This window comes from Zea mays, chromosome 7, assembly GCF_902167145.1.
Source record: "Zea mays cultivar B73 chromosome 7, Zm-B73-REFERENCE-NAM-5.0, whole genome shotgun sequence".
NCBI lineage: Eukaryota > Viridiplantae > Streptophyta > Magnoliopsida > Poales > Poaceae > Zea > Zea mays.
In genome coordinates this window covers 120,675,017-120,747,105 of record NC_050102.1, presented here as the reverse complement: position 1 = coordinate 120,747,105, position 72,089 = coordinate 120,675,017, and the positions used below count along the sequence as shown (strand labels likewise).

Here is a 72,089-nt window from a genome sequence, read left to right as displayed (position 1 = left end):
CTCCATGCTAAATACCGGAAAGGCAAGAATTTTGTTGGCAATCTGATTTCTGATGATGGATCGGTGAAGACCTCTCATGGGGATAAGTTGGAGGTTATCAGTGATTTTTTCCACAACTTGCTGGGGTGTTCACCTGACCGGGCGCACACCATTGACCTGGCTCAGCTTGACATCCCTACCCATGATCTGACATCGCTGGACAGCCCGTTCACTGAAGATGAAGTCTGGAAAACAGTCCTATCTCTTCCTTTAAACAAGGCGCCCGACCCGGATGGTTTTACTGGGAAATTCTATAAGTTGTGCTGGCAGATCATAAAAGGGGAAATTATGGCTGCTGCTACAGCTGTTTGGAACAGAAAATGGGTGAATTTAGATCTGCTAAACTCAGCCTACATCCTTCTTTTGCCCAAGAAGGACGATGCCTGCCAGGTCAAGGATTTTCGGCCTATAAGCTTGGTCCACTCTTTTGCTAAGCTCATCACTAAGCTTCTAGCAAATAGATTGGCTAGTCACCTTGACAATATGGTATCTCAGAATCAGAGCGCTTTTATTAAGGGCAGATCCATTCTTGACAATTTTATGCTTGTTCAACAGACAACCATTATGCTCCACCAGAAAAATTGTGCAAGGATCCTTCTTAAATTGGATATCACCAAAGCGTTTGATTCTGTCTCATGGCCGTTTCTCCTCGAAGTTATGAAGCATTTGGGCTTTGGGCAAATTTGGTGTGATATTATCAGCACTCTTCTTGCATCTGCTTCTTCTCAAGTTCTACTTAATGGTGCACAAGGGCAGAAAATTCTCCATAGAAGGGGTCTTCGGCAGGGAGATCCTCTCTCCCCAATGCTTTTCATCCTGGTTATGGATGTTTTGTGCTATTTAACTAAAAAGGCAGCTGTTGTGGGATTGTTGGAGCCGTTACCAGGAAATTCAGACCACTCTCGTATATCTCTTTATGCTGATGATGTGGTAATCTTCCTTCACCCGGTGACATCTGATGTTGTGACCACCATGGATATCCTTAGGATTTTTGGAGAGGCTTCTGGGCTTAAAACAAATATGGCAAAGAGCAGCGTCTTCCCCATCCGGTGTGCTGCTGAAAATCTGGATATCATTCACAACTTGCTGCCATGCGTCGTTGCCAGCTTCCCCTGCAAATATTTGGGGGTGCCTCTTTCCTTGAAGAGGCTTAGGAAGCAGCACCTCCAACCGCTCATTGATAAAATTGCGGGTCGTCTTCCCAGCTGGAAAGCTGATCTGTTAACTAAAGCTGGAAGATTGATCCTTGTCCAGGCAGTCTTGTCGTCAATGACTATTTATTTAACTATGGCCATGGATCTACCTACTTGGATGATTAAAGCAATTGACAAAATCAGAAGAAGTTTCTTGTGGAGAGGAAGGAAGAATGCTTTGGGAGGTCATTGTATGGTTGCCTGGAGCAAGGTTACTAGACCAAAAAAGCTTGGGAGGTTGGGCATCTCGGACCTGCAAAAAATGAATTGGGCTCTTAGGCTGCGCTGGCTCTGGCTGCAAAAAACTGATCCTGACCGGCCTTGGGCTTCCTTTAATATAAAAGCTCACCCTTCAGTGAAGGCCTTTTTCTCGGCAGCGGTTTCCTCGGTGGTGGGCAACGGTAAAAACACTTTGTTTTGGACTGATAAATGGATTGATGGTCAGAGTCTCTGTCAGTTGGCCCCTCACCTGGTCAAGACGGTCTCTTCTAGGGCTAAAAAGAGGAGTGTCCATAATGCTCTCACAACAAGGGAATGAGTGCAGGACATTCGAGGTGCTATCACCCTTAATGTTCTATCTGAATTCTTCAAAGTTTGGGATCTCACCGCTCACTGGGATTTACAACAGGATCATGAGGATAAGCACATATGGCTACTCTCTAGCACAGGTCTTTATTCCACCAAATCGGCATACACTGGTTTCTTTTTTGGATCAACAACTTTTAACCCCTGGGAGAGGATTTGGAAGGCCTGGGCGCCTGGAAAATGCAAGTTCTTCATGTGGCTTGTGGCTCATGGTCGCTGCTGGACAGCTGACCGTCTGGCAAGAAAGGGGCTGCCTCACCCTCATCTCTGTCCGTTGTGTGATCAGGAGGAGGAGACCCTAAACCATCTGATAGTTTCCTGCGTCTTCTCACGTGATGTTTGGTTTCAGATTCTGAAATTTGTCCGTTTGCAGCACCTGGCTCCTAACCTTGCGACCTCTTCCTTTAAGGTTTGGTGGGAAGGAATTGTCTCGGTCCCAGGTGATTCAACGTTTAGGGGGTTGTCAAAGGGCCTCAATTCTTTGATCATTCTTGGGGCTTGGGCCATTTGGAATCACCGCAACCGTTGTGTCTTTAATGGGGAGCAGCCTTGTTCTATCATGGTCATCAAGTGGGTCAGGGAGGAGTCTCACAAGTGGTGTAGGGCTGGAGCCAATGGATTAGATAGCATCCTTTCCGCTCCAGCGCACTAATCGGCGTCCTTCTTTCTTGGTCATGAGTGCTGTTGGTCATAATATCATTGTACTCCTAGCTATCCTTGAGTGTGTGTGGGTGTGTCAGTGTGTGGGTTTGTTTGGCTTGTATGGGGTTTCATATCCTCACCTTTTTTTCCTCTTAATATAATGATACGCAGCTCTCCTGCGTTTTCGAAAAAAAGCTAAAATTTATCCCGTGAGATTTAAACGGGACCTAACTCTAACAATCTCCTCCCCAATCTAGGTGTGGTCCCAAATCATGAACACCTATCAAGTGCAGCTTCATAGCCAGCTTCGCTGCTGGTAATGACTTTGTTAGGATATCAGCTTTCTGTTCTTCCGATAGTATGAGGCTTCACGGTAGCTTGTTGGTTCTTCTATCTCTGTGAGAAGTGCTTCTTCATCTGTATAAATTTTTTTGCTCAACCGCCATAGCAAATCGGCTACCAGCTTGTACTTCACTGGCCTGCCATCTGTGCTATCTGAAGCTACACTTGCTTGAGAGGTATCAGCCGACCCTTCTATAGATGTATTAGATATATGTGATTGTTGTGGACCAGGATGTGATGATTTAGTTTCTGTTTGTGAAGACTATGCAGATGGTTGGTGTTCCTCCGTGTCTGAATTAGGTGACAGTGTCTGGGATATATAGGCGACATTGTTTTAGACATCTGGTCTCCTTCAGTGTTGCCCGAAAGTGTCTGAATTAGATGATTTAGGAGGTAAAGTGCATGACGAACAGCTTCGACCTAGAACTTTCTCGGCATGTTCATGATTTTGAGTAGAGCTCGCGCCATCTCCATTACTGATCTGTTTCTCCGTTCTACCATGTCATTTTGCTGTGGGGTGTACGGTGTTGTAAGGTGTCGAGCAATTCTAGCTTGCTCACACATTTTAGTGAATGGCGCTGACTGAAATTCGCCGCTACGATTACTTTGAACCGTCTTGACGCGGCATCCACACGAGTTCTCCACCTGAGCTTTGAATTTTACAAACTCAACGCAAACTTGATCTTTGGCCTTAACTTGTATAAACACGCATCCATAGAGAATAATCATCGACTATCAACATAAGTACTTGTTACCTACCATTGGTGGTGGGGGATATCGGTCCACAGAGATCGACGTGAAGAAGTTCCAATGGCTTCTCCGCATGCCACTGTGCTTCTAGATCCTTCTTTGGCACCATGCATTCACTTGTCTAATTGTTTTGTGATTGAAACTTTGAATATGGTTTTTTATCACGCCTAGTGGCTAGTGCTGGAAATATGGGCTGGGCTTTTTGTGCCAGCACGAGCATGGCTTGAAAGCAGGAGCCCAAAGCACGGTCCGACACGAAATAATATGGGCCGGGCTAGCATGGTCCAAAGGCGGGCTTGGGCTGGGCCTCAAATTTCGGCCCGTTGGGCCCCCGACATGGCCCGCATAGATGGGTCGGGCTTGGGCCAGCACAGCCCAATTAAGCCCAATTTGTTTAATTTCTTTAATTTAGTAAGATATTGACTTTATGTTGTTGTGATATTTGTAGTTTATGTGATCAAATGATGCTAGGATTGTTTAATATCTTTAATTTAGTAAGCTATAAACTTTATCTGATTGTAATATTTTGATATTATGCGGTCAAATATATGGGTCGAGCTTTGGCCGGCACGGCCCAACGAAGGCACGACATGGTTTAGGGCCGGGCTGGACCACTATTTTTATACTTTGGGCTGGCACGACACGGTCCAAAAGTTTTTTGGGCTTTCCTGGCTCGAACCCGTTTGACACGAAGCACGATGGGCTTAGGCCAGGCTGGCCCGGCCCAATTCCCCGCACTGATCACGCCTGCCGCTGTTCGTTCGTTCTGTTGAACAACGTAGTTGTCGCAGATCCCCGATCCGGACTCCGAACCCTCCCGACAGCAGTAGGGACGTGAGAAGTTGTAGAAGCCCGTTCCCTTCCCAGCAACCCAACACAGAGAGGAACAAGAGACACAATGGATGGAAGGTCTTTCTATCTATCTTTATTATGAGGGGTATGGGTACATATATATAACCTGTGTACCCCTAACGGTAGTTTCGGTATTAGCCCATTAAACCCCTTTTAGGGTTTCTCAACACTCCCCCTTGGGCGAATACCGTGACGACTTATGTCTCATCAAAACTCCGAAAAACCCAGTGGGAAAAAATGGAGAAAGAGAGCATAGTGTCACTTGATGTATTGCACTTGTTGCCTCGTTAAAAACCATCTGTGAGAAACTTCAGGAAAACTCACAATGGGAAAAAGAGTACAACGAGTGTCTTCAGGACAACTATAACCTTCAAGGTGTATAATATACGATCTTCAGGTCGAATTATAAGGGCTGAAGTTCAGAGGTGATCTCCCCCTGAACCCTGCAGGTCTCTCAAGTGCCTCATCCCTATACCTCGTACACATTTTCTGAATGTGACTGCAGGTAAGGATTTAGTGAATAAATCAGCCAGATTATCACAAGACTTGACTTGCAGGATTTTTACCTCACCCTCGTTCTGGAGTTCATGAGGATAAAAATACTTAGGACATATATGCTTAGTCATATTGCTCTTAACATAGCCCGTTTCCATTTGTGCAACACATGCAGCATTATCTTCATAGATAATGGTGGGGGTATTTGCGGTGTTATAACCACATGACTTCTGGATGTAGTTAGTCATTCGTCGTAGCCAAGCACATTCTCGTGCGGCTTCATATAGTGAGATTATTTCTGAGTGGTTAGTAGACGTTGTTACTAATGTCTGTTTGCACGATCTCCATGATACAGCAGTGCCACCACATAGAAATACAAAGCCAGTCTGAGATATACCATTATGGGGATCTGACTGATATCCAGCATCAGCATAGCCCACCATAGTCTGGTCCTGATTCTTCGGAAAAAACAGGCCAAGATCTTGAGTGCCTTTGAGGTATCTAAGTATAGTCTTAACACCTACCCAATGTCTTCTGGTTGGGTCTGCACTGTATCTAGCTAGTAGATTTACCGCGAATGCAATATCAGGCCTGGTGCAATTTGCAAGGTACATCAGTGCTCCAATAGCGCTAAGGTAAGGAACTTCAGGTCCCAACGATTTCTCATCATCACTCTTTGGTCTAAATGAGTCGGTATCCATTTCAAGGGATCTCACGACCATCGGGGTCTTTAAAGGGTGAGATTTAATCATATTAAATCTCTCAAGGACCTTTTTACAATAGGTCGACTGGTGTACAAATATTCCTTCTCGGAGATGCTCGATCTGCAGGCCCAAGCAAAACTTGGTTTCTCCCAAGTCTTTCATTTCAAACTCTGTCTTGAGGTAGGCGCTGGCCTCCTCAATATCCTCAGCATATCCAATGATATTCAAGTCATCAACATAGACCGAAACTATGCAAAAACCCTTCTGGGATTTTCTAATGAATACGCAAGGAGAATCTGGATTATTTACGTATCCCTTCTTCAGGAGGAATTCACAGAGCCGATTGTACCACATCCGCCCTGATTGTTTAAGCCCATACAGCGCCCTCTGCAACCTAACACTGTACATGTTGCGATTTGACTTGGCATCCGGAACTCTCAGCCCATCCGGGACCTTCATATAGATTTATATCTCACCACCTCATTATTCGCATCCCTCTTTCGGACGAACACCCATTTGAACCCGACTGGGGTAACATTGGGGGGCGTGCGGGCGACAGGCCCAAATACTTGCCTCTTTGAAAGCGAGAACAATTCCGTCTCTATTGCTTCTTTCCATTTGACCCAATCTGAGCGCTCCTGGCACTCTGCCATGGACTTTGGTTCAGGATCCTCAGCAATCACAACAGCGATCATAGAGACGAAATCAGTGTCGACAACTGTAGTCTTTCGGTTATATAACTCTCCCGTCTCAACATAGTTTATGACAATATCTTTAACTGAATCATCCGGTTCTTTGTGATTTCCCAAGTTATTTGAAACCGGTTGTTCCGAAGTCCTTGTGCTTTTATTTGTGCGCACATTTGCACTAGGACGTTCACCTTCAAGGTGTGTTACTGCTGGAACATCTGAAAGGGAGCACGTTGCATTCTCTTCAGTAACTTGCCGGTGCAGGCGTCCCCGCTTGGCTAATACTGAATCATCCAGTTTTCTCCCCCTTTTCCTAGGATGGGGAGTACGAGTAGAGTCCATACCCTGCAGAGGTATCTCCACTCTCTCCAGTGCATTTGCCGCAGGAATATGCGACTTCGACACTCATCTTATATCAGTAAAGGCATCTGGCAGATTATTTGCTAAGTTTTGCAGGTGTATTATTCGTTGAACTTCAAGTTCGGTTTCTCTAGTGCGTGGGTCAAGCGATTGGATGCTACTAGCACTCCATTCTATTTCTCGGCATTCTTTGTTATTAAGGTACAATCCTCCCCCTAATGCCGGGAAATGCTCTTCATCGAAGATGCTATCAGCGTATCGAGCCATGAACAGATCCCCGGTTCTAGGCTCTAAATATTTGATTATGGACAGAGATTCATAACCAACATAGATCCCCAACTTCCGATGAGGTCCCATAGATGTACGTTGGGGTGGTGATATCGGCACGTATACAACACAGCCGAATTTTCGCAGATGGGAAACCACTGGTTGTTGACCACGCGTTAACTGGTGGGGAGAAGCAGAGTGGTAAGCAGATGGTCCATATTGGATTAAGGCCGCAGCGTGCAAAACTGCGTGTCCCCAACAACTGGTCAGGAGTTTGCTATCTTGTAGAAGTGGCCTGGCTATGAATTTTATTCTTTTAATTAAGAACTCAACAAGTACATTCTGTGTATGGACATGTGGTACAGAATGCTCTACATTTATGCCCAAAGCAAGACAATAGTCATTAAAGGCCTTTGAGGTAAACTCTCCGGCATTATCCATCTTGATTGACTGAATGCGGTTCTCTGGGAAGCTCGCACGCAAACAGATAATTTGGGCGATAAATTTTGCAAATGCGTGGTTCCGCGTGGACAACAGGCACACGTGGCTCCACTTAGTAGAAGCATCTATAAGAACCATAAAATATCTGAAGGGCCCTGATAGGGGGTTGATTGGACCACAGATATCACCCTGAAGTCTCTTCAGGAAACTTGGGGACTCAGCCTTTACTTTCAGGTAAGAGGGCTTAGTTATCAGTTTTCCTTTAGCACAAGAGATGCATAGGAAGTCTTTAGGAATTTGTGTGGTTTTCATGCCATGGCCAATAGAGCTAGTTATGATGTTGCGCATCATCCTTAATCTAGGGTGTCCTAGTCTTTCATGTCATACTCGAAAAGACTCAGGATTTTTAAATATAGTAGACATCGCAACAAATTCAGGGGGTGGTTTAATTCTTGAGTAATACAACCCAGAGGAGGTGCCTTGCGCTTTCTCTACCACTTTTGTTTCACATTCGTTTGTTGATGTGATATGGAGGTATTCAGCACCACCCACACATGCAGTTGTAACGTGATAGCCGCTACGACGAATATCTTTGAACGTGAGGAGAGTACGAGTTGCTCCTGGGTATAGGAATGCTTCTTCAATGAAGATCCTAGTACCATTAGGGAGGACAACAATGGCTCGACCAGAGCCTACAATGCGGCCATTGTTGCCGACAATTGTAGTGATATTCTCAGTCCTCTTCACGAGTGTCTGAAAATATTTCGTCTCTCTAAGAATCGAATTTGTGGCTGCGCTATCAATCAGGCATGGTTCATCGTTTTCCTCCATCGTGGGAAGTGAGTCTTGTTCTATATAAATAATATATAATATTGATTTAGTTTATCATTCATGATGACAACATATAATGGAGCAAGAACAATTAAACCATGAATGAGGAATAAATAAAATTGCAAAGCAATTAATCTCAATCAACCAAATAGTATTGGCTCAGCAGGAGCATTTATTACATCACAACCAAATAAATGTTCTTCTAGAAATAAAATTGCTATGGAAATAAATGTGGAGCTAATGGCTGATAACTTGATCAACTACAGGAGATCATCAGTATCGAAATCGAAGTCGACTTTGCCTAACGGAGTATCGCTCTTAGTTGTGGCATCAACATTTATGGCAGCATGCTCGAACTGTGCAGCAGGTTGAGGCAACTCAAGGTGCTCTCCAGATGTGGCGTCTACAGGTGCCTGGATAAAGTGAGCCTCTGAGTTCTGGCGTTTCTTCCATTCCTGATATATGTCAATCAGGTATTTCTCAGTGGTGCATGTACGGGACCAGTGCTGCTGAGACCCGCACCTGAAACATCCTTCGCCAGCATGCTTTGAGGCACTTGCATCGCCCTGCTGGGGGTTGCTTTTGCCTTTGCCTCTGCCTCTGCCACGACCATTGTTGCTGCTACTGCCGCTGCCATTCTGTGACTGCTTCTTAAAAGTTCCCCTCGTCGGCCCCTGATTATTGCGGCGCCCACGACCCCTTCCTCTGGAGGAGCCTCTCTTCCCCTAAGACGGGAAGTTGGCATGTGCTTCTGGTACGGCCGCAGCGCCGACAGGACGCTTCTGGTAGTTTTGCATCAGGAGCTCATTCTGAGCCTCTGCGCCAAGCAACATGTTGACGAGCTCACAGTACTTCGTGTACTTGTTGTTTCGGTACTGCTGCTGAAGCACCATGTTGGAGGGGTGAAAGGTCTGGAGAGTTTTCTCAATCATCTCTAGGTCTGTGACTATCTGGCCACAGAAACGTAGCTGAGCGACAATGCGATGAATGGCAGTGTTGTAAGCCTCCACAGTCTTGAAGTCGAGGAAGCGGAATGTGGCCCATTCCTGTTGCGCCCGCGGAAGCATCACATGCTTCTGCACACCGAAGCGCTCTCGCAGCTTCGTCCACAGTACTAGAGGGTCTTTCACCTCCAAATACTCCATCTTTAAGTCTGGATGGATGTGGCGCCTAAGGAAGATTGCAGCTTTTGCTTTCTCATGAAGCTGCAGGCCAATGTCGTTTGGGCCTAGCCGAACGATCGCCTTTCCCAGCTGCATCGCCTCCAGATGAAACTGGCAGTCGTCAGCCCAGGTCAGGTAGTTTTTGCCATTCAGGGCAAGCTCCGCGAAGTCAGTCTTGCTGCCTTCAGCCATAGCCTGTCACGCAAAATTAACTCCAGGTTAATTAGGCGTGCCAATTATCCATAACAGAAATTTAAATGGTTGTATGTAAAAAAAACTTGCATTATCTATTTTCAGCAGGAAAACATGCGATAAATAATGCATATAAAAATAAGTCTGCACTGTACAACACTAATAAATTCACTGGAAATTTATTCAAGTGCAACAATTATAACGAAAATAAAAGAATTCGGATCGCATGCTAGGGTCACGTTATCTTTATGGTTCGACGAAATTATTGGGATTGTATTAAAAACGTGACCACTTAAACACTCACGTCATGCAAACAAATATCATAAAGCAAAATAAATTAAATTAAAATCTATTAAAAGCTAATAGCCGAAAATCAGTGCATGCAGCATGCATCCGCAGTTTGGCAGGCCCACAGGAGAAATGATCTGGCCGCATGCATCAGCTATTTTTTCCCTCTTTTTTTCACCTCTCTAACCAACTGGCCGCATGCAGTGATTTTTTTCTCTCACGTTTCCACGCGAACTCCAGGGAACCAACTGCCATGCGAGGTGGGTCCTCATGGGAGCGAAAGCTGGGGGGCTGGTGGCCGCGGGCCCGCGTGCGAGCGGCACCGCGAGGTATAGATGGCCAACCGGGCCGCACGGCACGACACTGGCACTAGCACGGCCAGGCACGGCACGACAGGGCACGGCACGGCTAGGCACGGTAGAAGATCCGTGCCGTGCCTGTTAGTGCCAGCGTGCTGGGCCCTCGGCCCAGGCACGGCACTACCAGTGCTTAACCGTGTCGTGCCGTGCCAACAGGCACGCCAGCACGCCAGTGCTAGTGCCGGTACGGGCACTACGTGTAGAAATACCAGCAGCAGCATTCAAACAGCATAAGTGAATAACAGATAATTTTATTATGACTTCTAGCAATCAAACAGATACAAGATAATTTCAAACAACATAAAAATGGTCACAAAGAGAGTAAGAGACTAATCAAACAACAATTTTATGAGCTGTAGTGCAATGGCTGCCTCGTTAAAAACCTGTCTAGGTAAAACTCACCCTTGTGAGAAACCCTAGACAGGAAAAAAGAGTACAGCCCAGCTCATTAAAATGTTTTTCAAATGTTTACAGTCCAGTCCAGTCCAGTCCAGTGTCCAGGTGCATAATATTACAGTCCCATTACAGAAATGGTCACAAAGAGAGTAAGACTAATCAAGATAAAGATCTTCAAATGTTTCTTCAAGCTCTTTGTCATCCACCATGTGTTGCATCCTTGCTTCAGCATCCTCCCAATCTTTAATGCATGTCAACATCTCAACCACATCAGACTTCAATCTCCTCCTCCGCTCGTCGATGATCTTGCCAGTTAAACTAAAAGTGGATTCTGAAGAGATGGTAGACACAGGAACAGTTAAAATATCTTTAGCCATAATTGACAGTACTGGATAAGTGAGTTTGTGCTGATGCCACCAGTGCAAGATATTGAAATCATCAGTTAATTGGTTGACAGTGTCACAATCTAAGTAAGAAATGAGTTCAGAAGCAGTAGAAGCTGAAGAGCTTGCAGCATGCAGTAGAGCAGTTGCAGAGGTATCTCTAGCAATGTTTAGAGTAGAAGCAAAAGAATGCATACCAACAGAAGTACCCACATCATCAGCATCATCATAAATTTCATCCCAAGCAGACCGTTTCTTACCAGACAAGTTAGGAGGGACAACCCTGTTCAATCTAACAGATCCATATTTCTCTTCATATTTATTATAAACATCAGTAAGCTTAGCTCTAGTGGTAACCTGATAAACAGCATAATCTGTACTTGTCAGGTTCATTAATCTTCTAAGCACTCTACTAAAACCTTTCATTTTAGCTCTAGGGTCCAAGATGAATGCAAAAGAGTAAAGTAAAGGGATGTTCCTCCAATATTTATTATATTTATCTATCATAGGTTGAATGACACCTCTGATGTGAGTGTCATTAGCATAGTTCTTTAGATGTATAACAATCTTAACAAGAAAATGAAGCATAAGTGGAGATGTAGGATAATAAACACCAGATAATGCAACTGTAGAATCATAAAATAGCTCAAGAAATTTAAGTACTTTCTCTCCAACAACCCAATGTTCATCAGTTAAAATAAATTGATCACCTTCAGCCCTAGGATAGTTTGCATGCATGAAAGTAGTGAAAGGTATCTTATGAGGAAACAAATGCTTAAGCATGAGATATGTAGAGTTCCACCTAACCTCCATGTCCAACAGGAATTTTCTAGGCCTAATATTAGTAGCAATGCAATAACTTTTATATGCAGCAATTCTCTGATTAGAGGAGTTTAAAAAAGATATTGCAGTTCTAAATGTTTCAATCAAATTCTTAAGAGCATCTAGGGCCTCTTTAACTATCAAATTGATTATATGACATGCACAACGCTGATGCAAGAACATTTCAGATTCTACCCCATTATCAATACCAAGATATGGTGACATTATAGGTCTAAGCAACCTCATGGCAGCAGCATTAGATGATGCATTGTCTAGGGTAAAAGCAAACACCTTATTAGTCAAGCCATAATCAGCAAGCACACCAGCAACACGATCAGCAATGTTTTGTCCATTGTGTGACACATCAATAAGAACTAAAGCAAGCACCCTTTTCTCTAGTTGCCAATCAGGGTTTATGTAATGGGCAACAACACTAAGGTAGTCCTCTTTGGCATTACCAGACCAAATGTCAGAGGTCAAACACACACAATTAACATCAGAAGAAGAAAGTGTCTCAACAAGCTTAGCCTTTTTGTCAGTGAAGTATTTAACCATGTCTCTGGTGGTGGTTTGCCTAGAGACAGGCACAAATTTAGGATTATGTGCAGTTCTAATGTAGTGTTCAAATGCAGCATTTTCACCCAAACTAATAGGAATTTCTAGCCTAGCAAGCAATCGAACCAATTCATTACGTGCAACCATAGGACAGTACTCCCAATTACGCATACTACCATCAGGATTAAAAGATATCTGAGACTGAGACATGCGGGGTTTTTCACGCCTCCTGGGACATCTATCTCTATGTCGGGTCAGGTGGCCAGTGCCACCACTAGAGAGAGCAGAATATTGCTTAGAGCAATGTATGCACTTAGCTGCAAACCTTACCTTCTTACCATTCACGGTTTTGAAAATTTTCTCGAAATCTAACCACACTGCAGAAGTAGAAGGACGACAACGCTTGGAACTGTGTTCGTCCCCTTCACCTTCCTGATCCTGACCACCGACTTGTTGTTCATCACCGACATGGACGGGATGCTCACTGCTAAGGCCAAAGAGCGCTGCAGCATCCTCCCGGAGGTCATCCTCATCGTCGTCTCCGGCCAACCCACACAACCGTCGCTCCTCGTTGCAGTCGATCTCAACAGTTTCATCATCGGAGACGACCATCGACCCACCTCGGGCTCGGAGTCCCGGTTCCTCAACGGAGTAAGCCGGAGCACCAGAGCTAGGAGAGAGGAGGGGATGACCGGTCCGGCCAACCGGTTCCTCCACGGATTTGAATCCGGAGCACCAGAGCTAGGAGAGACCGGAGCTAGTTGTCAGGGGCCGGTAAGGAGAGGGAGACCGGAGCTAGGAGAGAGGAGAGTACCAGTGCCAGTGCCAGTGCCAGTGCCGGACAGTGCCGGAGGGGGAGAAGAAGATAGGTGAGGGAGACCAGAGCTAGGAGAGAGGAGAGGCCGAGAGGGAGACCGGAGCTAGGAGAGAAGAGAGTACCAGTGCTAGTGCCAATGCCGGACAGTGCCGGAGGGGGAGAAGAAGATAGGTGAGGGAGACCAGAGCTAGGAGAGAGGAGAGGCCGAGAGGGAGACCGGAGCTAGGAGAGAAGAGAGTACAAGTGCCAGTGCCAGTGCCGGACAGTGCCGGAGGGGGAGAAGAAGATAGGTGAGGGAGACCAGAGCTAGGAGAGAGGAGAGGCCGAGAGGGAGACCGGAGCTAGGAGAGAGGAGAGTACCAGTGCCAGTGCCAGTGCCGCCGTACCGGACCCCGGAGTCCCGGTTCCTCAACGGAGCAAGCCGGAGCACCGGGATCTCCGCAGAAGCGCAGATCACACCGGAGGCCGGAGGGGGAGAAGAAGACAGGAGAGAGGAGAGAGATGAGGGAGAACGGAGCACCGGGATCTCCGCAGAAGCGTAGATCGCACCGGTTCACAAACCCTAATAAGCCGGAGCACCGGGATCTCCGCAGATCACACCGGAGGCCGGAGGGGGAGAAGAAGACAGGAGAGAGGAGAGAGATGAGGGAGAACGGAGCACCGGGATCTCCGCAGAAGCGTAGATCGCACCGGTTCACAAACCCTAATAAGCCGGAGCACCGGGATCTCCGCAGATCACACCGAAGGGGGAGAAGAAGACAAGAGATCCGAGCGGGGGTTATGGATCTGAGTTACCCGGTTCACAAATGCGCAGATCCGAGCGGGGGAGAGCCGGAGAGGATCTCCGACGAGCGACGATCGATCCGAGTCCGAGCGGAGGCGCCGAGGCGGAGAGCCGGAGACCGCAGACCGGAGGCGGAGATGGAGACCGGAGCGCTTAGCGGAGGCGGAGGGAACGAGGGAGAGGGGAGCTCGCCGGACGCCGCCGAATCGCCCGCGGCTGAGCGAGAGCGAGTTAGGGTTTGAGCGAGAGTGAGTGACTGAGTGAGCGAGTGACCGGCCGCGGCTGGGGAAGTGGCCAAGTGGGGGGGGGGTTACACGCACGCGGGCCGCGGCTCCTCAGCTCCTGGGTGGGCCGTGCCTAAGCCGTGCCAGCCCAATTTGCCGTGTCGTGCCTGGGCCGACCCTACGGGCCCAAGTGGTGGCCCAGGCACGACACTATGTACGGGCCGTGCCCGGCACTGGCACTAAAAGGACCGTGCCGTGACGTGCCAGTGCCGTGCTTTTTAGTGCCGTGCCAGTGCCGGCCCGTCGTGTTAGTGCCATTTGGCCAACTATACCGCGAGGTGCATGCGGTTTCAGAAAATGTGAACCGCCATGCAAGAAAAAGTCAAAGTCCACAAGTCTATCTATCCTTCTTTTTCTAAGATAACTTCAAACGCACATGCAGGGAAAAAAACTTTCCTATTTTTTTTAAGAACAGCTCGGCCGTTTGTGCATGCGACTGCTGCGAGGAGTCCTGGTCTGTGCGGCGGCACGCACGGCCGCGCGACGAAGCATTTTTTAACGCCGAAAAGTAAATCACGGATCAAGATTTTATACCGTGTTTCTCGACGAACAGGAGCGAAGGCTGTCGCGTAGGACAGTTCGGCAAGGCCGGAGGACCTGCCGGCGTGGTGGAGAGTCGTTGCCGATCGGATCCACGAGTCGAGGTAGAACAGTGCTGATGACGTGTTGAACAACGTAGTTGTCGCAGATCCCCGATCCGGACTCCGAACCCTCCCGACAGCAGTAAGGACATGAGAAGTTGTAGAAGTCCGTTTCCTTCCCAGTAACCCAACACAGAGAGGAACAAGAGACACAATGGATGGAAGGTCTTTCTATCTATTTTTATTATGAGGGGTATGGATACATATATATATATATATAACCTGTGTACCCTAAGGGCAGTTTCGGTATTAGCCCATTAAACCCCTTTTAGGGTTTCTCAACACGTTCCTCCTTGAGCACCCCTTTCTGGTGACGGGTCGCGCGACTCGCGCCCTCCCTAAGCACGTCCTCGTCCACGTCCGCGACTCCATATGGGCCTCGGGTGCCATCGTTTTGCGTCTTGTCTCTACCTGAGGATGCACCCGGCTCCTTTTTCACCCATGCTTCCCACTCATCCTTGCTGAGAAGCAACTATCCACCGGTGCCGGCATTACTGACTGCACGACCTGTTCTTTCGTCATAGGCCTTCAGTCTAATACCCACTGCTTCCTCAAACGTCATGGTCTTGTGATCACAAAATTGTTCCATGCCAGCGATGCGTTGTATGAAACGATCTGGCATAGAGTTAATTAGTTTCTTTACCATTGCTTATTGCTTCGTTCTCTAGTGATCTGGCCAGATTAGCGAACCGGATCCCCATTGCTTCGTTCTCTTGTAGTTTATGCTTGTAGTTTATGAAACCATAAGAGAGATGTATAAGATTTGTGAATAATGTTAGAACCACCATGTTGGATGAGCAAATGACCAAACAACTAAAATAAAGTTATTAGAAATTAAAAGTTATATAGTTTTGTAGTTTGCAACTTATTTGTTTAAAGTCATCTTATCAACCAAAATTATGTCTAATATTTAAAATTTTGAATTTCCCAAACGACCTGGATGGAAAAACCATCAAAATAAAAGTTATAAAAGTTGTAGATCTTAAAAGTTATGAAACTTTTTAGTTGACAATTGTTTGATTTGAAATCATCTTGTCATGTAAAACTATATTTGAATTTTCAAACGACCCCAGATGGAAAAAAATCCGCCAAAATTAAAGTTCTAGGTCTCGAAAAGTTATGAAACTTTTGTAATTAATAACTTTTTATTTAAAATCATCTTGTCATTTAAAGATATGTTTGAACTTTTAAATTTTGAAATTTAAATTCTGTAGACAACCTCAAAATAAAAGTTGTAGATTTTAAAAAGTTATGTAACTTTATAGTTAACAAACTTTTCATTTAAATTCATTTAGTGTCGCAAACAATCAATTTATATTTAATTTGTTATAATATGCGAAGAAGAAAAAACTCAATAAAGACACGAATAAGGTAGTGTTGGAGCGATAGAGGATTTGCACGCGAGAGAGATCACAGGTTTGAATTCCGCAGGCCACAATTTGAAAAGAAAAATGTTACAAAAAATATCAAAAAAGTTTGAATGGGTGGGCATTGATCGGTGTTGGCCGGTTATTTTCCTGTTTTTCCATACTTTTTTCAATTTATTTTTTACCGAGTGCTTTTGTTTACCAAATATTTTTAAATACTCGACAAAGACCTTTTTTCAATTTATTTTTTACCGAGTGCTTTTGTTTACCAAATATTTTTAAATACTCGACAAAGACCCCTACATCGATATTTCATTTACCGATGCAAAAACACCTTTACCGAGTGCCGAGACCGATAATGAAGGATACGCAACTCTCTGTGTTTCCAGAGAAAAAAGCAAAACCTTTGTCAAAGTCAGGTATATATATGTACATGGATTCATATTTATTACCAAGTCATATACTTCACACATGCAGATAGACATCGTTGCTATTGAACTTGGTTACATACACTGTGTCAGAAATTAAAAGCACACAATAGAAGCGTAAAGGTCACAGACGCGGGTTTGCCGCATCTCCCATAGCGCCCACATATCTCACTATGATGACCGCAATCACAACTCTCTTATAATTGATGTTTAGTTTACAAGGTATGGCATAACCTATGGACACTTAACCACATATATAGGAACTGAAAACTATTGTACATGAAGATTAGAATTACTCATAGCTAACCTTATAAGTACAACACCACTGTGCTCCCGCAATCAGCTGATCAGCAGAACTGCAGAATACGTACAGCAGAAAGAGAATGGCTTTTCGTACAGCGAGGAGTTGATCATGAACAAGCTATTGTATTTGCATACCTTGTGCTCCTGAGGTACATGTTGTCACTGTACAGATCCAGCTCCTTACATGCCATGCACGGTCAACAAGAGCAAACTAGCAAACTGGCCGGCAGCGAAAAGAAGTAAAGAACTTGTATGCAGGGAAATGGTAAATTCCTAACGCCCCGTTTAGATCCTTGGAATCGAATTCCGTTAATTTAGACAAACATTAATTAAGCTAACGGGGCGTTTGGATCCCTTCATTTTAGAGGAATTGGAATTCACTCAATAAAGTAACTTATTTAGTTTGGATTTTGACATTCCACCACTTTCCAAAGTTCAGATATAAGCATATCTCAAATTCATGGGGTAGAGGGTGAGAAATGATTTTATGCATTAGTAGAATTTGTTTCTACTCTGTAACTTGCATGACACTCTTCGTTTCACTCCTCTATAGTAAAAATGTAGCACATAAATATCTCCGACATCTTGCTAATAATAGTTGTCGGGGACCATAATTAGGGGTACCCTCAAGACGCCTAATTCTCAGCTGGTAACCCCCATCAGCATAAAGCTGCAGAGGCCTGATGGGTGCGATTAAGTCAGGGATCAGTCCATACGAGTGACTCGATCACGCTTCACCCGAGCCTAGCCTCGGACTCGGGCAGCCGCCCTCGAGGGACTTCCGTCTCGCCCGAGGCCCCCCTTTTAACGGCGGACACATCTCCGGCTCGCCCGAGGCCTTGGCTTCGCTAAGAAGCAACCCTGACTAAATCGCCGCACCGACTGACCAAGTTGCAGGAGCATTTAACGCAAAGGTGGCCTGACACCTCTATCCTGACGCGTGCCCCCCGGCAGAGCCGAAGTGACCGCCGTCACTCCGCCGCTCCACTGACCGGTCAGACAGAAGGACAGCGCCGCCTGCGCCACTCCGACTGCAGTGCCACTCGGCAGAGTGGGTCTGACAGGCAGTCAGACCTCGCCAGGGGCGCCATAGGGAACTCCGCTCCGCCCGACCCCACGGCTCGGACTCGGGCTAAGACCCGGAAGACGGCGAACTCCGCTCCGCCCGACCCCAGGGCTCGGACTCGGGCTAAGACCCGGAAGACGGCGAACTCCGCTCCGCCCGACCCCAGGGCTCGGACTCGGGTTAAGACCTGGAAGACGGCGAACTCCGCTCCGCCCGACCCCAGGGCTCGGACTCGGGCTAAGACCCGGAAGACGGCGAACTCCGCTCCGCCCGACCCCAGGGCTCGGACTCAGGCTAAGACCCGGAAGACGACGAACTCCGCTCCGCCCGACCCCAGGGCTCGGACTCGGGCTCGGCCCCGAAAGACGACGAACTCCGCCTCGCCCGACCCCAGGGCTCGGACTCCGCCCTGGCCTCTGCCGAACGACTTCCGCCTCGCCCGACCCAGGGGCTCGGGCTCGGCCTCGGCGACGGAAGACAGATTCGACCCCAGCTTCGGAGGAGCCCCCACGTCGCCCGGCCTCGGGCGCGGGCCCGCCACGTCAACAGGGAGCGCCATCATCACTCTACCCCGAGCCGACTCGGGCCGCAGAGAACAAGACCGGTGTCCCATCTGACCAGCTCCGCCAGATAGGCAATGATGGCGCCTCCCAAGCTCTATGACGGCGGTGGCTCTCAGCTCTCTTACGGAAACAGGTGGACGTCAGCAAGGACTCGACCGCTCCGACAGTTGTCCTTCCGCCAAGCTCCGTTGCTCCTCCGACAGCCACGACATCACACCAGCAGGGTGCCAAGATCTCTCCGGCTGCCACATTGGCATGTACTTAGGGCGCTAGCTCTCTCTCCACTAGACACGTAGCACCCTGCTACACCCCCATTGTACACCTGGATCCTCTCCTTACGCCTATAAAAGGAAGGACCAGGGCCTTCTCAGAGAAGGTTGGCCGCGCGGGACCGAGGACGGGACATGCGCTCTCTTGGGGCCGCTCGCTTCCCTACTGCAAGCGCACCCGACCTGGGCACGGGACGAACACGAAGGCCGCGGGACTTCCACCTCTCTCACGCCCGTCTCCGGCCACCTCGCCTCTCCCCCCTTCGCGCTCGCCCACGCGCTCGACCCATCTGGGCTGGGGCACGCAGCACACTCACTCGTCGGCTTAGGGACCCCCCGGTCTCGAAACGCCGACAATAGTATACAAATATATTTTGCATAAAATCGAATTAGCTTAATTGATATATGCCTAAATTACTATTATTAGAATGGAATTCAATTCCAATGATCCAAACGGGGCGTAATATGATTTTATGCGAAATATATTTATATACATATGCGGGAGATATTTATTACTATAGAAGAGTGAAGCAAATAGTGTCTTACAAGTTTCAAGGTAGAAATATATTCCGTTGATACATAAAATTATTTTCCAAACTGTCCCCATGAATTTAAGATAGATTTATATCTGAGCTTTGAAAAATGGTGGCATGTTAAATTCTAAGCCAAATTGACTACTTTATTAAGTAAATTCTAATTCCTCCAAAATCAATAGATCCAAACGGCTCTTAAGGGCTGATTTGGTGACAAGATAATTGGAGAGATCCATGGGGAGGAATAGCAAGGGATTTCCTCACCTATAGATCCTCTACAATTCCCTTGTCACCAAACCATCTCTAAACGGCTCTTAAGGGCTGATTTGGTGACAAGAGAATTGGAGAGATCCATGGGAGGAATAGCAAGGGATTTCCTCACCTATAGATCCTCTACAATTCCCTTGTCACCAAACCATCTCTAAAGGCTAGTTTGGGAGTAAAAAACCGGAGGGTATTGAAGAGGCTAAAATCCCTCTCTTATTCAAAATTGAATAACGAGAGGATTTTAGCCCCTCCAATCCCCTCCGGTTTTGTGGCTCCCAAACTAGCCCTAAGAGATCGTTTGGATCCATTCGAATCAGAATCTACTAAATTAAGTAGGCTATTTATCTTGAAATTTGACAACCCAACACTTTCCAAAGTTCAAATATAAGCCTATCTCAAATTTATCGAGTTCAGGTTCTTTGAATCCCTGAATCAATACTACTCATGCATTTAAACAAGGAAAAATCCATAAATTCAATCAAGCAACAAGTACAACAGCATAATCTGTTTTCAACTGTATTTTCAGTGGAACATCCATTAAGCAGCAAGACATGAACTAAATTAGCTAAGAGAACTTACTCATATGCAACATATGGCTCGACCCTGCGAAGCATGTTAATATTAGCCTTGTTGACCTTTAGGAAAATAAGTACGCGTGTTGATCATTAATCCATGCATGAAAAATAACTTGTACACAAAATTAACTTCATCTAGATCGAGATCAATTATTTTGTGCTCTATCTATGTGGAAAAACCATTCCATTTTAGTGACCTTCGTGTATGAATCCACTAATACAAGGTACCCCTTTCTTCTGAAGTCAGCATCAACTCTGGATTTGGCTTCCAAGAACCTCTCTTTTTCTTTCTTTAGATGACACCTACATAGCATATTAAACGACTATTAGAATTCAAATTTCAGCAAATCTCAATAGTCAGTTTACATAATACTAGATACAAGAATTGAAAGTGAACCGATCCTACTTACACTTGAAACTTTCTATCTACTCAAATCAATCATATTTTACCTGCCCAAGTGACAAGGTTACTTGAATCAGATGATAACCACATCAAACATGGAGGATGAGGGCTCTAGCATGTCAGGCTCTAGCATCTCATGGTCCCAAGCAGTACATATTCTTGCTACCTGACAAATATTGTAGAGAGGAGCACTAAGAAGGGTGCTTGTAGAACAACTTCAGCATACAATTGCTTAACATGTTTTCACTAGGAAACTGAACATATGCAGTAACCAATTAAATACCAATACAGCACAACAGTAGTACTTGTTAAAAGAATGAGTTGTCCAGATGTCTGCATCTATTGTCTTAACAATCAGATTACTGCACCCTAAACTAACTCAAGATTAGAGGCATACAATATCCTCAGAAACGTGTGAATTGATGCATAAACTAAATTAGATCGACATGCAGCAATGAAATCTGCTACTCAATGCATGGTGACAGGGAGATTGGATCAGCAGCGCTCAGTCCTATCCGAATTCCCATGGGGTCTGCGCTCCCATCCAAAGCAAAGTGTGTTACAGCACGTGGAGCCATTAGGATAAGGAAAGAAAAAGTTAAATTGATTTATTTAATTACTATAAAAAAGATTAGTTAGGATAAGAAAATATTTGGTTAGTTAGAATAAAGAAAGAGAGAAGTTAGGTTAGTTTAATTAGAATATTTTCTTAAGGGTAAAGTAAGCCTCTCTATATCAGGAGAGGAGATGTATCAATCTAATCATGCAAGAATTATGAAGGAAAGACTTCCCACTTGCTCGACCATGGGCAAGGCTCTTGGGCAGCCTCCTTGAGCTCCGTGAACCATTAGCCGCCACCACAATACCAGGTATTGGAGATCTCAGGTTCCAAAGTTGTTGTTGTGATGAACGTCAACACTTCTTCTCAGCTGACACAACAAGTCGTGTTGCCGACGCAGCAGGGAGTGCTAGTAGTAACTGTCTCGACGCCATAATAGAGGTCCTCTCCGAGATCGCACAACAGGTGGCCAACCTCAACGTGTAGCAGGTCACCGTCCGATCGTGGCAAGCCATCATTGAGAGCCATTAGGCATCCTCATCAGTGGGCGCCATGCCCCAAGACTTCTCTATCTACGATGGCAAGGTCCCCCTGAATTGCTCAACTAATGCAAGCAGTTCCTTCGTGGGCATCATTCACTTATCGGGGCACTTGTTTCAGTCCCCAGGGCACGTGTTCCGGCACAACACATCTCTTATGTTGACCCCTGGAGCACATCCTGCGCCAGCCCCTGGTAAACTCGTCTTTCGGGTCTTGGGCAACTCTTCTGCCCCCCGCAGCACCTGTTCCACCCCCGGGGTAGTTGTTTTAGTCCCTAGTGCACGTGTTCCAGCACAACACATCTCTTGCGTTGGCCCCTAGGGCACCTCCTGCGCCAGCCCCCGGTAAACTCCTCTTTCACGTCTTGGGGCAACTCTTTTGCCAAGCACCTGTTCCACTCCCGGGGCATCTCGAGATCGGGGACTTCGCGGTGTGGCATGGACCAATAGCCATCCAACAGGGAGAAGGCATGTAGCTGAATACTATTATCGAAGAAGGCACAAGCGACCGTTGCAACCAAGTATGGGTGATTGAGGGCAATGAAGTATGCATATTTGGAGAAACGACCGATGAAGATGAGGATGACAGACTTCCTGTGGATCTTAGAAAGACCCTCTATGAAATCCATTGAGACGTCCACCCACACCTAAGATGGTACATCGAGTGGTTGTAGGAAACCAACCGGTTGCAGTGTCGGCCTCATGTTTTGTCTACATGTGGTGCACGCGCGGACAAAGTCAATGACAAAGTACTCAGTCATTGCAGATACAAAAGTTCATGTGCATGCGTTGAAGGGTCTTTCTTGGTCCCTTCTTGGCTAGCAGAATGGGCCAATGCAACCACCTAGTGGCACATATTGAGTTGTGCTAACATGAAGATGTTCTTGTTGTAGATGAGGCCATAAGTTGTGGACTACGCTAGGGCAAGAGGTGTCCAAGGGCCGCTATACTGGGTGCTCTAAAAGATGTCAAAAGTGCACTAGGGGTCGATGTGTGTGGTGTTCTAGCCCCAACATGCGAGGAGCAAGGGAAGCCTCCAGCAGCTGTCGTTGAATGTGATCGCCTTCTGCGTCATCTTCTGTGGCGACGTGTATGTCCTCAAGAAGACGAAACGAGGGCACTGACAGGGCGAGTAGCTCAGTGGTTGCAAATTTTGAGTCAGGGTTGATGACTGTGGCCATAGAGTTAGAGCCACAGCAGGACAACACATCAACTATATATAGAGTTGAGGTGCCCCGAGCAGTACTCCAGCACAAAATTGAAGCCAAACAAGTTGCTGATCCACTGGTGGTAGGTCATAGTGGACAATTGTTGGTCAAGAAAAAACTTTATATTGTAATGATAAGTGTGAACGAGGAAGCGACGACCTCAAAGATACGATCGCCAGTGTTGTACAACCTGTATCAGGCCAATGAGTTTGCATTCAAATGCCGCTAGCTTGTAGTGGCGGGCAGCAAAGGGTCGACCAAAGAAGGCTAGGGGACCAACCCCCTAGTGTATAACAGTGCCAAAACATGTGCCTTATGCATTGCAATCGATATCGAACTACATGTTGAAGTCCAACATCTGCAATATTGGATCAGAGGAGAGGGTGTGCTATTGAGTGCTGCAAAGGCCTTAGCAATGTCTAACGTCCAGGCAAAGACTCCTTTGCATAGCAGGCAAGTGGCATGGTGATTGCGGCAAAATTTTGGATAGACTTTCGATAGTACCCTCCAACCTAGAAAGCCACCCTAGGGTGGCCAAGGTTCTGAATGCCATTAGCGAAGATGACATGGCCGAGACAGGTGACCAAGTTCGGAGCAAAGGTGCACTTGGACCACTTGAGGAAGAGGTTGTGGGTGTGTAGTGCGTCAAAGGCAAGGTCTGCATGCTGCAAGTGCTCAGACCACGATGAGTTGTAGATCAAGATGTCATTGAAGAAGACAAGCACAAACTTATGAAGGGCTAGAGGACATAATTCATGAGTGCCTAGAATGTCCCTAGTGCGTTGGGGAGGCTAAACGACATAACGAGGAACCTGTAGTGCTCATGGTGCAAGGAGAACACTACCTTTTCAATATCCCGCAGGTACATCGAGACCTAGTGGTAGCTAGACCATAAATCAAGCTTGGTAAATAACCTGGCACCATGAAGCTCATCTAAGAGCTTGTCCACCTTTGGAATTGGGAACTTATCCTTAGATGTTTTGTCATTCAATGCCTGACAGTCAATGCAAAAGCGCAAGGATCCGTTCACCTTTTTGACGAGCAGCACCGAAACCGAGAATGGGGACTAGAGCAGATGATACCTTATTCTAGGATGGTAGGACACGGTCGCTCGAGCTCATCCTTTTTGAAGTTATGGGGTAATCAACACCTAAGACAAGGTCAAAACAACCAAGTTTAATGCCAAATCAATTGATAAGAAAGTCATCCCTGCCGATGCACATGGCCACATTACGAGCCACGCTACTGTAGGCTACATTGTCACTGTGACTAGCAAGTTGCAAGCACCTATCACCAGTTCGATGCGACACAACCCTAGTGTTGATAAAGTTTTGGGTCAAGCCGCCATCGAGGAGGGCGAGGAGCTTGTGGTCGTGGATGGAGATGGGAAGGTGCATGGTCTCCTCCGTTTGAATGTCGGTGTAGGTGTGGAGATAGAGAATTGAGTTCTCGGCTGCCACCATGGACTCTTCGTCAAGGTCATCATCCAAGAAGGCGGTTGCCTTGTGGTAGAATAGTCACAAGCATTGATGGCCCCACACATAAGGCTCATCCCAGTTGAAGCATAGCCCCTCACGGCTAGCATCTCCTCTAGTGATAGAAGATGAAATGGTCACTATGTTAGGGACCACCATAGGGCGGGGTTGCAAGTGCCATTGCTCCTGGCGTGGCAGATCCTATGGACGTATCCTAGGGTGGCTTGAGTAGGGAGGTAGCATCCCTGATTGGCACTGTAAAGGGCACATCATGTACAGACCTATGGCTAGCAAGGACACCTTCGCATGCTGCTTGTATGCATGGACCAAAGGCATGGTCATCTATAGATCCTGAGGGATGTGTAACTATACGTCCATGCGGATGTGGTCCGGAAAGCGCCGAAAGACAAGTTAGCCTTGTAAGTGGAATCTAGCCGAGGTGTGTGACAAACCATGGCATCAAAACACTCCTTATAATCTTATACCATGGAGGTGAAAGGGAACCATGTCGATTCGAAGAAATGGTTTGTATGGATGGTCAGGCCAAAACGTAAGATGTAAAGCTCCATGAAGTGCTCCAAAGAAGGCATGCCCTCATCCTCCATAGTACCACATTTGGGCCATGCCCTCGTAGATGGCACGATGCAAGCTATACACGATTAGGTTGGAGTATATGTTGCCCCCAAAAGAATTGTTCACAATGGGTGAGCTAGTTTAGAGGATCCTCTGATCCATCATAGAAGGGTAAATCGAGCTTGCTAAATCGAGGAAGGCTTAGCTTACTGGCTATGTCGAGGTAGGGAATTACAGGAACACTAGGGCTAGTGGCACCAAAAAGTTGGTCAGGAGTGATGGTGATGGTGGAAAATTGATGAGGTGGATGGAAACAAAGTAGGCAGGGGGTGGGGTGACAGGCAGTGTGGTGGTTGAGGGTATGGTGGTGGCTGAGTAAATCAAAAGCACCATCGAGCCATACCTCAACATCACATAGGAAAATCCCTAGGGTATGTCGTATGTCGTTGAGGATGCCTAAAGGTCAATCAACTATTGGAATACCTTGAAGAGGATCTTTGTAATGTCATTAAGGGTGGATGATGGCACACCCTACAACACCAGTTGAATGACCCATTGTGTCAACAAGGATGAAGACTTGGTGTGTCACCCGCAATAGTAGCATCAGAACCCGACATCACTGACACCAGATTGAAGGGTCCCTTGACACTACCAAAGTTGTGAAGTGCAGAGGGATGTGAGATTAAGGGTCAAGGTTGGAACCTCATATTTCAAAACGACATCGTAGTGGATAGGGTGTAGAATGATAACACAATAGTGAAAGGGAAATGTGTCCTTGGACCATTTCTATATTGTTTTGGTGATTAGATGCACAACACACTAGGTGAGAACTAACAAAATGTTGAGCAAAGGTATATCTAGATGGATCAAGTATGAAGGTAGGTTCTAGACACTTAGTCAATTGTTTTATGTGCTAAACATGCTTGTATAAGTGCTAGGAACTCAAGTCCAAAGAGAGCAAAAGGAGTTAAGCTGGAACAACCAGACTTGCACTAGCCGCGGGTGCACCGGACACTGTCCGGTGCCCAGGCTGGCGCGGCGACAAACTCGCTGCTCTCAGGAATCGCCAAGGACGATGCGACTAAAATTCACTGGACTGTCAGGTGTGCACCGGACTGTCCAGTGCGCCAACAGCGTCCGCGCCAACGGTCGGTAGCGCGATCAGCGCGCAATCAACGACCGACGCGTGGCCAGAGCCAACGGTCACCAGGCCGCACCGGACTGTCCAATGTGCACCGGACACTGTCCGGTGTGCCAAGGGGACTGCAGCTGCAATGGTCGGCTTCGCCAAACAAGGAAAGAAATCGTGCACTGTTCATGTCCGGTGGTACACCGGACTGTCTGGTGCGCCCACGGACAGAAGGCAAGAATTGCCTACCAAATGGAGCTCCAACGGCTCCTAGCTGCCTTGGGGCTATAAAAGGGACTCCTAGGCGCATGGAGCAGAATACCAAGCCTCAATTGAACATCCTAAGACGCCTAGACTTCGCAAGCACGCATCTGATTCGTTGTGTTTGAGATTTGAGCACTTGTTGAGCTGTGAACTCGCTGCGCTGTGTTTGTGTGCTCGTTTCTTGATTTGTGTGCGTGGTGTTGCTGCGACTTTAGACCTTGTGTGTATTTCAATTCCCTCCCTTACTCTTGTGGTTTTATTGTGATCAATATTGTAAGAGTGAGAGGCTCCAACTTGTGGAGATTCCTCACAATAGGAAACATCTGCTATAAGGAAGAAAATCGTGGTATTGAAGGTTGATCATTGGATCACTTGAGAGGGATTGAGTGCAATTCTTAACCGAAGGAGGTCAGCACAACGTGGAGTAGGCATTGTCCGAACTACAGGATAAAATCACTGTGTCTCTTGTGCCACTTTTCATTGTGATTGGTTTCTTTCTTAGAGTTCTCACTTAATCACTTATGCTATTGTTCCTAAGTTCAATACTCATTCTAAAGGAACAATCAAGTGAAGAGTTCTCTCTATAGCACCTTGGTTTTGACCTCACTAACATCTCATAAACCAAGTTTATGTTGTTTAAGTGTTGAATTTTACAGGATCACCTATTCACCCCCTCTAGGTGCTGTCAAATAGCAAGGGTACATAACACATGGGTAGGCCTTAAAGTCTAGCTTTACATGACTTCTATAATTATAGTCCCTAGAGGGCTTATTTTTCCTAGCAAACTAGAAATCCTTATCAATGTGGACTCTTCTTTCCTAACAAATAATTCTATTTCCTAAATGTATACTACTTCTAACACATATAAGATATATTAGTCATGGAAGAGGACATCATCCACTATTAACCATTGACAGACGCAATTGACCTAGTTGGCCCATTTGTAGTTAGACAACGACCATGTGAGCCTCTGAATTATACCATCTCGCTTAATTTGGGAGGAGGAAACCATCTTAAAAGGGTCAACCACCATTCCCCCATTGGACTAGTATTTTTGGGGCGATTGGACCTCTCCTTAAGTTGGTGTTCATAATGAACTGTTGGAGTCTAGACAACCCTAATTTGTTGGGCCTCGGCAAACCCCACCTAGGTTGAGTGCATCATCTGGTTCCCATTTTGAGAAGGTGGGAATGATGATGACATCCTCCGCTATTAATCATTGGCAAAGATGCAATGAGCCTAGTTGACCCATTTGTAGTCGGACGCCAACCATGTGAGCCTCTGTATTATCTCATTTTGAGTTTTGGTGGCTACTGATCACATGGTTATGTGACTAACATTGTTATGCAAGGTATTTATATGGCTTAGTCACATTGAGGCCACATGGTTATCTTGGGATTCAAATTTTGAACATAAGTATTAGCGCAAGGATATTCATAATGATGAAGACACTTTAATTCAGTGTTGAAGTGCATGACTTCGTGTTAGAAAGCACTCAAGTAGCTTGACCGAAGCCCAAACCAACCAAGAGTGTTTGGAGCCACATATTTGAGAAGCTCTTACTAAGTCGATTCAAGAGTGGCCCATAGAGGTAGTGAATTTGTTAAGGATCTTAAAAAACTTAAATTGGACAAAATAGAACTTCAAATGAATTCATGAAACATGAATAAATTTTAAAATGCACCAAACCAGTTCACCGTATGGTCCAATGATAGGGCTCAATTAAGCATTGTGTGTTTCTTACTGATGTTAGTGATGAGTTGTCTCCATGTTGATGGTCAACACATGATTAATTTGACCATCCAAATGTCAAGATTTGAGAAAGATGCAAGCGTATATTTCATAAAATAAGGTATACATGTATATTTTGCAGAATATTGTTGTTTAGGGACCCACCTAAAAATGGGCTAAATTGAGCTTAAGAGGGGGTCACTTGACTTTGGGTTGTGGTCAATCCTCTCCAACTTTGGCCCACATTGAGGATTCATACTTCTCATCATCATACATAGTTTGTTTTACATTGTTGGAGATCATTGACTTAGGATGTACATGATAAGGATTGAAGGACCCAGCACATAACCACCATTGAACATATACACCAAAGCAACCCATAGCCACATCCCTAAGTAGTAGACTCATCACTATGTAAGATATGTGTAATTGGGGTCAGTGTGGGGTCAACTAACCCCACCGCTTGGTGGTCCAAAGTCCCACCAACTTCAAATCACCTCATTTTTTACAACATGCAAGAAATGACACTTGTGATCATTGATGGACGCTAGATTCAGTTGGTATGATTCGAGCGTCATCTATGGAATCTCCCATGGATTGAGGGGTCCACCTCCTCACCTCTTCAACACTATAGATAGAGAGACATCTCTCAGTTGTAATCATATCATTAGGAAGTCCACACTTCAGTATTTAGGCAAAGCCCTACTTGTGTAGAAATGCTTAGAGAATAAGGACTGAAGGAAAGCAAAGGACATGCCAGGTCTGTTGGCAGTCTCTCCACTTATACCTATCATTATCTCTATTTGAGTGATCGTTCATGGACATTATCTCTATTTGAGTGACCATTTAGGATTCTTTTATGGCATTTGGAAAGAGTTGAGTAAATATTATCATCTTTTATTTACTGGTTCATAACTTGTATTAGTCTGCTAGGGCCTAGATTGTAGTAGTAATCTCTAGTGTATCATGGTGCTTAGACTATACAACTTACTTATGTTTGTGACTTGTCCCATGAATGATTGTGGTAGTTAAAAGATGATGACAACCAAACTTCGTTGTCCACAACATTCGGTCAAATTATTAAACCATTGGGCTCCATGTTGAAACAATTTAACATCCTTCTCGTCCTTGTTCGTTGCTACCAAGATCATTGTCTTGATGTAAACACGTAAAGTGTATGCTTGCCCTATCTTCTGACATGACCATATAGATCGTCATTACCAGATCCATCACCTACATCGTTGTTATCATTGAATAATCTTGTTTTTAGTCAAGTACACTCACATTCCCCATAGAAATCGATACCATAGAATATGTTACTCCCAAATGAAACCTACTTTGACAATAGTACATTTGTGGTTTTATCTATGCCCAACCATTGGTGTAAACAATGTAACTTGTCATCTGGTGGTCCTGTGACACTTAAGACTAGACTTTATGTCCACTATAAAATACAATGATGTGTGTGGTGCCCAATGGAAAATACAATGACATTGTTCATCATAAGTTGTTCAAGTTGTTGATGTGTTGTAATCATGTGATACATTTGTGGCTCCCAACAAATTGTTTGCCAGCACTTTGCATGACTTGGACGTTGTGTGCTTAATGATGCTACCAATATGATCTAGTGGTGTGTTTTAGTGGCCACGATAGATCATATTAGGAAGCTATTGTGAGGGTTTGAAGGGCATTTTCATATGAAGATCAATTATAGGCTTAGTAAGAGTTATCATTACATGCATCTTAGGGCTTGACTTGTATTTTATTCAAGTGAAGGTTCAAAACTTGTTATTCTTGGTGTTTGCTACCACCTAAATAGTCTAGAGGATCAAGGAAACTTCTATGGTTAAGTTCTTTTGATAGGCTCCAACTTGGTACTTGGTTTAGGACCTGCCAACCCAGAATGGATAATGGATCTGTTTAGTGAATCTTGAGCCTTTAACTCAGGTGAGACTAAACCTTAGCAAGTGATCTAAAGTGGATTAGAGTGTTATGGCAACAAGTTAATACCACTACAAACAATTGATTGTCATGTGTCCATCTTTTTATTTTCTTGAATTTACTTTTTGCAATTTGTTTGTGCCTTTAAGATGTTGATTGACAAGTAGATTTGGTTTTGCATTTACGCACTTAGTTGTGATCAATCTTCATATATATGGTTCAGCTTGACATGAAGCTAAGGACCCTTCTTGTTCCATCTCTATTTATTATTTCTATGAAAATTCATGCAATGCTTGAAGTAGAATTGCATAGGTTATTGTTGATAAGCTTTAACTTCTTTTAGAGCCCTATTCAACCTGACCCACCCCTTCTTGGAGCATTCAATCATAATAACAATACAACTAATGCATTTCTACAACATTTAAACATCGAATGTCTACTTTTATGTCAACATTCTAGACTAAATAACAATGTATTTTTACCGTTGTTCTATGGGCCCTGCCTTTTTAGCCTATGTGGCACCTTCTTGTCATACATCTAAGAGAATGCTAGATTCTTGGTGTCATTTCATCCACACTAACTTTCATTCTACGGTTAACATTTCTGCTAATGCCACTATCTCTTTGCACCATCAATCCCAAATATCAGAAGGTTTCCTTCTACATTAATTGATCTTCCAAACTAGCATGTCACTCCTTAGGTTAAGTAGTGTTGGAATTATGATGAAATCTAAAATCTTTGTCTCTAGTTTGCCAGCGAAAACCTAGTCTTCCACCAATTTCCATTTACTAGCACTACGTAGTCAACAAAAGAACATATATACACCGAGGGATATCTACTTGTTGTAGGTCCTTTGCAATGACTTTATCCATCACCGAGGTAGATAGATATATAGGGCTCAAAGTGTATCTACATTGCAATTCTATTTGAACCATGATGTCAATATGTGTCCAAACCATATAGATGACTTAACTAATCAAGTAGTATAAGCTAAACTAAATTGGACTTCCATGATTTGATTGCACCAAATAGAATATTTGAGCATCTCAAATCAACAAAGAACAACTTCTTAGATAACATTAGTCTTGGTCCAATTATATAAAAATAACCAATGTCCAAAAGCCAGCCAACAACCAAATTAAAATGCATAATATATGACTACCAAAAATGCATAATGTACAATCCAACCAAAAATGTAACATAAAAGTTACCTTGCTTGATTAGTAGGGGAAGAGGTACATGGAGCACGTCCACATTCCTATATATGATGATTGCTAAACTGCAAATAATCAAATAGTTATCATGTAGTGGCGCTATAACATTAGCAAGTAAGGATACAAATATGCGCATTGAGGAACTCAACTTTAATGTTAGGCCTTCAAAAGGTTGGAATGAGTAGATGTAAACATTTTTGTATTCAAAAGCCGTATAGGATTTTTCACTGAAAAATCAAACTACCTAGATGCAGTGATCTGAATGCAGATTAAACATGTGTTTTTATAATTGAGATCATTCTGAATACTTCAGGGTCAGAAGTTGCACCCAGCACCTTCTCTTTTTTGTTCACCTAAAGAATCAGTCACTACTTAACTCGCTATAGAATAATTTCATGGATTATGTGAACACTGGTTGATTTTGATTGAAAACTGTTATATATTGCAATAAAAAACCTCATCTGTTAGATATTATCAAGAGAATTTGTAAAGTAATATAACAGCAACAATCATAAACCGACATTCAACTTTTATCTTGATTCAGTATGTGGTATGCAAATACATACCACACAATATCACATACAATTAACACTGAAACCAAGCAGAGATTATCCATATGTGTTACTCATAACTGTCACTTAATTTATCATGACCAAGTCAAAACAAATGGTTAACTGAAACTTCGGTAACAAGCTAATGAGCAATAATATTAACTCAATGTGTCGTGCATACAGAAACACAACTATGTTTTTGCACTTATTACATCAGACACAAGACACAACTTCAACGGTTTACACAATAATCAATGTAACTAAATATATCCTGAGCGTGGGCCGAAACTTTTGTAATAAACAAATGAGATGCAACAGCTTTGTTTGATCTTCACTGCATCTCACAGTTCAAAGGATCGATGGAGGGGAGGATGATGCAGAACTGAAGGATATAACAAATGATATAGAAGCACTAAAGCATAACTACTGTTTTTGTTTTACATAGTGGAAAGAAAACATAAATACATGCTAGTAGGAAATCAATGGGTTCAAAGAGCATTTTATTCTGCATACAATAAAACGACCACATGTTGCACTGTGCTATTATAGATTTTCCACATGGGAGAACTGATAAGAAACCGGCCATAAACTAAGTTAGGGAGGCAAGAGATAGATAACTTTGGACGACCCAATGCAAGGGTAACTAATAAGCCTATATTATGTCGTAGATTGTTGACACCGATTCAAGAAAATTAAGAACAACGGCGACGCACGTACGCAAGGGGAAAAGGGAACACCAGAACAAAAAAAAAACTGCATGAATGAAAAGAAAACACTTAGCTAGCTCATATCACAAGTAAGAATACCATGAGATGCAAAATCCACGAAATCAATTAGCCATCCATGACATAACTCCAGAAAAAGGCAAGCAACAGTATAAGCACAATACTACTAGCAAGGCCAGATACGAGGAGGCATGCACACGCTTTAGATGAAGCTATAGGAGGAGAGATCGAGGAAGGAGCACGAACTCACCGGCTAGAGAAGAAAATATTGGCGCTTCCAGATCTACAAGAAGCCGCCGGCGCTGGCGCCGCTGCTGGAGGTAGGTGCCGCGTGCGGCGCGCCAGCCCCCTCTCCACTTGCATCCAAGCAGATCTGCCTCCGACCATCAACTCCATGGCTGCCTCGCCCACCTATCTCTCAGCAGTCACAGAACCACATGAGATGAGCACAACAAAAGGGGAAAAGATCCAATAGTTTTTGTGTGAAATCTTTACGGAAAGGAAGAGTAGATAAGAGAGGGAGGGGGGAGAGAGAGAGAGCAGTCAAACAGTGCTTTCCGTTAAGCGGACTCCTAGGGAGGAGAGCAAAGACACAGGTGTTAAGTTAACCAAACCTTCACGCGTCCCTTCCCCCAAGGTTGAAGCCTGAAGGACGGAACGGAGCTGGCTAAAATTCCATCATCGGAAGCCACAAAGACGGCAACGAGGACCTCACCGATAAAAGAAAAGAAACGTTGCCAGCCGCAGCCCGCAGCGCAAGGGTCCATGGCGTACATGCGCTGGGCGGCTAAGCTTCCCTGAGATTTTAAGAGTACCTTATTCCAAAGAGCAGAGGTCATCGAAATCCGAGCGGGAGACAAGATAAGGTTTCAGGTAGGGACACGACAAGGCCGGCAGGCGCCTCAGAGAACGGCGACCGATGTGATAAGGGGAACGGCTGCGCCTGGACGACGACGACGACGCATCATTGGCGCGCTGCGATGGACGGAAGTGGGACTACTGGGACGGTGGTGGATGCATACGGCGGAACAAGTCCCTAGGAGGAGAGGGAGCTGACAGAAAGAGAAGTGAGCACGCAACAGCAGCTGCGCCTTGGCATCTATCCATTCGCCAGGAGCAGCCGTATATAGATGCAGTCTGGCCGATGCGTGCTCACTCTCTTCTGTCAGCCACACCGTCGAGCTGCTGGCTCCAGCCAGCGCCCCCATCATCCCAACGTCGACCACCGCTGCAAAGTACAGTACCAAGCAGACGCAACAAGAACTGGACACGGAGAGAGAGAGAGCGCGCGCGGGGGAGCAAGGAGATACAGCTAGAGAGAAGAACCAAACCACGCTACACAAACTGATCTTCATAGTCGTCTTTCCCGAATTGGGGAAGAAGGCAGCAGCCGGCCGCCCGGCCAGATCTGGGAGGGCTTATCCTACTGGCTGGGCTTCTACACCCGTTCTGGTGGTACCGTCTACCCCGTGGAAGAGTGCTTATATAGAGGAGATGGTCCCCTAGTTACCTTGTTCTTGCCAGTGGCGCCGTTGCTAGGGTTGGACTTGGGAGATAGTATGGTTCATGAGGAATCGAGGATGGGATTCTGTCCATTTTTTTATTTCATCTAAAGAAAATACTCGGCCTAAGGTGCTGATTATTGCTAGGCGTACTAGCTAGATTGGTGCCTTTTCCGGCTATGGTTGTGAGAAAATTTATGACAAAAGGGCCCTATATATATATTTTTAAGTGTGAAGTCATGTTACCGAATTCATTCCCACACTTACTATAGCCGTCTGTCAAATTATTTGTTATGGTGAAAACAGCATATATTCGATTCAAGTTTATTTAGCTATATATTACAGTGCTAGAATAGATTCAACAGTTTTACATATGTTATTTTTTTATAATATTGTTTATCTAATAGGTGCTTCGATTTTTTACTAGTTATAATAGTTTTCTAAGTGGTTAACATATGTCATTTGTCGGTGTTTCGAACCTAGCTCCAATAATTAAAGTGAGGAGAAGCTCCCAAGTCTATTGTGCGGACGAGGTGGAGCCAAGGACAACAGAGAGCTGGAGTCCTAACTAAGTCTTGGCTTGACGGCGGGGATCCTTGTCGATGTGTCCTCCCTCTTTTCGTCGGTCCATCTGTCTTCTTCCTGTCGTGCATCTGTGGTTGTCCTCCTCCTTTTATATGCCAAGGGGGGGGGGGGGGTTAGCCGTCGGTGTCTTCCTTAGAAGGAGTCATCGAGCGATGGTAAAATCGAGCGTTTTACCCTAGTGAAGTCGTGTGCGTTTGTGAGCGTCCGAGTTGCATGGTCGTCTCGTATTCTTTATGGCGGACAGCGTGGGCAGCATGGGGCTCGGTCGCTATTCTTCAAGCTATGTCGACTCCTGGCCTTCATAGCCTGGGTCTTGGCGCGGCTTGTCTCGTTGTGCCCTGTAGACGGCCTGCGCACTCAGGCCTAGCCCCGATAGGCCATGAAAGCGTCGTAGGCCGGTGGGGGCGCGCGCTATGAGTGCACCGTAGTTCGAGGGGTTCGTAGGTCATGAGTGCGCTGCAGCCCGAGGGACTCGTAGGTCATGAGTGGGAGGCGGACTAGTTTCTCTACCACGGGTCGGCGCCAGGCATAGTTAATGCAGCCTGTCACTTATGACGCGTCAGTCTCAGGCCAGATCCACTCAAGTGGTTTTCCTTTGGTTCGTTCGGCCCCCCTTTCTAGCTCCGCCATGCCCGACCCTGGGCTCAGTGCCTCGGGGTCCGTCTGGGGGCGAGTGCTTCCAGGACAGATATTTTCTTCCTCCTCCTACTGACCGATGGGCCCTAGTTGTCAGAGGTCTCTTCCCAGTGCCCTTACTGATCGATGGGCCCATGGATCGGGGATCTTTTCAGCGACAATAGCCCCAAGGGGGAGTATCTCCCCTCGGGGGCTTTTCTCGGGTCGGGTGTTGCCTTTCCTCTTTGGTTGACCATGACCGAAGAGTAGGTGGGGTTCACGAATCTCGCCATTGGCTTTCGGGAGCCAGTCAGACGCTATAAGTAGAGGGTCTCTCCACTCTTATCCCTAATCGGCTTCATCCGACTTTCCTTTTTTTTCCTAAAAATGGCACCCTCTCGGGAGGCAGCACCATCTGAAACCCTTCGGGAACCCCTCGGCTAACCATGGACTGTGGCAAGCGTCCCGCTTCGGAGTGCCCTCACCATGGCCAACTCAAGAGTCGCCCATCGTGGGAAGGGTGGGTGGTTTCTGGGAACTTGCTTATTTCTTGCTCTTTCGTCGTTCCCTGGTCACGGTCTCTCCTTGCAGGATTGTGGGCTCAAGCGTTATAGAGGAAGTCATATCGCTTTCGTCTTCCCCCATGGCCTCTCCAAACAAAGAGTCATGGGTCGGCCCTCATGACGAGGGGCCCACATTGTCCTCTTCGCCGGTCGACACTTTTGGCGCTCTTACTATCATTGGCCACCCCGTGGCGGCCATAAGACTGGTTGGGGCTAGCCCCCATCCCGATCGCGTCATTTTGTGCAGGAGGGTCGTCGCTTCTTCCCCTCTTTATCACACCCGGTTTTAGAAGACAAACCGAATGCGAACCATGTACGTGCCAGGATTAGCAATTCACGTACACAGCAGTTACGTAACTGGACATCATCACACAGTGCTCAAATAATAACATAAAAGATAGTAATAGTCGATTACATCATGATGTCTGAGACATCTACATAGTCTTTAACAATTATCAAAGTGCGGAAAAGAAACGTAGATACACACGGCCTTCACAGGCAACCGACTGGGGGTTTGCCGCTAACCCACGCCTAGAACTCATCGTACTCTTGGAACTCCTGGAAGTCTTCCTCCACGACTTCATCTTCTCCTGAGCAGTGGTTGCAACGTGGACAACCTGGCGGGGTTTGGTGTGTAAAGCAAGGGTGAGTACACATCAACATACTCAGCAATTGTCCCGTTTGGCTGTAGTGGACTAGCTTTATGTGGGGTTAAGTTAAGCAGTTGCTTTTAGTTGGTCAGGTTATTATTTACTAGTAGAGAGCTAGGTTTTAGCATTAACCCAAGTTGTTAACCCAAAAGTACCCTTTCCAAACGGAAAGAATACTAGAAACTTTACCATAAGCATAATCAAACCATCATCCTTGTCATCACCTGTAAACCAAACATCTCTAATCAATGGATCTCTAATCAATGGAGCTCCCTTAGCCGCTCATAACCGCGGGCACGACTGATATATCAGTTTCATAACACTCTGCAGAGGTTGCGCACTTTACCCACAAGCCATGATTCCCTCTTGCCTCGGGCCGATCAAACCCTTAAACACTACCAAGGTGAATATGCAGGGTTTCACTACGTAGCCTTTACAAAGATTTCCTGAGGCTATAGCCGCCCGTTAGGTTTCCTAAATGTATCACATTCCTCCCCAAGGGGCAAACCACTTTGGCAGAGCGAGCCGCATACACCGAGCCCCATTGACGGCATGACGGCGAAGCGAACTACACCCTAGTTCCTCTAATTATTCAGCTAAGGGCGTCCCATTCCACCCTCATGATTACACTGTTTTCCCGGGCGGTCATCCAACGAACCAATCCTTATGGAGAGGCACTCGAGAAACAGCTCGAGTCCCCTTAAATGCCACAAGTATATCATCATAATCAAAAGGGAAAACAGCGTATCATAGATAGTCTCATCATGTTCATTGATTAATGTGAAGCACTAGCATATAGCTAAACCAAAATAACCCAACCAAAATAGGTAAACAAGGACAAGATAAACGAAAAGCTAGTCAATCCTTAGTTATAAATTGTGTAAATGCGTGGAGTGAATTATAAAATGTATAGGACATAGATGGGTCAAGGGACACTTGCCTTCACCAATCGTCTGCTGCTCAGGGTCTTCACCTGCAACTCCTTCGGACTCCACCAACTGACCGTTATCTATACGAGTTCAAGCATACATTCCACAAATTTAATACAAAAGAACAGTACACCATACAATAAAATATAATAAATAAACTAACGCTTGGTGCAGGGCTCACACCTACGACTAAGGGAGAAAGAGAGAGTAACGGTCGGGGCTACGGTCGATAAGCGATCACGTTACGCGATTATAAATCAAAGTACTCGTCTAAACAAAATAATATTAATTTGTCCATCACGCTATCCATAGGATAAAGTCATGTTCCATGTTTAATCATTATAAACTGAACAAAGTAAATTTAAAAGGATTGTCGCGCGGCGAAACGCGCGACACAACACTTAGACTGAATTAAGAATAAAATGACTCGTCGCGCGACGGAGCGCGCCACAAGACACTTGAATTATTATGAAAATAACGTCAATCTTCGCGCGGCGAAGCGCACGACAGCATACGTCATCCAAACTGAATTTAAAACGAAACGTCGCGCGACTGGATGCGCGAGGCCACACATTAATTAATCTGAAATTAAGATGAATCGTCGCGCGATGAAGAGCGCGACGCAGCTCATTAATAAAGATAAATTTAAAATGAATCGTCGCTCGGCGAAGCACGTGACGCAGCACATGGACTAAACTAAATTTTAAATTGATTAAACCAAAAGTTTAACGTCGTGCATGCTATGGCCGCGCGCGCGGGAACGCGCTGCGCGCGCCGGGGGCACGCGAGGCCGCGCTGGGGAAGGGCGCTGGGAGCACGGGCCACCGGAGCATGCCGTGGGGCCGCGGGGCGCGGGGGTCGCGCGCAAGGGGCGGGGCACCGCCGCCCGGGAGCGCGCGGGCCTCGGGGGGGGGGGGGGGAGGGGGACGGCACTGCCGCCGGGGGATGAGCCACCGGGGGAACGAGCCCGCCGGGGATGGCACGACCGTGGGGGAGAGAGGGCGCGAGCCGCTGGGGGCGGGGACCGGGGGCCGGGCGCGGGGCCGCGGGAGGGGCGCGAGGCCGTGGGGGGAGCGCGCGTGGGGAAGAAGGGGCGCGCAGGGAGGGAAGAGGGAAGGGAGAGAGAGAGGAAGAGGGGGGGAAAGAGCTCACCTCAGGGATCCAAATTCAGCGATAACCGTCACCAGAGCACCTAGGGCACAAGGGAGAAGAGAGAGATGGAAGAGAGGGAGTTGTGCGCGGGAAAATTAAATGAGGGAAAGAGAGAGAAGGGGGGGCGCACAGGGGGAGGTAGGGCGCCAGGGGCGCGCGGCCAGGGCCGAGCCGGGCTAGGTCGGGCTGGGCCGGGCTGGGCTGGGTCGCGGGTCGAAATCCCACGACACGCACAACCACTGATCGGAATCCAATCGCGAATCGAAATCCGAAACGAGACAAGACGAACACGCGATTAAACACGACATCAGGCAAAAGAAATATGCCTCGGCATGATGCAACACCCATGACAACTTAGGTTTTTGTTTACACGCAATACGGGCACCAGTCACTATACAACTTTGAAATTGGGAAGAAGGAGCGAAACGAGAAGAGAAAAGAGAGTAACGCGTGAATTTGGTGAGTATTAAAGAAGAAAAAATTCTACCCCCAAATTCAGGGCGTTACAAACCTATCCCCCTTAAAAGAATCTCACCCTCGAGATTCAAGGTTGGCCAGCAAAGAGTTCAGGATACTTGGCCATCAGATCATCTTCACGCTCCTAGGTTGCTTCTTCCATAGAGTGGTGACCCCATCTGACTTTGCACATTCTGATAGTTTTCCTTCGGGTGACCCTGTCTGCAGTCTCAAGAATCTGCACTGGCTTCTCTATGTAGGTCAAGTCTTCTTGGACTTCCAGACCTTCCACTGGCAACTGCTCTTCTGGCACACACAGACACTTCTTCAACTGAGACACATGGAAGACATCGTGCACCGCTGACAAACCTTCTAGCAGACTAAGCTGATAGGCCACTTCTCCACGCTTTACGAGAATCTGATACGGACCAACAAAGCAGGGTGCTAGCTTGCCTTTGACTCCAAATCTTCTGACTCCTCTGATAGGCGATACCTTCAGGTAGACAAAATCTCTGACTTCAAAACTCAACTCTCTCCTTCTTGTGTCTGCGTAACTTTGCTGCCTTGATTGTGCTATCTTCAGGTTCTCCCGAACCATCTTGATGTTCTCTTCAGCTTCGAGCAAAATATCTGGCCCAAACACTTGCTTTTCTCTAGACTGATCCCATTGCAACAGAGTTCTACAACTCCTTCCATAAAGCGCCTGAAATGGTGACATCTTCAAGCTGGCCTGGTAACTGTTGTTATAGGAGAATTCTGCATAAGGTAACCTCTTGTCTCATCCGGACTGATCTTGCAACGCACAAGCTCTCAACATATCTTCGAGGATTTGATTAGTTCTTTCAGTCTGACCGTCTGTCTGCGGATGATAAGCTGAACTGAAATTTAGATGCGTACCCAAGGCTTCATGCAATTGCTGCCGGAAATGAGAGGTGAACTGTGTTCCTCTGTCTGAAACTATCTTCTTTGGCACACCATGAAGACAAACGATTCAGGACATGTACAGCTCCGCCAATACTGCACTATTGCAGCTAGTCTTGACAGGTATGAAGTGGGCTGACTTGGTTAAGCGATCCACCACTACCCAAATGGGATCGTATCGAGTGCGAGACAATCCGACTATGAAGTCCATCCCGATTTCATCCCATTTCCACTGAGGAATTCGCAACGGCTGCAACAATCCAGCTGGCCTCTGATGCTCTGCCTTGATCCTTTGACAACTATCACATATAGCCACATGCTCTGCGATCTCCCTTTTCATTCCGTACCACCAGAATTTCTTCTTCAGATCCTGATACATCTTCTCACTTCTAGGGTGTATGGAATAAGTTGTCTCATGAGCTTCCTTGAGGATCAACTCCTAAATAGACTGGACATTGGGGACACACAAGCGATACTTGAACCATACCACACCTTCTGCATCTTCTCGAAAATCTTTGCCTCTTCCTTCTAGAATCAGTTGCCGGATTTCACTGATCTTCTCATCATTCTTCTGTGCCTCTTTGATCTCCCGCTCTAAGGTGGGTTCTAACTCAACTGTTACTCCTCGCATGCTGTTCAGAAATCCGAGGCTCAACCTGTCAAACTCTTTGGCCAACTCATAGGGCATCAGATGAGCGACCATCATATTGACTTGACTTTTCCTGCTCAAAGCATCTGCCACTACATTCGCTTTGTCTGGATGGTAATGAATTTCCAATTCATAGTCTTTGATCAATTCTAACCATCTTCGTTTCCTCATATTCAGCTTCGACTGAGTGAATATGTACTTCAGACTCTTGTGGTCTGTGTAAACATCACATTTCTGCCCATACAGATAGTGCCTTCATGTCTTCAGTGCATGAACCACTGCTGCCAACTCTAGGTCATGGATTGGGTAATTCTTCTCATGAACCTTCAGCTGTCGGGACGAGTAAACTATAACTCTTCCCTCTTGCATCAATACGCATCCCAAGCCAGAGTAACAAGCGTCGCAATACACTGAGAAGGGCTTGTGCACATCAGGCAAGACTAAGACAGGCGCTGTAGTCAACTTCTCTTTCAGCGCTTCAAAGGCTTCTTGGCACTTTTGGGTCCACTTGAACTCCACTTTGTTGGCTAGCAAAGCTGTCATCGGTTTCGCAATCTTCGAAAACCCTTCAATGAATCGTCGATAATATCCGGCCATTCCAATGAAGCTCTTGATTCCTCGGGCATCTGTTGGCGCTTTCCAGTTCAGAATGTCTGCCACTTTCTTCAGATCCACAGCCAATCCATCTTTGTTTATTATGTGACCCAAGAACATGACTTCATTGATCTAGAACTTGCACTTACTCGACTTTGCAAACAGCTGGTGCTCTCGCAATCTCTACAATACCATCCTCAAATGATCCACATGCTCCTCCTCACTTTGAGAATATATAAGAATATCATCAATAAATACCACCACAAACTTGTCAAGATAATCCATGAATACATTGTTCATCAGATTCATGAAGAAGGCTGGTGCATTTGTTAGACCAAAGGACATAACAGTGAACTCATGTAGCCCATACTTAGTAATGAATGCCGTCTTCAGAATGTCTGAGGGTCGAATCCTGAGCTGGTGATAACCTGACCTCAGGTCTATCTTTGAAAACACGCTGGCTGCTCTCAACTGGTCGAACAGATCTTCTATTCTACGCAAGGGGTACTTGTTCTTGATTGTGATCTCATTCAGAGCTCGATAATCGATGCACATCCTCCTGGTGCCATCTTTCTTTTCCATGAACAGGACAGGGTCGGCCCAAGGCGAGGTGCTTGGCCTAATGTAACCTTTCTCTGACAGCTCATCGATCTGCTTCTTGAGTTCAACAAACTCTGGTCCAGATACCCTGTAGGCTCTTTTAGAAATGGGGGCGGTGCCAGGAAGAAGCTCTATGGCAAACTCAACTTTCCGCTCATGTGGCATACCTGTTAAATCTTTCGGGAACACATCTAGAAACTATGACACAACCTTGATAGTCTCGAGTGGATCTACCTCACTGCTATCAATAGCCATCTGATGACAACCTCCTTTCCTTGGCTCAGGTGAGACTAACTCATCTACCACTTCTTCTCCTAGTGGGGACACCAACTTAATTATCCTCTTATCACAGCTGATAATTGCTTGGTACTTATCTAGCCAATTCATCCCTAAGATGACATCCATTCCTTGAGTACCCATTACTATGAGGTTAGCGGGAAACTCTATCCCCCTTATTTCCACACTTACATTCAAGCAAACACTATCGGCTCGAACTCTACCACTGACTGAGTCAATTTGAATGGGTGTTGGCATGGTAGTTATTGGAAGATTATGTGCTTCTACCCATGACGCAGTAATAAAAGAATGTGCTGCTCCAGTATCAAATAATACTTCTACAATATGGGAGTCGACTGGAAACATACCTACTATCATGCCTGGTGTTTCTTGGACTGCTTCAGCCTCCAAATGGTTCAGTCTCCCATGGTTGTAGCGCGTCTGGGCGCGGTTGCCTGCTCCTGGCTGAGACACATTCTGCTTCGCTGGGGCACTAGGGACTAACTGCTGCTGGGTTGCCTTCTTTGTACATTACATCACCCAATGGCCTTGCTCTCCACAATGGAAACATGCTCTGCTTCCGCCTTGAACTGGGGCTGCTTGACTGCTCTAGTTGGTTGCTGGGGCGGGGAGGCGAGGTGCCTGCTGATTCTGCCTCTGGTACTGACTTCCTCCTGACTGATTGTTCTGGCGATTCTGCTGCTGATGCTGGGGGTACTGCCTCTAAAACTGCTGCTGAGGTGGGTGCTGATTCTGCTTGAACTGCTGAGGCGAGTTGCCTGAGAAACAGGGGCGATTGCTGCTTCCAGGCTGAGGTCCACCAATTTTGCGCTTGAGATCCTCCATCTCCTTGCGCTTCTTCTCTGTCATGATTGCTCTATCGATCAGATGCTGAAATGTGGGGAAGGTATGATTCATCAGCTGATAGTGCAAGGGATCCACTAAGCCTCTCAAGAAACGATACTGTCTCTTGGCATCTGTGTTGACATCTTCAGGAGCATAGTGGGACAACTGCAGAAACCTGTCTCGGTACTCACTGACAGACATAGGCCCTTGCTTGAGCGCCAAAAACTCCTCCTTCTTCACTGTCATCAGACCTGCTGGAACATGATACTGACGGAAATTGTCTCTGAATTCCTCCCAAGTGATAGTGTCGGGGTTGGCGTGGGTGGCGAGGTAGGACTCCCACTAAGATTGTGCTGCTCCCCTCAACAAATGGGGACCATACAAAACTTTCTCCCTGTCGTCGCACTAAGCAGTGTGCAACTCCCGCTCCACGGTACACAGCCAATCTTCGGCATCCATGGGGTCAGCAGAGTGAGTGAACACTGGGGGATCACCTCTCATGAATTCAACACGCTTGTCTCTGGACATCTGAGGCATCTGAGGCTGAGGTGGGGGATGATGCTGCTGCTGCATAGCGGCCAGAGTCTGACCAATGGCTTGAATTGCCTGAGTCTGCATCAAGAACATCTGCTCTATCGTCATCGGGGGTGGTGGTGGCAACTGTTGTCGGGGTGCCTCATCATGCGGTGCTGCCTGCTCCTGCTGAGCACGTCTTCCTCCTCTGCGCCTGTTGTCTGACATCTGCAGAATGCAATCAAACATCAGAATCGATCTTGCAAACATGCAGCATAAGAAAAGAGTATAGAATCCTTCCACAATACTGAACAGATAAGCATCTTCACTGACTCCCAGCACAGGCAAACACAGCTTCTCAAAACGAGGAAAGTAGAATAAAAGGGCTTCCCAACTAAATAGCTAATTTTATTAACATTAACAGGTAAACCAAAGTGCAGGGGATACCCATACTCTGGCGACAGTCATTACAAAGATCCAAACCCATCATAGTTCATCATGACAAACATAAAAACACAGGATAAGCAAACTACCGTGTCTAACTAAAACTAACTAAGAGTAAGACTAAGGCTAAGACTATAACTTCTATTTTTAAGCATTAATTACAAGATCCGAAGCTGACGATCTATGGTTCTAAATTTATCCTGGTCCTGGAGTCAGGGTTACCATAAGCATGGTGTCCACGCTGAGGTGAGCGGTACGGGTGCTGAGTCCCGACGGGGGCGGGAGAACCATCCTCTAGGTGACGATGTTCCGCGCGCTCAGCCCACAACTAGGCGATCTCAGCACGAGCCCTACTAATCTTATCTAAGGCATGGTCCAGCTCCGTGTTTAGAACGACGGCTAGGTTGACTGTGATGCTCAACCTAGGATTGTCCTCACCAACAGGTGAGGCAACCAAGCCTCCTGTGCTGCCAGATGGACGACGGGGGTAATACCTTAGGTTAAGACCATCGGCTACCCCACCAAGCACTGAGCAGTAGTGCAAAAGCGCACATCGTGTGGCATCTTGCATGGCCGCCTCAACTGAGTCCCACTTAGAAATGGAGTAATGCTCTAAGCAGACCTCCGCACCCCAAAGACTGTTCTCCGGACGGCGCACCAAGAAAGTCGCCTCCCAGCGGTCCGGGTAAACCCCGCGACTGTGCTGGAAGACAACACAGCGATACTCGATGGACCAAGTACACCGGTCAAGTGCTTGGCGCAGCAAGGTGTCGAGCGCATCGTTGAAGTGACACCCGCGAGCGGCGTCACGGGTGATGGGTCGAGCAACCCATCCCTTCGGCTCCTGCTCCTCTGAAAGGTCGGTGCTGTGGCTCGAGCTGCTGTCGTTACCTCTGTCATCAGGGTCTCCTCCAACAGCTACTCCAGTGGCCAGGACGCCCAGTGGTGGTGCAGGGGGCGCCTCCAGCAGGGGCACAGGAGAGCAGCTCCTCACAGACTCTACCTCCTGCTTAAGCGAGGAAGAAGAGCCCTGCTGCTCCAACTCCTGTCGCCGATGCTCCTGCTCCTCGTGCAGGCGGTGGTGTAGCCTCTCCAAATGGCTAGACTGACCAGTCACCGGACGACGAATCGGATGCTCCGCGAGACGAGAAGGCAAGAAAGGAATGACTGATTTCTGTGTGGTGTGTCTAAGACGAGCCATCTACAAAAGACACCGTAAGCATAAAAGTGAGAACAGAACTAGTATGACCAGCAAGTAAACCATAAAAAATTAGGAATTAGAATAAAACGAAATTTTCAGCAAGGTATAATATATATAGTAGAACATAGATTTGGTCGATATGACCAACTTTTGAAGGGATACCAAAGTCAAGATGATAATAGGGGTCTATAATCCTTAGAATGACCATTCTACTCTAGGTTAGCGGTCCTACAGTCAGCATGGCTTTGATACCACCTATGTCACACCCGGTTTTAGAAGGCAAACCGAATGCGAACCATGTACGTGCCAGGATCAGCAATTCACGTACACAACAGTTACATAACTGGACGTCATCACACAGTGCTCAAATAATAACATAAATGATAGTAATAGTCGGTTACATTATGATGTCCGAGACATCCACATAGTCTTTAACAATTATCAAAGTGTGGAAAAGAAACGTAGATACACACGGGCTTCATAGGCAACCGACTGGGGGTTTGCCGCTAACCCACGCCTAGAACTCATCGTACTCTTGGAACTCCTGGAAGTCTTCCTCCACGACTTCATCTTCTCCTGAGTAGTGGTTGCAACGTGGACAACCTGGGGGGTTTGGTGTGTAAAGCAAGGGTGAGTACACATCAACCTACTGAGCAATTGTCCCGTTTGGCTGTAATGGACTAGCTTTATGTGGGGTTAAGTCAAGCAGTTGCTTTTTGTTGGTCAGGTTATTATTTACTAGTAGAGAGCCAGGTTTTAGCATTAACCCATGTTGTTAACCCAAAAGTACCCTTTCCGAATGGAAAGAATACCAGAAACTTTACCATAAGCATAATCAAACCATCATCCTTGTCATCACCTGTAAACCAAACATCTCTGATCAAAGTATCTCTAATCAATGGAGCTCCCTTGGCCGCTCATAACCACGAGCACGACTGATATATCAATTTCATTCTATATCTTTACTAGATTCTCTAGATCGATTGCCTTATAGTAAATTACATTGAGGAACACATGTAGCTTTATGATAGCTAATCATACATTTTGGTAGAATCCCTCTTAATGCAACAAGAAGCTATTGCTTCATAATGATGTGATAGTAATGAGACTAGGTTTAGGAATTTCTTCTCTACCATATTTATTGTCCTCTTTACGTTCAAGAAGAAGCTTGATAAGACCTTGATACTGCTCAAGCATTCAAACATGCATTCCTTGTCTTCTTTGTAAGATTGTAGCTAGCATGACTTAAATAATGGTGTCCTTTATCTTTCTTCTTTGAATGTAGGTTGTCTCATTCTTTCATATGTTGCTGGTCCTTTTGTGCTCCAATATATGTTTTGGCTTCCCACACGCACCCATGAAGCTTAGCAGGTTCACACAAAGATTCTTTGTTAGTTCATCACTTTGATTGCATTGCAAAACTCTACAAGTTCCCACTAAGATATCTCCCAAATATAGACTTCTTATTCTACATGGGTGCGTGTCTATTAGTGTCATTTAAAATAGGTTGGCAACTAGGTCCCTTTCCAAATACTACTTGTCGATAATTAATCATATCAAATACATCATCACAACTATGATGCATATGATTTGTACAGTGATCTGCTTAACCTTGAAATGCTTGCCTTTCTTTCTTATGGAATGCCTAATAGGAAGAAATTTATGAAAGATAATTTACACAAACTTTAAATGTTTATCCAAATAAATACGTTTAGTACCACCTAAATAGTGTGTGTAGACACTATTCCCTTGTTTGTCTATCCTAACAGATTACTAAGAGCTGGCCAACCATTGGTTGCTATGAGTAGCAATGCTCATATGTCAAATTCTTCTTTTTTGTGCTCATTCCACACACTTGCACCTTTTTTGTTTCATAATAGTGAAAGTTATTCAACTAATGGCCTTAGATACGCATCGATGTCATTGTTGTGTTTCTTCGGGACTTGGATGAGCACAAACATTATAATGAACTTCCACTTCATGCACAACCAAGGAGGAAGATTGTAGATACATAGAGTCACATGCTAAGTGTTATTACTGTTATTCTTCTTTTGAAAGGATTCATGCCATCTGTTTGTAAACCAAACCTTAAGTTCCTTGTGTCTGTTGCAAACCCTAGTAATTCTCTATCAAATTTTCTTCATGGGACCTGTTAGTAGGATGTCTCAATATAGCATTTACCCTATGACTTTGTTTGTGCTAGCTCATCAACTTTGTATGCTCTTTACTTCTGAATAAATGTTTCAAGCATGGTTTTCTTGGAGCATTCTACATTAGCTTAGCAGGAACTCTCTTCGCTAATGAAAGGAAATGTATGCCATTTCTAGCTTAGTTTTGGTGATTAATGATCAACACAACCTTATTATCTAACTAGTTTGCTAAGTGTGCACTCGCAGGTTCAAAGAGTCAAATTGTAACATTCAACTCGATATCTAGTTCAAACAGAGGCAAAACAGGGCAAATCATGAAGGAGTTGAACCATGAGTGATTGTAAGGTTTGAATAAGTTATGATTTCCTTTAGGAATGTTTTGAGCACTCTAGTTTGTTTAATAATGCATATTCTAGAGAAAGTGGTTTTTGGTGCTTGTTTTGAGCTAGAATAGATTTCTGAGTTGAAGACTGAGCTACATGTATGAATCTATGACTTAGACAAGTTGATCATACTCTAAATATGTTTGTCTAATTAATAGGAAAGCTCTCAAGTATAGTGTAACACCCTGAATTTGGGGGTAGAATTTTTTTTCTTCTTTTTATACTCACCAAATTTAGGCGTTACTCTCTTTTCTCTTCCCGTTTCGCTCCTTCTTCCCAATTTCAAAGCGGTATAGCGACTGGTGTCCATATCGTGTGTGAACAAAAACCTAAGTTGTCATGGGTGTTGCATCATGCCGAAGCATATTTCTTTTGTCTGATGTCGTGTTTAATCGCGCGTTCGTCTTGTCTCGTTGCGGATTTCGTTTCGCGTTCGGTCTCCGATCTGTGGTCGTGCGTGCCATGGGATTTTGAACCGCGGTGCGGCCCAACCCAGCCCGGCCTGGCCCAGCTCGACCCGGCCTTGGCGCGCGCCCCCTGGCGCTGCCCCTCCTGAGAGCACCTAGAGGGGGGGGGTGAATAGGTGATCCTGTGAAACTTAAACTTATAGCCACAAAAACTTGTTAAGTGTTAGCACAATAATTGCCAAGTGGCTAGAGAGGAGTCTTCAACAAAACACAATACCACAAGAGATCAAACACAGAGATGACACAGTGGTTTATCCCGTGGTTCGGCCAAGACCAACGCTTGCCTACTCCACGTTGTGGCGTCCCAACGGACGAGGGTTGCAATCAACCCCTCTCAAGCGGCCCAGAGACCAACTTGAATACCACGGTGTTTTGCTTTGCCTTTCAATATCCCGTTTGCGAGGAATCTCCACAACTTGGAGTCTCTCGCCCTTACACTTGAAGTTCACAAAGAAGTACGGAGTAAGGGAGGGAAGCAACACACACAAATCCACAGCAAAATGCGCACACACACGGCCAAGAATCGAGCTCAAAAGACTATCTCAAAGTTCTCACTAGAACGGAGCTCGAATCACAGAGAATGACAAACAAATGCGCAAAGACTGAGTGTGGATGATCAAGAATGCTCTAAGGTTGCTTGGTATTCTCCTCCATGCGCCTAGGGGTCCCTTTTATAGCCCCAAGGCAGCTAGGAGCCGTTGAGAGCAAATCTGGAAGGCTGATCTTGCCTTCTGTCGTCGGGTGCACCGGACAGTCCGGTGCACACCGGACACTGTCCGGTGCCCGATTTCTTTCCTTAAACGGCGCATCCGACCGTTGCAGATCTGGGAGCCGTTGGCGCACCGGACATGTCCGGTGCACACCGGACAGTCCGGTGCCCCCTTCCGACCGTTGGCCCGGCCACGTGTCGCGCGCAGATTCCGCGGCCGACCGTTGGCCCGGCCGCCCGTTGGCTCACCGGACAGTCCGGTGCACACCGGACAGTCCGGTGAATTTTAGCCGTACGCCGTCGGCGAATTCCCGAGAGCGGCCACTTCACGCCGAGTCAGCCTGGCGCACCGGACACTGTCCGGTGCACCACCGGACAGTCCGGTGTGCCAGACTGAGCAGAGTCTTGGCTGTACACAGCCAAGCCTTTTTCACCTCTTTTCTTTTCTTCTTCTTTCTGTTTCTAACACTTAGACAAGTATATTAGTACACAAAACCAATGTACTAAGGTTTAGAAACATACCTTTACTCTTGATTTGCACTTTGTCCATCCATGAGCATAAATTCACATTTAAGCACTTGTGTTGGCACTCAATCACCAAAATACTTAGAAATGGCCCAAGGGCACATTTCCCTTTCAATCTCCCCCTTTTTGGTGATTTATGCCAACACAACATAAAGCAACTAGAACAAGTGCAATATCACTTCAAATAAAACTCAAATTTATTTTGCTTCAATTTTGGCATATATGGATCATCCTTTGCCACCACTTGGTTTGTTTTTGCAAATCAAACTCAAATCTCTATCTCTAAGTCAAACACACATGTTGAAGCATAAAGAGAGTCATTCCAAAAGAGATTGATCAAAGATTTCAAAAACTCCCCCTATTTCCCATAATCAACACTTCTCCCCACGAGAGGCCAACTTTTGACAAAAGAGACAATGCAGGAGTTTTGACAAACCAAAAACTCTATTCTTCTATTTTCAAAGTTTCTCAAGTGGTAGCTGATCCATCTATTGCTTTGGCCTTTATTTTCTCCCCCTTTGGCATCAAGCACCAAAACGGGATCAATCTTGGCCCTTTAACCCCATTGCCTCACCAAAATCTTCAATAAGAATACAAAGGCAATAAGAGTACATGAGATGAACTTGGAATAAGTTACCCTCTCATCGGAGTGCAGTGGAAGTCTTTCATGGTCCAAGTCCACCTTTTCCCTTTCAATCCTTCTTTGAGACTAAATCGAGCAAACTCAATCATATGGTTAGTCTCAAAGGGTCAAGTTGTAACACATCTCCCCCTAAACATGTGCATCTCTTTGCAACGGACTTGTGAGGTCCGGGGAGTGTTTGTACAACTTGATCACCATAAATAAGCAACAAAATGCATAAGGAATATGATCAAATGCATAAACACATGTATGCTATAAATCAATCCAGGTTCCGCGAATCTAAGACATTTAGCTCACTATGCAACCTGCAAAAGGTCTTCTCATCTAGAGGCTTGGTAAAGATATCGGCTAGCTGGTTCTCGGTGCTAACATGAAACACTTCGATATCTCCCTTTTGCTGGTGGTCTCTCAAAAAGTGATGCCGGATGTCAATGTGCTTTGTGCGGCTGTGTTCAACAGGATTTTCCGCCATGCGGATAGCACTCTCATTATCACATAGGAGTGGGACTTTGCTCAGATTGTAGCTAAAATCCCTGAGGGTTTGCCTCATCCAAAGTAGTTGCGCGCAACACTGTCCTGCGGCAACGTACTCGGCCTCAGCGGTGGATAGGGCAACGGAAGTTTGTTTCTTAGAGTTCCATGACACCAGGGACCTTCCTAAGAATTGTCACGTCCCCGATGTACTCTTCCTATCCATCTTACATCCAGCATAGTCGGAGTCTGAGTATCCAACCAAGTCAAAGGTAGACCCCTTTGGATACCAGAGCCCGAAGCAAGGCGTAGCAACCAAATATCTAAGAATTCGCTTCACCGCCACTAAGTGACATTCCTTAGGATCAGATTGAAATCTAGCACACATGCATACGCTTAGCATAATATCCGGTCTACTAGCACATAAGTAAAGTAATGACCCTATCATTGACCGGTATGCCTTTTGATCAATGGACTTACCTCCTTTGTTGAGGTCGGTGTGTCCGTCGGTCCCCATTGGAGTCTTTGCGGGCTTGGCGTCCTTCATCCCAAACCGCTTCAGCAAGTCTTGCGTATACTTTGTTTGAGAGATGAAGGTGCCGTCTTTGAGTTGCTTCACTTGGAACCCAAGGAAGTAGTTCAACTCGCCCATCATTGACATCTCGAATTTCTGCGTCATCACCCTGCTAAACTCTTCACAAGACTTTTTATTAGTAGAACCAAATATTATGTCATCGACATAAATTTGGCACACAAACAAATCATCATCACATGTCTTTGTAAAAAGAGTTGGATCGGCTTTCCCAACTTTGAAAGCATTAGCAATTAAAAAGTCTCTAAGGCATTCATACCATGCTCTTGGGGCTTGCTTAAGTCCATAGAGCGCCTTAGAGAGCTTACACACGTGGTCGGGGTACCGTTCATCCTCGAAGCCAGGGGGTTGCTCCACGTACACCTCCTCCTTGATTGGCCCATTGAGGAAAGCGCTCTTCACATCCATTTAGTACAACCTAAAAAGAATGGTGAGCGGCATATGCTAACAAGATACGAATTGATTCTAGCCTAGCCACAGGAGCAAACGTCTCCTCAAAGTCCAAACCTGCGACTTGGGCATAACCTTTTGCCACAAGTCGAGCCTTGTTCCTTGTCACCACCCCGTGCTCGTCCTGTTTGTTGCGGAACACCCACTTGGTTCCCACAACATTTTTCTTGGGACGAGGCACCATTGTCCAAACTTCATTGCGTTTGAAGTTGTTGAGTTCTTCCTGCATGGCCAATACCCAATCTGGATCTAGCAAGGCCTCCTCTACCCTGAAAGGCTCAATAGAAGAGACAAAGGAGTAATGCTCACAAAAATTAACTAATCGAGATCGAGTAGTTACTCCCTTGCTAATGTCACCCAAAATTTGGTCGACGGGATGATCCCTTTGAATCACCGTTCGAACTTGGGTTGGAGGTGCCGGTTGCGCTTCTTCCTCCATCACGTGATCATCTTGTGCTCCCCCTTGATCACACGCCTCCTTTTGATGAACCTGTTCATCGTCTTGAGTTGGGGGATGCACCGTTGTTGAGGAAGAAAGTTGATCTCGTTCATCTTGTTCCTGTGGCCGCACTTCTCCAATCGCCATGGTTCGTATGGCGGCAGTCGGAACATCTTCTTCATCTACATCATCACAATCAACAACTTGCTCTCTTGGAGAGCCATTAGTCTCATCAAATACAACGTCGCTAGAGACTTCAACCAAACCCGATGATTTGTTGAAGACTCTATACGCCTTTGTATTTGAGTCATAACCTAACAAAAACCCTTCTACAGCTTTGGGAGCAAATTTAGAATTTCTACCCTTCTTCACTAGAATGTAGCACCTGCTCCCAAATACACGAAAGTAAGATACATTGGGTTTGTTACCGGTTAGTAGCTCATACGAAGTCTTCTTGAGGAGGCGATGAAGGTAGACCCTGTTGATGGCGTGGCAAGCCGTGTTCACGGCTTCTGACCAAAAACGCTCGGGGGTCTTGAATTCTCCAAGCATCGTCCTTGCCATATCGATTAGCGTCCTGTTCTTCCTCTCTACTACACCATTTTGCTATGGTGTGTAGGGAGCGGAGAACTCGTGCTTGATCCCTTCCTCCTCAAGGAACTCCTCCACTTGAAGGTTCTTGAACTCGGACCCGTTGTCGCTCCTTATCTTCTTCACCTTGAGCTCAAACTCATTTTGAGCTCTCCTGAGGAAGCGCTTGAGGGTCCCTTGGGTTTCAGACTTATCTTGCAAAAAGAACACCCAAGTGAAGCGGGAAAAGTCATCAACAATAACTAAACCATACTTACTTCCTCCTATGCTTAGATAGGCGACGGGTCCGAAGAGGTCCATATGTAGCAGCTCCAGGGGTCTTGATGTGGTCATCACATTCTTGCTGTGATGCACTCCTCCCACCTGTTTACCTGCCTGACAAGCTGCACAAGGTCTATCTTTTTCGAATTGCACGTTAGTCAAACCTATCACGTGTTCTCCCTTTAGAAGCTTGTGAAGGTTCTTCATCCCCACATGTGCTAAGCGGCGATGCCATAGCCAGCCCATGCTAGTCTTAGCTATTAAGCATGCATCTAGACCGGCCTCTTCTTTTGCAAAATCAACTAAATAAAGTTTGCCGTCTAATACACCCTTAAAAGCTAGTGAACCATCACTTCTTCTAAAGACAGACACATCTACATTTGTAAATAGACAGTTATATCCCATATTGCATAATTGACTAACCGATAGCAAATTGTAACCAAGAGACTCAACTAAAAACACATTTGAGATAGAGTGCTCATTAGAAATTGCAATTTTACCTAACCCTTTTACCTTGCCTTGATTCCCATCACCGAATATAATTGAATCATGGGAATCCTTATTCTTGACGTAGGAGGTGAACATCTTCTTCTCCCCCGTCATATGGTTTGTGCATCCGCTGTCGATAATCCAGCTTGAACCCCCGGATGCATAAACCTGCAAGGCAAATTTAGGCTTGGGTCTTAGGTACCCAACTCATGTTGGGTCCTACAAGGTTAGTGCAAATATCCTTAGGGACCCAAATGCAAGTTTTGTCTCCCTTGCATTTTGCCCCTAACTTCCTAGCAACTATTTTTCTATCCTTTCTACAAATAGCAAAGGAAGCATTTAAAGCATAATAAATTGCAGAAGGTTCATTCACTACTTTCCTAGGAGCATGAATAATATTCTTTCTAGGAACATGATGAATAGCATTTCTCCTAGACATATTTCTACCATGCATATAGGAAGAACTAGAAGCAAACATGGCATGAGAGTCAAAATCACCATAAGCATTATAACTCCTATAAGCATTTCTAGTTTGTCTCCTATCATGATACATAAAAGCATGGTTCCTTCTAGTACTACTAGCCATAGGAGCCTTCCCTTTCTCCTTGGCGGAGATAGGAGCCTTATGGCTTGTCAAGTCCTTGGCTTCCCTCTTGTAGCCAAGTCCATCCTTAATTGAGGGGTGTCTACCAATCGTGTAGGCATCCCTTGCAAATTTCAGCTTATCAAATTCATTTTTGCTAGTCTTAAGTTGGGCATTAAGACTAGCCAATTCCTCATTTAATTTGGAAATTGAAACTAAATGATCACTACAAGCATCAACATCGAAATCTTTACACCTCTTACAGATTGTAACATGTTCTACACAAGAACTAGATTTACTAGCTACTTCTAGTTTAGCATTTAAATCATCATTAACACTTTTTAAAGTAGCAATGGTTTCATGACAAGAAGATAATTCACTAGAGAGCACTTCATTCCTTTTGATTTCTAGAGCAAGAGATTTTTGTGTACTAACAAATTTATCATGCTCCTCATATAAAAGATCCTCTTGTTTTTCTAGTAGTCTATTCTTGTTATTCAAAGCATCAATCAATTCATTAATCTTATTAATTTTAGATCTATCTAATCCCTTGAATAAGCATGAGTAATCTATCTCATCATCATCACTAGACTCATCCTCACTTGAAGAAGCATAAGTACTAGTATCATGAGTGCTTACTTTCTTCTCCCTTGCCATGAGGCAAGTGTGATGTTCGTTGGGGAAGAGAGATGACTTGTTGAAGGCGGTGGCGGCGAGTCCTTCATTGTTGGAGTCGGAGGAGGAGCAATCCGAATCCCACTCCTTTCCGATATGTGCCTCGCCCTTGGCCTTCTTGTAATGCTTCTTCTTCTCCCTTTTGTTCCCCTTTTCCTGGTCACTTTCATTATCGGGACAGTTAGCAATGAAATGACCAATCTTACCACATTTGAAGCATGAGCGCTTCTCCTTTGTCTTGGTCTTGCTTGGCTGTCCCTTGCGACCTTTAAGCGCCGTCTTGAACCGCTTAATGATGAGGGCCATCTCCTCATTACTTAGCCCGGCCGCCTCAACTTGCGCCACCTTGCTCGGTAGCGCCTCCTTGCTCCTCGTTGCCTTGAGAGCAACGGGTTGAGGCTCATGAATAGGACCGTTCAACGCGTCGTCGAAGTATCTCGCCTCCTTGATCATCATCCGCCCGCTTACTAATTTTCCGAGTACCTCCTCGGGCGTCATCGTTGTGTACCTGGGATTCTCACGAATATTGTTTACGAGATGAGGATCAAGAACGGTAAAGGACCTTAGCATTAGGCGGACGACGTCGTGGTCCGTCCATCGCGTGCTTCCATAGCTCCTTATCTTGTTGACAAGGGTCTTGAGCCGGTTGTATGTTTGGGTTGGCTCCTCCCCCCTTATCATAGCGAATCTCCCAAGTTCGCCCTCCACCAATTCCATCTTGGTGAGCATGGTGACGTCGTTGCCCTCGTGAGAGATCTTGAGTGTGTCCCAAATCTGCTTGGCATTGTCCAAGCCGCTCACCTTATTGTACTCTTCCCTGCACAAAGATGCTAAGAGAACAGTAGTAACTTGTGCATTTCTATGGATTTGTTCATTTATAAGCATAGGGCTATCCGAGCTATCAAATTTCATTCCATTCTCTACAATCTCCCATATGCTTGGATGGAGAGAGAATAAGTGACTACGCATTTTGTGACTCCAAAATCCGTAGTCCTCCCCATCGAAGTGTGGAGGTTTGCCAAGAGGAATGGAAAGCAAATGCGAATTCGAACTATGTGGAATACGAGAATAATCAAATGAAAAGTTCGAATTGACCATCTTCCTGTAGTCGTTGTCGTCGTCCTTTTGGGAAGAGGAAGATTCGTCGCTGTCGTAGTAGACGATCTCCTTGATGCGCCTTGTCTTCTTCTTCTTCCCATCTTTTCGTCTGTGGCCCGAGCCCGAGTCGTTGGACTTGTCATCCTTTGGCTCGTTGACAAAGGACTCCTTCTCCTTGTCGTTGATCACGATTCCCTTCCCCTTAGGATCCATCTCTTCGGGCGGTTAGTCCCTTTCTTGAAGAGAACTCCTCTGATACCAATTGAGAGCACCTAGAGGGGGGGGGTGAATAGGTGATCCTATGAAACTTAAACTTATAGCCACAAAAACTTGTTAAGTGTTAGCACAATAATTGCCAAGTGGCTAGAGAGGAGTCTTCAACAAAACACAATACCACAAGAGATCAAACACAGAGATGACACAGTGGTTTATCCCGTGGTTCGGCCAAGACCAACGCTTGCCTACTCCACGTTGTGGCGTCCCAACGGACGAGGGTTGCAATCAACCCCTCTCAAGCGGCCCAGAGACCAACTTGAATACCACGGTGTTTTGCTTTGCCTTTCAATATCCCGTTTGCGAGGAATCTCCACAACTTGGAGTCTCTCGCCCTTACACTTGAAGTTCACAAAGAAGTACAGAGTAAGGGAGGGAAGCAACACACACAAATCCACAGCAAAATGCGCACACACACGGCCAAGAATCGAGCTCAAAAGACTATCTCAAAGTTCTCACTAGAACGGAGCTCGAATCACAGAGAATGACAAACAAATGCGCAAAGACTGAGTGTGGATGATCAAGAATGCTCTAAGGTTGCTTGGTATTCTCTTCCATGCGCCTAGGGGTCCCTTTTATAGCCCCAAGGCAGCTAGGAGCCGTTGAGAGCAAATCCGGAAGGCTGATCTTGCCTTCTGTCGTCGGGTGCACCGGACAGTCCGGTGCCCGATTTCTTTCCTTAAACGGCGCATCCGACCGTTGCAGATCTGGGAGCCGTTGGCGCACCGGACATGTCCGGTGCACACCGGACAGTTCGGTGCCCCCTTCCGATCGTTGGCCCGGCCACGTGTCGCGCGCAGATTCTGCGGCCGACCGTTGGCCCGGCCGCCCGTTGGCTCACCGGACAGTCCGGTGCACACCGGACAGTCCGGTGAATTTTAGCCGTACGCCGTCGGCGAATTCCCGAGAGCGGCCACTTCACGCCGAGTCAGCCTGGCGCACCGGACACTGTCCGGTGCACCACCGGACAGTCCGGTGTGCCAGACTGAGCAGAGTCTTGGCTGTACACAGCCAAGCCTTTTTCACCTCTTTTCTTTTCTTCTTCTTTCTGTTTCTAACACTTAGACAAGTATATTAGTACACAAAACCAATGTACTAAGGTTTAGAAACATACCTTTACTCTTGATTTGCACTTTGTCCATCCATGAGCATAAATTCACATTTAAGCACTTGTGTTGGCACTCAATCACCAAAATACTTAGAAATGGCCCAAGGGCACATTTCCCTTTCACCTCCCCATGTGTGCGCGCCCACCCACCCTTCTCTCCCTTTCTCCTCATTCAATTTTTTATCGCGCAACAACTTCCTCTCCTCCACCTCTCTCTCTCTCCCCCGTTGTGCCCTAGGTTTTGGAGACGGTGATCGCCGAATTTGGACCCCGAGGTGAGCTCCCCTCTCCCTCTCTCTCTTCCCCTCCCCCTCCCCTTCCTTCTTCCCCCACGCGCCCTCCCTGCGCGCTCCCCAGGCGGCTCCCCACGCGCCCTCCCTGCTCGCGCCCCTGCGCACGCCCCTGCGCGCCCTTCGCAGCCTCCTCGCGCCCCTCGCGCCCCCCCCCCCCCCCCCGTGCGCGCCCCTGGCAGCTCCCCGATGGCGCCCCTCATAGCCTCCCCGGCGGCGCCTCCCGCGGCCCCCTCGCGGCCTCCCCCGCGCGCCCCCTGGCGGCTTCCCCACGGCGCCCCTGGCGGCTCCCCCGCGGCCCTTGGCCCCTCCCCGGTGGCGCCCGCCCTGTCCCCGGCGCGGCCACGCGCCCCCAGCGTGACTCGCGCAGCCGGCGCGGCCTCGCGCGTCCCCCGGCACACGCAACGTCATCCCGCGCGCGCAACCCCACGCGCGTGGTGATTGATTTTGGTTTTAATTAATTTTAAACATTGTTCAATTAACGTGCTGCGTCGCGGGCTTCGTTGCGCGGCTAACAATTTTGATTTCGGATTCTATTAATGTGTTGCGTCGCGCGCTTCGTCGCGCGACGATCCATTTTAATTTCAGATTATTTAATGTGCGGCGTCAAGCGTCCAGTCGCGCGACGCTTCGTTTTAAATTCAGTTTGGATGACGTATGCCGTCGTGCGCTTCGTCGCGTGATGTTTGACGTTATTTTCATAATTAGTTCAAGTGTCTCGTGGCGCGCCCCGTCGCGCGACGAGTCGTTTTGTTCTTAATTCATTCTAAGTGTTGTGTCGCGCGCTTCGCCGCGCGACAATTCATTTAAATTTACTTTAATCTGTTCATAATGATTAAACATGGAACATGACTTTACCCTATGCATAACGCGATGGCCAAATTAATACTATTCTGTTTAGACGAGTACTCTAATTTATAACCACGTAACGTGATCGCTCTTCGACCGTAGCCTCGACCGTTATTCCCTCTTTCTCGCTTAGGCGTAGGTGTTGTAAGACCTCAAAATCTTGTCTTAAGAATTTAGTAAAATTCTCCAAAATTTTTGAGTAAATCCCCTAGAAAAGAATCTCCTCTTTTACAAATTAAACATGTTTTCTAATAAAGGACATCTATATGAATTAGGTTCCCTCTTTTATTTGAACTATAAAATTTAGATAAAGCATCTCCTAGTAAAGGTTGTACACTAGAAATTTGCTCCTCATAAAAACAACTATTTTTGTGTATGTGAATTTGCATATTTAAAAAAACATGATACTTAGATGAGGTAATAATAAATATTTATACACCTTGCATCATGTTGGAATTTATTTGATTGTGCATTTAAAAATAATAATAATAATAGGAATATACAAATGGTGAAATAGGTATTTAAACCTAAATTTAGAAATTAAGATGTGGAGAAAGGAAGAAAAGAAATATTATAAAATTCATAATAAAATAACGTAAACTCTATCCATACTAGTAAGATTAAAATCTACCTTTAGTTTGAGTACAAAATTCATATTCATAGTTGAATTCAAATCCAAAACCTAAATATGAAAATGAGAGAAAATAGAAAATAGAAATGGAAATAGAAAAGAAAAAAAGAAGAAAACCCGCTGATGGGCCACACCTTCACATTCCGGCCCACATCTCCCATCCCCTCGTGTACGCCAGCCCACCAGCGCGCCTACCCCAAAACCCTAGCCGCCAGACTTCCACACGTCGCGCGCGCGCCCCTGTTCCACTGCCAGATGGGCCCGCCCGACCAGTGACGTACCAAGCGCGTCCGTTTCTTCATCGATGACCGGTATGGCCCGCATGGCGGTGTTAGCACCACAGAGCACGGACGACAGGGGTGCGATGTGGGCCCCACTTGGTAGATACTTCCTCCCCGTGATGTTCTTCAAATCGGGCGCGCAAGCACCATAGCCAACAACGGGTTTCTGTTGCGAATTCGTCGCCGATGATTCCGGGTAGGGTCTGACCCCTTCACCGAACACGATCTCCGCCTCGGACTATGGAACCCACGTGTCAGACTTGCCCCCGTCTTCGGCATCAGACTTCAACAAATTCGCCGCGCCGCCGCCGGGTAGCTCGGGCAGACTCCAACGAGGTCGCGCGGACTATTCTGGATGGGACACCGCAGCTCACGCCCATATATGTGGCCGCTAGCGCCTGGATTCTCCAAACGGCAAAACCAGCAAAACACCATTGACGAACCGAGAGGGAGATCAGGGAGCGCAGAGAGAAGCAGGAGATGGCCGCCACCGATGCCTCACAGCTGGGGGTCGCCCGGGGTCCTCGGATGTGTCTTGATCGATTCGTCAGCATGTGGGGATGGTAATTGAAGTCGAATCAGAGCTCAGGACGTCATGGGCGAATGGGAATTTCTCACCGATACTGCTCTGTAGCCGCGGTGCCGCTAACCTCGAGGTCCGGATCCCTGGGCGCATAATCATCGGTAGGTATCCGCGTAACTTATTCGAATTGATCTCCATACCGTTTATCGGGTCTTGGACCGGGGATTGTCGCTCCCTAGCGTCGCTTGGTGTGATCCCGGCAGTGGACCACCGCTGCACCTGGGCGGCGCCGCCTCGTGCGACTGGGAATCGGGACGACGTGTCGACGACCGTTGATCTAGAGATGAAGGGCTGGGAATAGATGTAGGAGTACCCTTTCGGTGATTGGATCCGAACCGTTGGGCAGATCGGATGGCCCATATTGGATCACGTCCCATTAAATACTGACCGTAGATCCATGATCTGGCGGCCAGTAGCGCGCACCGGTTCATAGGATTCGCAATCTAATCTGGGCCCTCGGCTTTTGATTGGACGACCCTGATTGACTCATACCCCTTAAGTCGAGCAGATATGCAAAAGAGCCCCTCTCTAACTTTAAAATAAACCCGCCATCCACGCGCGGGGTGGGTATGAGTCTTGGAGAAATATACAAAATAGCCCCTGGTCTTTCACAGAATAGTGTCTCCAGTCCAATCATTGAATAGAAGGGATAAAACAATTCAGAAAATGGTTTTTAGTTTAGAAATAAATTTAGAAACTTGTATAATTCATATCAAACTCATTTTAACTCAAAATTGATCCATTCCAGTGACATTAATTTTGTTTTAATATTGTCTATCAACTAATAACACTGTTTAGCCATGAAACTTGAATCAAAATTGTTCATTTGAATTAATCTATTCTAGGTGCTAAATAACTTCAGAAATTCGTAACTCAATGACTGTAACTCCGTTTCGATCCATTCTAGTTGCATTAGTCTCACAATAATGTTTATTATCATCTGATAACTTTGTTTTGTCATGAAATATAGGTTAAAATGTTGCACTTACTCTATTTTATATTTAACCACGTAGATCTTCGGAAAACCATAACTTCATAACCGTAGCTCCGAATTTAGTAATTCTTGTCCCCACGATCTCGTAGCGCAGCGTAGAATATTATTACGCAGTTTATTCTTATGTTTGGTGTGATGTTAATTTTGCATATACATGTTTGTCTGTATTGCTATGTTTAGCAGTGAGGACACGTGTCATCTGAAGAGCAAGTTGGTACCTGGAATCTCAAGTGCCAGGCAAGTTGTGCCCTTGATCACTTTTTACCCAATAATGTTCTTTAATATCATTTATGCATGCATAGGTTAATTTTGATGGGACCCAATAGGTTACCCTAGATTGTTTATCTCATTACCTTGTTTACCCCTGAATCACTTGGGTAGTTTGCTATTGCTTTACATGGATTTGGGATAATTATTTATCATATCTTTGTTCCAGTTATTTTGTTATTCTATTTATGTTCATGTCAAGATCATTAATGTTAATTGGAACATAGAGCTTAACTTGAGAAACACGTGCCACCACAAGGGTTTATGGACGCCCTTGGCTGATTAATTAGGAAAGCTAGTGGAGGACTACCTTACCCGAAAGGGGCAAGGGCAGTAGGGGAGTGGTCAGTGTAGGGAGGTCCTTGGTTGATTTTGCTGCGATGGCGGTCAGGCAAGAACCCTGCATTGGAGCTTCCTATAAACTGTAGCGGGTTTTCTGAAGCTAGTGGAACTTTGTAAAGGCCTCGTAGTGTTACCCTGCCTCGCCTCCTCGGTAGAGGTGTATGGGAAGTCGTGATCCCTTGGCAGATGGGTAACATGACTTGTGGGTAAAGGGTACCACCTCTGCAGAGTGTAAAACTGGTATACTAGCCGAGCTCACGGTCATGAGCAGCTCAGGACTCTCTGATGATTAATTTATGGAACTAAATTCAATTTGTCATGTGCATTGCATCGCAGGTGATGTTGTTGTTACTTTTGTTGTACTACTTAATTGGGTTGGTATTTACTTATACTTAGTAATTGCTAATAAAATTTTGACCAACTTTAAAAGCAATGCTCAGCTTCAACCATCCTCTTTGGTAAGCCTTACACTTCACGTGAGCTCCCACCTTTGGCGAGTTCATACACATTATTCCCCACAACTTGTTGAGCGATGAACGTATGTGAGCTCACTCTTGCTGTCTCACACCCCCCACAGGTCAAGAACAGGTACCACAGGATGAGGCGCTTGGAGGATGCTGTGATGTGTTCGTGAGAGATCTAGGTCGTCGTCTCCCAGTCAACTTTGGGTTGCTGGACCGTTGTCTCCTTATAATGTAATTATTTATTTTGTACAGAACTCCTGTTATATAGTAAAGATGTGACATTCGATCCTGTGCCATGAATCATCATATGTGTGAGACTTGGTCCCAGCACACCTGGTGATTATGTTCGCGCCCGGGTCTTGGTGCCCCGAAATCCGGGTGTGATAGGTGTGAGCCCTGCGTCGAGTGTCTGTTTATTTATTACATTCTATTGTATGGTGTACTGTTTTTATATTAAATTTGTGGAATGTATGTTTGAACTTGTATAGATAACGGTCAGTTGGTGGAGTCCGAAGGAGTTGCAGGTGAAGACCCTGAGCAGCAGTCGGTTGGTGAAGGCAAGTGTCCCTTGACCCATCTATGTCCTACTCATTCTTATAATTCACTCCCCACATTTACATAGTTTATACCTGAGGATTGACTAGCTTTTGTTTATCATGTCCTTGTTTACCTATTTGGGTTGGGTTATTTTGGTTTAGCCATGTGCTAGTGCTTCACATTAATCAATGAACATGATGAGATTATTTATGATACGCTATTTTCCCTTTTGATTATGATGATATACTTGTGGTATTTAAGGGGACTTGAGCTGTTTCTCGAGTGCCTCTCTATAAGGACTGGTTCGTTGGATGACCGCCCGGGAAAATAGTGCAACCATGAGGGTGGAATGAGACGCCCTTAGCTGAATAATTAGAGGAACCGAGGTGTAGTTCGCTTCGCCGTCGTGCCGTCAATGGGGCTTAGTGTATGCGGCTCGCTCTGCCAAGGGTTGTTTGCCTCTTGGAGAGGAGTGCGGTACATTTAGGAAACCTAACGGGCGGCTACAACCTCAGGGAATCTTTGTAAAGGCTATGTAGTGAAACCCTGCTTGTTCACCTTGGTAGTGTTTAAGGTTTTGATCGGCCTGAGGCAAAAGGGAATCACGGCTTGTGGGTAAAGTGCGCAACCTCTGCAGAGTGTTATGAAACTGATATATCAGCCGTGCTCGCACATCATGATGTAATCGACTATTATACCTTCTTTTATGTTATTATTTGAGTGTGATGATGTCCAGTTATGTAACTGATGTGTACGTGAATTGCTGATCCTGGCACGTACATTGTTCGCATTCGGTTTTGCCTTCTAAAACCGGGTGTGACATAGGTGGTATCAAAGCCATGCTGACTATAGGACCGCTAACCTAGAGTAGAATGGTCGCTCTAAGGATTATAGACCCCTATTATCACCTTGACTTTGGTATCCCTTCAAAATGTTGGTCATATCGACCAAATCTATGTTCTACTATATATATATTATACCTTGCTGAAAAATTTGTTTTGTTCTAATTCCTAATTTTTATGGTTTACTTGCTAGTCATACTAGTTATGTTCTCACTCTTATGCTTACGACATCTTTTGTAGATGGCTCGTCTTAGACACACTACACGGAAGTCAGTCATTCCTGTCTTTCCTTCTTGTCTCGCGGAGCGTCCGCTTCGTCGTCTGGTGACTAGTCAGTCTAGCCATTTGGAGAGGTTGCACCACCGCCTGCACGAGGAGCAGGAGCGTCAGCGATAAGAGTTGGAGCAGCAGGTCTCTTCTTCCTTGCTTTAGCAGGAGGTAGAGTTTGTGAGGAGCTGCTCTCCTATGCCCCCGCTGGCGACGCCCCCTGCACCACCACTGGGCGTCCTGGGTGCTGGAGTAGCTGCTGGAGGAGACCCCGACGATGGAGATGACAACAGCAGCTCGAGCCACAACACCGACCTTTCAGAGGAGCAGAAGCCGAAGGGATGGGTTGTTCGACCCATCACTTGTGACGCCTCTCGCGGGTGTCACTTTCACGATGCGCTCGACACCTTGCTATGCCAGGCACTTGACTGGCGTACCTGGTCTATCGAGTATCGCTATGTTGTCTTCCAGCACAGTCGCGGGGTTTTCCCGGACCGCTGGGAGGCGACTTGCTTGGTGCGCCGTCCGGAGAACAGTCTCCGGGGTGCAGAGGTTTGCTCAGAGCACAACTCTGTCGCTGAGCGGGACTCAATTGAGGCGGCCACGCAAGATGCCGCACGTGTGCGCTTTCGCACTACTGCTTAGTGTTCGGTGGAGTGGCTGATGTTCTTAACCTGAGGTATTACCCCCACCGTCCATCTGGCAGCACAGGAGGTGTGGTTGTCTCACCTGTTGGTGAGGACAATCCCATGTTAAGCAGCACCGTCAACCTAGCTGTCGTGCTAAACATGGAGCTGAACCATGCTTTAGATGAGCTGAGTAGGGCTCGTGCTGAGGTTGCCCAGTTGCGGGCTGAGCGCGCGGAGCATCGTCACCTAGTGGATGGTTCTCCCGCCCCCGTCAGGACTCAGCACCCGTACCGCTCACCTCAGCGTGGACACCATGTTTATGGTAACCCCGACTGCAGGACCAGGATAAATTTAGAACCATAGATCGTCAGCGTCAGATCTTGTAATTAATGCTTAAAAATAGAAGTAATAGTTTTAGCATTAGTCTTACTCTCTGTTAGTCTTAGTTAGATAGGGTAGTTTGCTTATCCTGTGTTTTTATGTTTGTCATGATAAACAATGATGGATTTGGATCTTTGTAATGACTGTCGCCAGAGTGTGGGTATCCCCTGCACTTTGGTCTACTTGTTAATATTAATAAAATTAGTTATCTAGTTGGGAAGCCCTTTTAATCTACTTTCCTCTTTATTTGAGAAGTTGTGTTGGGAGTTAGTGAAGATGCTTATCTGCTCAGTACTGTGGAAGGATTCTATACTCTTTTCTTATGCTGCAAGTTTGCAAGATCAGTTCTGATGTGTGATTGCATTCTGCAGATGTCAGACAACAGGCGCAGAGGAGGAAGGCGTGCTTAGCAGGAGCAGGCAGCACCGCAGGATGAGGCACCCCATCAGTAGCTGCCACCCCCCGCCACCGATGACGATAGAGCAGATGTTCTTGATGCAGACTCAGGCAGTCCAAGCCATTGGTCAGACTCTGGCCGCTATTCACCAGCAGCATCAGCATCAGCCCCTACCTCAGCCTCAGATGCCTCAGATGCCCAGAGACAAGCGTGCTGAATTCATGAGAGGTCATCCCCCAATGTTAGCTCACTCTTCTAACCCCATGGATGCTGAATATTGGCTGCGTACCGTGGAGCGGGAGTTGTACACCACTCAGTGCGATGATAGGGAGAAAGTTCTATATGGTCCCCGTCTGTTGAGAGGAGCAGCTCAGTCTTAGTGGGAGTCCTATCTCGCCACCCACGCCAACCCCGACACCATCACTTGGGAGGAATTCAGGGATAATTTCCGTCAGTATCATGTTCTAGCAGGTCTGATGACAGTGAAGAAGGAGGAGTTCCTGGTGCTCAAGCAAGGGCCCATGTCTGTTAGTGAGTACCGAGACAAGTTTCTGCAGCTGTCCCGCTATGCTCCTGAGGATGTCAACACATATGCCAAGAGGCAGTATCGTTTATTGAGAGGCTTAGTCGATCCCCTGCAAGCTGATGAACCATACCTTCCCCACATTTCAGCATCTAATCAACAGAGCAATCATGACAGAGAAGAAGCGCAAGGAGATGGAGGATCGCAAGCACAAGATTAGTGGACCTCAGCTTGGAAGCAGCAATCGCCCCCGTTTCTCAGGCAAATTGCCTCAGCAGTTTAGGCAGAATAGCCGCCCACCTCAGCAGCAGCAGTTTCAAAGGCAGTACCCTCAGCACCAGCAACAAAATCGCCAGAACAATCAGTCATGAGGGAGTCAGTTCCAGAGGCAAAATCAGCAGGCACCTCGCCTCCCCACCCCAGCAATCAACCAGAGAAGTCAAGCAGCCCCAGTTCAAGGCGGAAGCATAGCATGTTTCCATTATGGAGAGCAAGGCCATTGGGTGATGCAATGTCCGAAGAAGGCAACCCAGCATCAGTCAGGTCCTAGTGCCCAAGCAAAGCAGAATGTGTCTCAGCCAGGAGCAGGCAACTGCTCCCAGACACACTACAACCATGGGAGACTGAACCATTTGGAGGCCGAAGCAGTCCAGGAAACACCCAGCATGATAGTAGGTATGTTTCCAGTCGATTCCCAGATTGCAGAAGTGTTATTTGATACTGGAGCAACACATTCTTTTATTACTGCATCATGGGTAGAAGCACATAATCTTCCAATAACTACCATGTCAACACCCATTCAAATTGACTCAGCCGGTGGTAGAATTCGAGCCGATAGCATTTGCTTGAATGTAAGTGTGGAAATAAGGGGGATAGCGTTTCCCGCTAATCTCATAGTAATGGGTACTCAGGGAATAGATGTCATCTTAGGGATGAATTGGCTAGATAAGTACCAAGCAATTATCAGTTGTGATAAGAGGATAATTAAGTTGGTGTCCCCACTAGGAGAAGAAGTGGTAGCTAAGTTAGTCTCACCTGAGCCAAGGAAAGGAGGTTGTCATTAGATGGCTATTGATAGCAAGGAGGCAGATCCATCGAGACTATCAAAGTTGTGTCAGAGTTTCCGGATGTGTTCCTGAAGGATTTACCAGGTATGCCACCTGAGCGGAAAGTTGAGTTTGCCATAGAGCTTCTGCCTGGCACCGCCCCCATTTCTAGAAGATCTTATAGGGTATCTGGACCAGAGTTGGTTGAACTTAAGAAGCAGATCGATGAGCTGTCAGAGAAAGGTTATATAAGGCCAAGCACCTCGCCTCGGGTCGCCCCTGTCCTGTTTGTGGAGAAGAAAGATGGCACTAGGAGGATGTGCATCGATTATCGAGCTCTAAATGAGGTCACAATCAAGAACAAGTACCCCTTGCCCAGAATAGAAGATCTGTTCGACTAGTTGAGAAGAGCCAGCGTGTTCTCAAAGATAGATCTGAGGTCAGGTTATCATTAGCTTAGGATTCGACCTTCAGACATTCCGAAGACGACATTCATTAGCAAGTATGGGTTGTATGAGTTCACTGTTATGTCCTTTGGTCTAACGAACGTACCAGCCTTCTTCATGAATCTGATGAACAATGTCTTCATGGATTATCTTGATAAGTTTGTGGTGGTATTTATTGATGATATTCTTATATATTCTCAAAGTGAGGAGGAGCATGTGGATCATTTGAAGTTGGTATTGTAGAGATTGCGAGAGCACCAGCTGTATGCGAAGTTGAGCAAGTGCGAGTTCTGGATTGATGAAGTTCTGTTCTTGGGTCACATAATAAACAAAGATGGATTGGCTGTGGATCCGAAGAAAGTGGCAGATATTCTGAACTAGAAAGCGCCAACAGATGCTCGAGGAATCAAGAGCTTCATTGGAATGGCCGGGTATTATCGGCGATTCATTGAAGGGTTCTCGAAGATTGCGAAACCAATGACAGCTTTGCTAGCCAACAAAGTGGAGTTCAAGTGGACCCAAAAGTGTCAAGAAGCCTTTGAAGCGCTGAAAGAGAAGCTAACTACAGCGCCAGTCTTAGTCTTTCCTGATGTGCACAAGCCATTCTCGGTGTATTGCGACACTTGTTACACTAGCTTGGGATGCGTGTTGATGCAAGAGGGAAGAGTTGTAGCTTACTCGTCCCGACAGCTGAAGGTTCATGAGAAGAATTATCCAATCCATGACCTAGAGTTGGCAGCAGTGGTTCATGCACTGAAGACATGGAGGCATTATCTGTATGGGCAGAAGTGTAATGTCTACACCGACCACAAGAGTCTGAAGTACATATTCACTCAGTCGGAGCTGAATATGAGGCAACAAAGATGGTTAGAGTTGACCAAAGACTATGAATTGGAGATTCATTACCATTCGGGCAAAGCGAACGTAGTGGCAGGTGCTTTGAGCAGGAAAAGTCAAGTCGATATGATGGTCGCTCATCTGATGCCTTATGAGTTGGCCAAAGAGTTTTACAGGTTGAGCCTCGGATTTCTGAACAACATGCGAGGAGTAACAGTTGAGTTAGAACCCACCCTAGAGTGGGAGATCAGAGAAGCACAGAAGAATGATGAGAAGATCAATGAAATCCGGCGATTGATTCTGGAAGGAAGAGGTAAAGATTTTCGAGAAGATGCAGAAGGTGTGGTATGGTTCAAGGACTGTTTGTGTGTTCCCAATGTCCAGTCCATTCGGGAGTTGATCCTCAAGGAAGCTCATGAGTCAGCTTATTCTATACATCCTGGAAGTGAGAAGATGTATCAGGATCTGAAGAGGAAATTCTAGTGGTACGGAATGAAAAGGGAGATCGCAGAGCATGGCCATATGTTATAGTTGCCAAAGGATCAAGGCAGAGCATCAGAGGCCAGCTGGATTGTTGCAACCATTGCGAATTCCTCAATGGAAATGGGATGAAATCAGGATGGACTTCATAGTCGGATTGCCTCGCACTCGAGCCGGCTACGATTCCATTTGGGTAGTGGTGGACCGCTTAACCAAGTCAGCCCACTTCATACCTGTCAAGACTAGCTACAGCAGTGCAGTATTGGCAGAGTTGTACATGTCCTGGATCGTTTGTCTTCATGGTGTGCTGAAGAAGATAGTGTCAGGCAGAGGAACGCAGTTCACCTCTCATTTCTGGCAGCAGTTACATGAAGCCTTGGGTACACATCTGAATTTCAGTTCAACCTATCATCCGCAGATAGACGGTCAGACTGAAAGAACTAATCAAATCTTTGAAGATATGTTGAGAGCCTGTGCATTGCAAGATCAGTCCAGATGGGACAAGAGATTACCTTATGCAGAATTCTCCTATAACAATAGTTACCAGGCCAGCTTGAAGATGTCACCATTTCAGGCGCTTTATGGAAGGAGTTGTAGAACTCTGTTGCAATGGGATCAGCCTGGAGAAAAGCAAGAGTTTGGGCCAGACATTTTGCTCGAAGCTGAAGAGAACATCAAGATGGTTCGGGAGAACCTGAAGATAGCGCAATCAAGGCAGCGAAGCTATGCAGACACAAGAAGGAGAGAGCTTAGTTTTGAAGTCGGAGATTTTTTCTACCTGAAGGTATCGCCTATCAGAGGAGTCAGAAGGTTCGGAGTCAAAGGCAAGCTAGCACCCCGTTATGTTGGTCCGTATTAGATTCTCGCGAAGCGTGGAGAAGTGGCCTATCAGCTTAGTCTGCTAGAAGGTTTGTCAGTGGAAGGTCTGGAAGTCCAAGAAGACTTGACCAACATAGAGAAGCCAACGCAGATTCTTGAGACTGCAGACATGATCACCCGGAGGAAAACTATCAGAATGTGCAAAGTCAGATGGAGTCACCACTCTGAGGAAGAAGCAACCTAAGAGCGTGAAGATGATCTGATGGCCAAGTATCCCGAACTCTTTGCTGGCCAACCTTGAATCCTCGTGCGCGCCTTTCGCGGCCTCCCCCCGCCCCCTCGTGTGCACCCCTGGCATCGCCTCTTGCGGCCTCCCCCGCGTGCCCCACGGCGCCCCTGGCGGCTCCCCCGTGGCCCCCTGCCCGATCCCTCCCCTGTGGCGCCTGCCCTATCCCCGGCGTGGCTGCGCGCCCCCGGCGTGACTCGCGCGCCCGACGCGGCCTCGTGCCCCTGGCACGCGCAACGTGATCCCCCACGCGCAGCCCCACACGCGCGGAGATTGATTTTGGTTTTAATTAATTTTAAACATTGTTCAATTAATGTGTTGTGTCGCGCGGCTAATTAATTTGATTTCAGATTCTATTAATGTGCTGCGTCGCGTGCTTCGTCGCGCAACGATCCATTTTAATTTCAGATTATTTAATGTGCGACGTCGCGCGTCCAGTCGCGCGACGCTTCATTTTAAATTCAGTTTGGATGACGTATGCCGTCGTGCGCTTCGTCGTGCGACGTTTGACGTTATTTTTATAATTAGTTCAAGTGTCTCGTGGCGCGCCCCGTCGCGCGACGAGTCGTTTTGTTCTTAATTCAGTCTAAGTGCTGTGTCGAGCGCTTCGCCACGCGACAATCCTTTTAAATTTACTTTGATATGTTCATAATGATTAAACATGGAACATGACTTTACCCTATGCATAACGCGATGGCCAAATTAATACTATTCCGTTTGGACGAGTACTCTAATTTATAACCGCGTAACGTGATCGCTCTTCGACTGTAGCCTCGACCGTTATTCCCTCTTTCTCGCTTAGGCGTAGGTGTGAGCCCTGCGTCGAGCGTCTGTTTATTTATTACATTCTATTGTATGGTGTACTGTTCTTTTGTATTAAATTTGTGGAATGTATGTTTGAACTCGTATAGATAACGATCAGTTGGTGGAGTCTGAAGGAGTTGCAGGTGAAGACCCTAAGCAGCAGTCGGTTGGTGAAGGCAAGTGTCCCTTGACCCATCTATGTCCTACTCATTCTTATAATTCACTCCCCGCATTTACACAGTTTATACCTGAGGATTGACTAGCTTTTGTTTATCATGTCCTTGTTTACCTATTTGGGTTGGGTTATTTTGGTTTAGCCATATGCTAGTGCTTCACATTAATCAATGAACATGATGAGATTATCTATGATACGTTGTTTTCCCTTTTGATTATGATGATATACTTGTGGCATTTAAGGGGACTCGAGCTGTTTCTCGAGTGCCTCTACGTAAGGACTGGTTCGTTGGATGACCGCACGTGAAAACAGTGCAACCATGAGGGTGGAATGGGACGCACTTAGCTGAATATTAGAGGAACCGAGGTGTAGTTCGCTTCGCTGTCGTGCCGTCAATGGGGCTCGGTGTATGCGGCTCGCTCTGCCAAGGGTTGTTTGCCTCTTGGAGAGGAGTGCGGTACATTTAGGAAACCTAACGGGTGGCTACAGCCTCAGGGAATCTTTGTAAAGGCTACGTAGTGAAACCCTGCCTGTTCAACTTGGTAGTGTTTAAGGGTTTGATCGGCCCAAGGCAAAAGGGATTCACGACTTTGTGGGTAAAGTGCGCAACCTCTGCAGAGTGTTATGAAACTGATATATCAGTCGTGCTCGCGGTTATGAGCGGCCAAGGGAGCTCCTTTGATTAGAGATACTTTGATCAGAGATGTTTGGTTTACAGGTGGTGATGAGGATGATGGTTATGATTATGCTTATGGTAATGGTAAGTGGTATTCTTTCCGTTTGGAAAGGGTACTTTGGGTTAACAACCTGGGTTAATGCTAAAACCTGGCTCTCTACTAGTAAATAATAACCTGACCAACTAAAAGCAACTGCTTGATTTAACCCCACATAAAGCTAGTCCACTACAGCCAAACGGGACATATTGCTGAGTATGTTGATGTGTACTCACCCTTGCTTTACACACCAAACCCCCCAGGTTGTCAGCATTGCAACCACTGCTCAAGAGAAGATGAAGTCGTAGAGGAGGACTTTCAGGAGTTCCAAGAGTACGATGAGTTCTAGGTGTGGGTTAGCGGCAAACCCCTAGTCGGCTGCCTGTGTAGGCCGTGTGTATCTATGTTTCTTTTCCGCACTTTGATAATTGTTAAAGACTATGTGGATGTCTCAGACATCATGATGTAATCGACTATTATACCTTCTTTTATGTTATTATTTGAGCACTGTGTGATGATGTCCAGTTATGTAACTGCTGTGTACGTGAATTGCTGATCCTGGCACATACATGGTTCGCATTCGGTTTGCCTTCTAAAACCGGGTGTGACATATAGCCAATTCAAATTGGAGAAGAAAAAGAGCAAAGTTGTACTTTTCAACTGTATTGTGGCTCACCGGACCAGACAAGCGGTGCGCTAGACCATTTGCCTAGAGAACCATGTAGAAGTGCTTCGGCGACCTAGCACACTAGACCAATCCGATGGTGCACCTGACCACTTTACTAGAGAAGGCTAAAGAAGACGCTAGATGACTCAGGCACACTGGCCAATTTTGGTGTGCACCGTCCACCAGGGTCCAACGACTACCTCAGGCTCCAACGGGTAGTGCAACGGCTAGCTAATGTGGCATGTGGCCTAGTGGTGCATGGACCGGTCCGGTGCCATGTTCAAAAGGAAGGCGCCAGTTAGAATCTTGGGGATTGGGCTACAGGACCCGGTCCGGTGCGCCCGTGTAGAGAAAAAATTCAACAAGTCTTCCAACTGCTATTTGGACTATTTTGGGCTATAAATACCCCTTTATCAACCTAAATGAGTACCTAAGCATCCCTAGAGCAAGAGAGCACTCCCGTACACTTGCTCAACACCTTTGATTCATTCAAGAGAGATCTGAGCAACCATTTGTGAAGAACTAGTCATCCTTGTGAGAGTGTGCTCCTGAGATCTGCTTTTTTGTGTTGAGTGTTGC

At 46.2% G+C, this 72,089-nt stretch overlaps 1 non-coding gene and 1 pseudogene across 2 annotated transcripts; both read right to left on the bottom strand.

Annotated features, from left to right (window-relative positions):
• Positions 1–20,319: 20,319 nt before the first annotated feature.
• LOC100275750 (MIR156gHG) lies at positions 20,320–34,011 on the bottom strand (annotated as a pseudogene). Its single transcript, NR_156727.1, has 4 exons — positions 32,808–34,011; positions 31,279–31,346; positions 20,696–20,814; positions 20,320–20,548 (listed from the first exon to the last, which is right to left on the bottom strand). The product of NR_156727.1 is annotated as an MIR156gHG (transcript).
• MIR156g (microRNA MIR156g) lies at positions 33,608–33,728 on the bottom strand. The gene has a single exon (NR_121018.1). It is a non-coding gene; the product is annotated as a microRNA MIR156g (primary transcript).
• Positions 34,012–72,089: the final 38,078 nt, after the last annotated feature.